The 56258-nt window shown below is 32.2% G+C and overlaps 2 protein-coding genes across 4 annotated transcripts; both read right to left on the bottom strand.

Annotated features, from left to right (window-relative positions):
- Window positions 1–5683: 5683 nt before the first annotated feature.
- LOC134708207 (angiotensin-converting enzyme-like) lies at window positions 5684–34406 on the bottom strand. Of its 3 annotated transcripts, none has more exons than XM_063568562.1 (12): window positions 34116–34406; window positions 25881–26026; window positions 16881–17002; window positions 15987–16141; window positions 15472–15704; window positions 15027–15236; window positions 13522–13807; window positions 10075–10313; window positions 8226–8370; window positions 7551–7649; window positions 7024–7146; window positions 5684–5941 (listed from the first exon to the last, which is right to left on the bottom strand). In XM_063568562.1, exons 2-12 carry the CDS (start codon window positions 26014–26016, stop codon window positions 5755–5757), a joined length of 1935 nt encoding a protein of 644 aa, XP_063424632.1. In that variant the 5' UTR covers window positions 26017–26026; window positions 34116–34406; the 3' UTR covers window positions 5684–5754. The 3 variants fall into 3 exon arrangements, with proteins under 3 accessions (XP_063424632.1, XP_063424633.1, XP_063424634.1); XM_063568563.1 differs by lacking the exon at window positions 34116–34406 and adding an exon at window positions 29755–29858; XM_063568564.1 differs by lacking the exon at window positions 34116–34406 and adding an exon at window positions 29784–29802.
- A 2115-nt stretch (window positions 34407–36521) lies between these two features.
- On the bottom strand, window positions 36522–44185 carry LOC134706056 (perlucin-like protein). Its single transcript, XM_063564765.1, has 4 exons — window positions 43874–44185; window positions 41213–41259; window positions 38216–38297; window positions 36522–36751 (listed from the first exon to the last, which is right to left on the bottom strand). The coding sequence occupies exons 1-4, from the start codon at window positions 44169–44171 to the stop codon at window positions 36522–36524; spliced, it is 657 nt and encodes a 218-aa protein (XP_063420835.1). The 5' UTR covers window positions 44172–44185.
- Between the last annotated feature and the right edge of the window lie 12073 nt (window positions 44186–56258).

The following is a 56258-nucleotide window of genomic DNA, read 5'->3' as shown; positions in this document are numbered from 1 at the left end:
AGTACAGCTGAATTAACAAAAAAGGCAAAAAAGGTTTTGTTCTCTATTAAAACATATACTAATTCTCTTGGCAGCCTTCCTATCAGAGTGTCAAATAACTTATTTGACGAGTGTCAAATAACTTATTTGACACCTTAGTGAGACCTATATTGACTTATAATTCTGAAAAAACATATTTGGACTCATATATAACATATTTCAAAGCTAAAAAAAGAGCTTTGGTTTCTGGAAAAATTGTGGACCCATTTAATTTTATTGACAAGACTCCAATAGAAAACTTGCATCTTGGGTATTGCAAGTTTACCCTTGGCACTAACAAGAGTGCCTCAAATTTTGGTACAAGGAACGAATTGGGAAGACTGCCTATTGAATGTCATATAAAAACCCAAACTATTATGTATTTAGCAAGGCTTTTCACCTCAAATTTGAATCCCTTATTACATGAATCTTTTCAATTAACTAAAACTTTGGATTCTAGTGGCACCTATGCATGGTTCACTTTTGCAAAAGATATTCTTTCTGAATCTAACATTGATATAGATAGACTAAAAACCTGTGATAATTTAAAACAATTAAAAAATATTAAAAGCTATATTAAACCCCAAATAAACTCATACTACAACAACCTGTTGATAAATAAGTTAACATCGATTGATGATAAAAGTAAATTAAATTTTTATAAAGCACTTGAGCCAAATCTATTGATCAAACCTTACCTCTCTAACCCAAACTTTGAATTTAGAAAATTAATTACAAAACTTAGAATCAGTGACCATTCATTATTAATTGAAAAAGGGAGGCATTTTAAAATTCCTCGCGAAGAGAGACTTTGCAAAAAATGTAAAGTACTAGATGATGAGAAACATTTCCTAATAAATTGTTCTCATAATTCAAATATTAGATTAACATATTTTGATTGCATTAATAGAGAAAGTAATTTATTTGCTAATCTCACTGACAATGACAAAGTTATATATATACTTAACCCATCAACACCAACACAAGTGAATAAACTAGGATCCTTTATAAAAAAGTCAATGGAACTGAGGACAGGGGACCCTTTAATATTTACCTGAATTTGTGTATATATATTGAGTTACTTAGTTATTGTCTTTATTTGTTTTTGTTGTTGTTATATGTCACAAACTGTAAAGTTTATATGGCAATAAAACTTTGAATTGAATTGAATTGAATTATCTTATGATCATAAACAAGCTTCTGTCCAAGTTTGGTACAAACCCAGGATAGTTTGAGAAAGTTATTAAAATTCTAAAAACTTTAACCACTGAGTGAATGTTTTGTTTCCCCGCAGAAAAAACTAAGTTCATTTATAGTAAAATACGGAAAAAATGAAATTTTATTTTTATAAATTTACTTCTGGATACTATCTTATGATCATGAACAAGTTTCTGTCCAAGTTTGGTACAAACCAAGGATAGTTGGAGAAAGTTATTAAAATTCTAAAAACTTTAACCACAGAGTGAATGTTTTGTTTCCCCGCAGAAAAAACGAAGTCCATTTATAGTAAAATACGGAAAAAATGGAATTTTATTTTTACAAAATTTACTCCTAGATACTATCTTATGATCATAAACAAGCTTCTGTCAAAGTTTGGTAGAAATCCAGTATAGTTTAAGAAAGTTATAAAAAAATTCAAAAACTTTAACCACAGAGTGAATATTTGTTGACGACGACGACGGAATGTAGGATCGCTTAGTCTCCCTTTTTCGACTAAAGTCGAAGGCTCGACAAAAATTATATGTTAAAAGTCAGAAAATATGTTAAATTTGATATTAGATGGTTAAGAACAGATGTGGGTTTATTAACAAAGCTGATAAAAAAAATTCTTGAGGAAAAATTATTGTTTTGTGAATAATATATTTTGTTTTTATCGAGTGTTTTTGGTCGAGCCTACAGGACATACATATTTTGTCCAACATTTTATCTTGTATAAAATAAGTAAGGAGATTTTTGGCTAATTTGTGGTTTCAGATAAATTAAAGAAAACCGTCTGTATATAAAACAGTCTGTCTATTATGAAGGATCTGATTGGAAAAGGATTAAAATACAAGATTGTTGAACTTTTCCCTCTTCTCTTCTACAGCATGGTAATCATATAAACAAATTAATAGCTTGAATAAATGTGTATTGAACACTTAATCAATCAATCATTCTTATGGGCATTGCGATGGTTATATAAGTGTGCTGTCTAAAATACATTCTTGAATTCCTGGACTTTTTATATATCATTTCATCATTGTTGCAATATTTTACAATTTGAATAAAATATATGGATTGTATTTGATTTTTTATCAGTTTAACAGTCCTACTGTAGCAAGAGTTTGTACATATGAAATCATGTGTGAGAAGTGTACATACTCCTGTATTAAATCGCATTGCCTTAATTCTATAGATAGCTGCTCAAGTAAAATTCTTTTAATTTTACCTACTAAAGTCATGTTCATGATGAAAGATAAAATGCATAACAACCTTGAATCTAAGTCTTTGAAAGTCTGACAATGTAAAACCTTATCATATAATAATGATTGATATCTTATATGATTGATGGCAATGCTTTTTAGTGTACAGTTTTAATTGGAGTTCAGTTTCATGTATTATAAGGGATAATCTTATGATGTTTAATTATTTAAAAAAATAATTTAGAAGGTATAATAAACAATAGACTAATCAATATTTTTTACTGGAACGATTTCTTTGTGTTTAAATTTAATTTTTCTATAACGTGTGAGCATTATATTATTTAATATCTTTAAACTGAGTGTTGGCCAGCCAGGGATAAAATATTGACAGGTATAATGATCTATAATGTCCAATTTTTTTTAAAACATCAGCAGTCAACATTGTGTTATAATCTTAATCACTATAAAAACAATCAAATATACATCAAAGAAATTGAAAAGGCATTTAGACAAAAGTACATGAGCAAAAATGTAAGACAAGAATACAATAGTTTAAAATAACACAACAACGGGATATAAAAAGTCAAATCACACAAATACTGAACTCCGAGGAAAATTCAAAACGGAAAGTCACTTATCAAATGTCAAAGTCCAAATTAAAAGCAAAGCTAAAAGACTGCAAACGAATGAATAACAACTGTCATAGTCCTGACTTGGTACAAGCATTTTCACCTGTGGAAAAGAGTGGATTTAACCTGGTGTTACCTTAACCTCTCACTTGTATGATAGTCGCATCAAATTCCATTATATTGCATTGAAAAAACACATAACAAAAATGAAAGACAAGCAACAAACAAGTTCTACAATAGCACAATAACGGGATGAATCAGTTCAGAGCCTCGCTTGTACGGTCATTAAGCTTTTTGACTGTCGTAATGTGTTTAACAACCTTGACTGGCTAAACAGTCCTTGTACGGTCATTAAGCTTTTTGACTGTCGTAATGCATGTCATTGAGCATGGTGCAATACTATTGGAAAATTAAAAAAAAAAATGTTTGACTCATATAGCTCTTCAACGATTTTCGGTACTTATACATCTTCGGATTTCAAATGTTTGGCTTGAGTCCAGAAATGCGCTTCGGACGCATAAAATTATTAAACGTGTTGTTCTCAATTTTTTTTACTCACATCTAGAAAATGAAAAATGATGGTCTGTTGAAAACAAAACATTACGAAAAAAAGAGACGATTTCAGCTTCCCGATTGTTAACTTTCCAATTGTGAACATACAAGCGAGAGGTTTAGTTATCTATAAAACTAGGTTTCAAGAAAATACCTGTACCAAGTCAGAACTATGGCAGTTGTTATCAAATAGTTCGGGAAACGCATCAACAATTAGAGGAAAACAAAGGCACAACAGGAACACAGAAGTGCAACAAACGGTTTCCCTCGGATTTAATTTGTAACCCGGATTTGCTTTCTCTAAATCTATTTATGACTTTTGAACACCGGTATACTACTGTTGTCTTTATAAAAACCTGTTGAGTTTTCATCAACATCCAATTGTAATATAAATTATATTTTTATTGTTAAGCCCCATTTGTATGCACTATGTTTTCTGGTCTGTGCCTCCATTCGTCTTTTTTTCTTCTTCACTTTTTGTTATAAGCGTGTCACTGCTTGTCTTTTGTAGACGAAACGCGCGTCTATGTACAAAAAGGAGTAGGTTCAGTAAGACCCATTTTTTGTCCAAATTAAAATAGAGCAGTTTTACAAAACTGTAACAATGTCAACTTTTAGCTATTTATTGGAATACTTCTGTTACATCAATACGGGCTGTGTTTAACAATACAACGAACATGTATCGGGTACTATATAGCTAGCTCACTAAAGCAAGCTAAATTACTGAAATCGTAACAACTTTTGCATTTGAGTTAATTTTTAGACGGTTTACTTGTAATGTAGTTCTGTCATGTGATGTAGTTATTTTAGTTTTAGGTAAATGGTTGTAACAAGGCAAAATAAAATACAAGATGAAGTTTCAACGTACACTAAAGGTTTTTGAAAAATTTGCTCTACACTATACACAAAATTCTTTTCAAAACTCGAGAGTGACAATTGGGAATACATTAGAGTACAATTTAGGTCAGTAGCGAGCGTATACTCAACGCGTCGTAATGTTCTAACATAAATATTCTTTGTCATTATTCAATTAAGGCTGTTCGTAAGTCGTGTTAACCCTGTTGTTGGTTTTTCTACCTTTATCACCCAAAACATGCTCAAGCTCAATGGGATTCATATCCGGTTACATGGGTGGCCAGGGATTAGTGTCAAGTCACCTCCTGACGTTAATAATATGAAACAATGCGTGTTCTGTGTGGACTAGCATTATCGTCAATGAATGTTGGTCTAGTGGAAGATTGTGATAGTCAAAATGTGACACATCGATATCCCGAACTTTAAAACCCCTACCACCAACCGCTGTAGTTCCAAGAGTGTGCTGTTTCATGTTTGCTCTATACTGAGGACGCCATACTCGCATGCGCTCATCAATATGATATAGGAGAAATCTTCTCTCGTCATGATCAGACCAATGGACTTGACGCCACAGTCTCAAAGTCCAATTGCGGTGACCAATTGACCACTGATGACGAGTTTTTTACGATGCCTACGAGTCAGCTACATTTCATTGCACGAAACTTGCAAGGACAAAACTTGTATGTACATTTGTAGATTTAAAAAACATTTTTGAAGGTACCTAGGAATAGAATTTATACCTGAATTCTTCCCTGTCGATTAAAAAAAGGTTAACGAAATATATGGAAACAAAGCAGTATCAAATTGAATTTTAAAACAAACAAAAAAAGAACAAAAACCTTTAGGTGTGGCTTAACCTCTGGTGAGATTATAAAGGTTCAGGATGAACACGGTTGCGGCCACTTTTATGTTTGATAAAAACCATTTGAAAAGTGACATATTATGGCACATTTGATATTTTTTTTAATTTTCAAGCTTGAAATTGAACGTTTTAAATTACTAAGTCAGTCCAAATCTCTAAGGTAGACACTTTTTAAAGTGTTTAGAAAGTGTCTAAAATCTTTCATAAGATGAACCTGAAGTTTTGGGCTAAAATCGGCCCTTTCCTACACCTATTAATCCTGATACCTTTATGGAGTTTATATACGTTTATATAAGTATATGCATATAGCACAATGTACTTAGCTTTGGTCACTTTAAGTTTTAACTTCCGGATTTTTCTTAAAAAAGTTTTAGCATATTTTATTGTTCAATATGTACTACGTTTAAAACTGCATAATAATAGACACTGTATATATTTATTCAAAATTAATTTTGGCGCCTTCCCATCCAACAGTTTGACCCTTTTCTTGCAATTCCTTATCCAACCATTCTGTTAGTGGGCGGAAATATTCTGTAATGGCATCGGCTTTGATGTCCGTGCTGCCAGTCAGAACTTTCATTGCTTCACGCCAGGGCTGACTGTGCCCCAACTGCAGAAATGATCTGAAAAGATTTACCAAAAAATAAGATAAGTATATAACACCATAATTGTTAATTTGATAGTTTAATGATGCTTATTTTTAGTTAAAATCTAGGAAACCTTAAAAGCTTTTCCTTTTTGGTGAAGTTGTTTTTAATTTGTAGGTTCTTTAAAGGAGCACTAGCTACGATATATATACAAAAATAAAGTATGATTTTTTTTAGATTAATCATTAATTGAATTGGAATAATGAAATAATAATTTGCTTTTAGCAATCAATTTGCTTTAATTTTGTTGAAATAAGCGATTATACATAATTTTTGACGGATTTACTTGCAAGTGAATACGTCATCATCATTCTAACCGATATTCATGTGAACTCAATTTAACCCCCTAGCTAGAGACTGACAACGCATGCATTGTACGTGAACTGGTTATTTAAAGAAACAAAATGTCAACAATGAAAGTGAAACTACGGTAAATCATTTGATTACTAATTCGATCCACATAAATCATTCTTATACGGTTAAAAACAATAAGAAACTTATATTTTTAATCTATAAATTCAAATCAAACAGACCTATAAAAATCCAATTGCACGTGCTGGTTTAACCTATTCATATCTGTATTTGTGTTTACATCGCTTATATGGTCATCTGAGGTCAAATCGATAGTTAATAAGATGGCATCTGGATTTTAATACACACGAAACGAACCTACATATCATCTACCCCATGCTCCGTAAACTGTTTATTTTAAACGTTTCATAGATTGGATAAATGTTTTACATTGTTATTAATCAAATGTGAGAATTTGAGTCAAATTGGTGACCATGAATTTGACAGCTAGTGCCCCTTTAAGACTTATTTTTACGGTAATTCGTTATTCTTCAAAAAAATGTTCATTTCCTGTTCATTTTCAAAATCAAAATTACTAGTATGTTTAATCTCATGTCTTTCTTGCTAAAATAAAACGTCATTAAAAGCCATACATATCTAGAAAACTGTGTCTAAATGTGGAAGCTAGTTTATAAATTAAAATTCATCAAACAAGACATGGGAATTCTATATATTTTTTTACAAGTTTATATTTATATATAAATTACCTCAATTTATCACCGGCTCCTCTAGATCGATAGTAATCACAGGTATGCAACGGACCCGTATGTCCGCTCGCCTTACACAGTGATTCATAAAATTGAAACTGTACTATAAAACTGACAAAGTAACTAAAATATAAGAAAGATTCATGAAAATACACAAATTGTTTGATTTGTTGATGTGAAATTTTGAAAATCATTTTTTATTACGTTATATACATTCTTCTTATAAAGCTGATTTTTTAATCCAGATTTGGTTATACTTAGGATTCGTAGTTGGTTTTACCACCTCTTCGACGTTTGCATTAGAATTTTTATTTCGAAATCCTTTGATCAAGAAATAAACATTATAATCTGTTAAATGCCCTCCTGTTCAGTTGTAGTAAAACAATTATCATTTATATATGTTAAAATCGGAAAATAGTTATGATCAAATAGTTAATGGACCTTAATGGTGTGAGTGTTATAGAAAAAATATCAAATAGAGAGAAACGACTGAATTAATGATATCTTATTAAAACGAAATAACATACCAAATATACGGAGAGTTGGATGGTATATGGAACTTTGCTCCAGGATCAAAATCTTCACTGGTTCGTATAACAGGTGAAGACACTCCTTGATATTCTAATCTACAATAATTAAAACACCATACATGTATATAAAGTATCTTTCAGCCAAATGAAACAATTTTCAATTATGACAAAATAGGTTGATTGTATGTCAATGAAACTGGACCCAACACGGTCAATCTAATTAAAAACCGATCTCTCATCGCTCCTGTTTAAAACTTTTCTGATATGATTGCAACCACGTGATTGCAACACGGTGAGTGCAAAAGGAACTATCACAAAATAAAGTCTTTCAAAAATTGAAGGATGGTAATACTCACAGAAGACAATACATTGTCCGTCTTGTACATTTTCTTGATCATCAAAGTAGTAATATAGGCACTATTTTGTACTGTAGGTGTAGCCTTTGTCAAACGAAACCGTTGATTTTTAAACAAATTTTGATTAAGAAAAAGATTTTTGCTACCCATTGAAAACACTTGTTGCAATTTCAAGCTGATTTGATTTTTTAAGCCACCTGTATATCGTTTTGTATTTTCCAGAGTTTTTGGTTTTTGATAAAAAAAAAAAAAGAAAAAAAAGAAGAGGTAATTCCAATACATTTTATGTCAATAATTAACAGATGTTTGATATTACCTGAGTTTCCACCATTCTTTATTGTAATTATTCTCGGGAATCGTACCGTCGAATACCTGAAACCTCCAAAGGTCTATCAGATAACCATATGGCAGGAAAGCTATCTTAAATAATGCTTGTTTCATAAGCATGTTCAAATCTCTTTCTGAAAACAAAAGGATTTCCATTTACCTATTTTTGTGAAATCAACCTGTTATTTTGCTTTCTTCTATATTTCCTTTCACATCAATTTGAAAAGAACTTTTATTTCTGGTCTAGCAAAAGAAACATCTAACACATTGAAGTAATTGTCCAAAACAATATGACTGCTCATATCTAAAACCATAGCAAGACATAGCGAAGATAAAAAAAGCCACCTGTCAAATCTTAAAAAATAGAAGCAACTGAAGGTCTTGAGTTTTCAAGTACATTCCCAACATTTAATTTGATGTTATGAATTATTGAGCAAACACACAATAAATTGTAAAACTTTTTTGTCCAACTTTGCCTATGTCATTTGATCACCAAGGATCCTTTAAAACATATGTGCTATGATGTCTCTCACTTTATTTATATTTTACTAGACTGTAATGTGTGGTTTCAAAAGCACTCACTTTACCTTTAATTGCATAAAAGTTTCACCAAGATGGAAAGGAGGACAGTCAATGTAGAAATAGGGCTGGAGTAAGACTCATGACTTATTCGTATCCTATACTATTGCACATATTATAAAGGTGCGACTTCTGGAATTCATGTAGTTGCTGTTGATTCCTATCTTGTCATGTTTATTCGTTTTTCGTTTATTTTTTTTGTTATAAATCATGCCGTTTGTTTTCTCATTGAAATTATTTAAGATTGTGTCATATCAGAACATTTCATAGCTGATTTTACAGTTAGGATTTTGTTCATTAATTTTTACATCCACGTTATTTTGACTCTGGCGGATAGTTGTCTTTTTGGCAATTAAACCAAATATGAGTGTCAAGCCAGTTGTATAAATAACACTTACTTTTTTCTTCTTCCAGATTGTTTGTACATGTATTGTATAAACAACACTTACTTTTTTCTTCTTCCAGATCGTTTGTATTGTATAAATAACACTTACTTTTTTCTACTTCCAGATTGTTTGTATTGTATAAATAACACTTACTTTTTTCTACTTCCAGATTGTTTGTATTGTATAATTCACACTTACTTTTATCTTCTTCCAGATTGTTTGTATTGTATAAATAACACTTACTTTTTTCTTCTACCAGATTGTGTGTATTGTATAAATAACACTTACTTTTTTCTTCTTCCAGATTGTTTGTATTGTATAAATAACACTTACTTTTTTCTACTTCCAGATTGTTTGTATTGTATAAATAACACTTACTTTTTTCTACTTCCAGATTGTTTGTATTGTATAAATAACACTTACTTTTTTCTACTTCCAGATTGTTTGTATTGTATAATTAACACTTACTTTTATCTTCTTCCAGATTGTTTGTATTGTATAAATAACACTTACTTTTTTCTTCTACCAGATTGTTTGTATTGTATAAATAACACTTACTTTTTTCTTCTTCCAGATTGTTTGTATTGTGTAAATAACACTTACTTTTTTCTACTTCCAGATTGTTTGTATTGTATAAATAACACTTACTTTTTTCTACTTCCAGATTGTTTGTATTGTATAATTAACACTTACTTTTATCTTCTTCCAGATTGTTTGTATTGTATAAATAACACTTACTTTTTTCTTCTACCAGATTGTTTGTATTGTATAAATAACACTTACTTTTTTCTTCTTCCAGATTGTTTGTATTGTATAAATAACACTTACTTTTTTCTTCTTCCAGATTTTTTGTATTGTATAAATAACACTTACTTTTTTCTTCTTCCAGATTGTTTGTATGCTCTTCTGGAATGAGTCCAACAGCTTTTAGATGTTTGTTAGTATTAACAGATAATGATATGGTATCACCAATGGCCTCATGGAATGCTTGGTTAGCACCGTCTCTGAACACTACTGGTTGGTTCCTATATTCCATGAAGTATTGTATATGGCCCATCTCATGATGAATAGTTTCAAAGTACGTAGAATCGACCACAGTACACATTTTTATCCTACCAACATTGAAATATAATTACCATGGTTATCAATAAAGTTAGAAACAAATTGTTCCCAGATATAATGAATTATGATTTTTAAAATGTTTCTCGTCTATTTCCTTACAAGAAAATTATGGCAACATTCCGAACATTAAACGAGATTAATAAACATCCTTGAATTATTTGATGCTTAATAATGTGTTCGTAGATAGTAGATGTTTTTGTGTTCTGTTAAATTGTTCCTTTTAAATTTGTTATACGATGATGACTGGTGTATCCATATTTTGACTATTTTATTTATTGTGTCTGTTTATTTAACGCATCAATGTAAATATAAAGGCATTTGATGAGACTGTGATTAAAGTGAGAGGGTTAGCGCTATAGAACCAAGTTTAATCCACCATTTTCTATATTTGAAAATGCCTGTACCAAGTCAGGAATATGACAGTTCTTGTCCATTCGTTTTTGATACGTTTTGTTATTTGATTTTGTCATGTGATTATGGACTTTCCGAATTGATTTTCCTCTAAGTTCAGTATTTTTGTGATATTACTGTTTGCATGAACTAGCATACTATAGTAATACTCTTTTATATCCAGTTTTGTTTATAAATCATACGTTATATTTACAACCAATTACAAACAAATTATGAAAGAGAATATATTTGAAATATTTAATTTCTATATTCACAAACGAGCATCACGCAAATGTAAATCAGATGCAGTGCCCCTTTGAAAAACATCCCTTGTATACACATGGAAAAAAATGAATTGCAACACCTTGATTTTTCAAAACTTGAAAAATCAGCCTCTTTTTTTGGATGATATATAATGATATATAATAAGATATTTGTATAATATTATTGAAACATAGTTTATGATAATATTGTCATTGAAAAGAACAAAAAAATGTTTGAAAAAAAAACTAGAGGCTCCAAAGAGCCTGTGTCGCTCACCTTGGTCTATTTGAATATTTAACAATGGAGACTGATGAATTTATGACAAAATTGTGTTTTGGTGATCGGGATGTGTTTGCAGATCTTTCTTTTCTAAACATTCTTGCTGCTTACAATTATCTCTATCTATAATGAACTTGGTCCAATAGCTTCAGAGGAAATGTAAGTGAAAATTTACAAATTTTAGGATTTTTTTTAAAAAATTGACTGAAAAGGGCTATAACTCCTTGGAGGGTCAATTGACCATTTTGGTCAAGTTGATTTGTTTGAAGATCTTACTTTGCTGAACATTTTTGCTGTTTACAGTTTATCTCTATCTATTATAGTATTCAAGATAATAACCAAAAACAGCAAAATTTCCTTAAAATTACCAATTCAGGGACAGCAACCCCACAACAGGTTCTCTGATTCATCTGAAAATTTCAGGGCAGATAAATTTTGACCAGATAAACATTTTAACAACTGTCAAATTTGCTCTAAATGCTTTGGTTTTTAAGTTATAAGCCAAAAACTGTGTTTTACCCCATATGTTCTATTTTTAGCCATGGCGGCCTTCTTGGTTGGTTTGGCGGGTCACGCCACACATTTTTTAAACTACATACCTCAAAGATGATTGTGGCCAAGTTTGGATTAATTTGGCCCCGCAGTTTCAGAGGAGAAGATTTTTGTAAAAGATCACTAAAATTTACAAAAATGGTTAAAAATTGACTTTAAAGGGCAATAACTCCTAAAGGGGTCAACTGACCATTTTGGTCATGTTGACTTATTTGTAAATCTTACTTTGCTGAACATTATTGCTGTTTACAGTTTATCTCTATCTATAATAATATTCAAGATAATAACCAAAAACAGCAAAAATTCCTTAAAATTACAAATTCAGGGGCAGCAACCCAACAACAGGTTGTCCGATTCATCTGAAAATTTCAGGGCAGATAGATCTTAACCTGATTAACAATTTTACCCCATGTCAGATTTGCTCTAAATGCTTTGGTTTTTGAGTTATAAGCCAAAAACTGCATTTTACCCCTATGTTCTATTTTTAGCCATGGCAGCCATCTTGGTTGGTTTGGCGGGTCACGCCACACATTTTTAAACTAGATACCCCAATGATGATTATGGCCAAGTTTGATTTAATTTGGCCCAGTAGTTTCAGAGGAGAAGATTTTTGTAAAAGTTAACGACGACGGACGACGACGACGACGACGGACGACAGACGACGGACGCCAAGTGATGAGAAAAGCTCACTTGGCCCTTCGGGCCAGGTGAGCTAAAAAATTTATATAACCACAATTTTAATAACAAAATGAAGTGTTTTTTGTACAAAAAAATGCATTTTACAACTTTGACTGTAGTCGAACTTTATGTATAGTACAATGTCAGACATTTCAAAATTAATCTTCAGATGACTGTTCGCATTATGGTTGATCGTTACACGCCAAAGAATTAGTACTTTGTGCGCAGCCTCCATTCAAACGTATAACCGCATCTTTTTGGAATTGTATTGTATGCCATGGGTTTCCTTCTGACCAACCTTTATTATGCTTGATTTTCCCTAGCAAATGGTATAAGGGATCTTCCTTATCTCGGAAGGTCTTTAAGATCGTTTAGTGCCATTTTTTATTCTCAAAACGACTTATAGTGGAATGGTGATGACCAATAATACGTGCAGTTGTCATATCGACATCCCTGCTTCTCTCATGCTGATAATCTGCCATTTTGCTGCAGTTTAGAGTTATCGAGAACCCATTACAAGGTGTCAATCACATAACTTTAAAAACTTGGTTATTTAAAGTGTTGAAAACAATGAGGATGAAAACATCTGTTTTGCTGTTTACGGGTACAGTAGCTTCATGTGCAGATAAAAACTTACCGAGTCGATATTTATTGATAAAACTCAGGTGATACTTAAATAATGTAGTTCTATTTTACCAAATTATTTCACCAAAAAATAAAAAGTGTTTCTTTAATTTCAATTTCAATTTGGTGTTGCAATACTTTTTTCCATGTGTATATAATAAATTAAAGATTTATTTAGCGCTCGAGACACTTATGATTCCACCGTTTTCTACATAAGAAAATGCCTGTTCAATCCAAGTCTGGAATATGACATTCGTTTGATGTGTTTGAGCTTTTGATATTGCCATTTGATTAGAGACTCGTGGACATTTCTTTTTGATTTTCCCTCGGAATTCAGTATTTTTGTAATTGAACTTTTCATAGTCTTTTAATTTTCAACATCATTTCCGAAACATTAATATATATAACTACCTGAAGTCATCATATTGTTCGTCTGATTCGTCAGTAAAAAAATCGGTTGCTGAAGCATGGCACTGGATTTTTTTATTTTCAGGTCGAACCAAAACTGACTTTTGCCAAAAGGTTTTTGTCATTGGATCCAAACCAAGAGACATGTAAAATTCTTCCGCCATGGTGAATAGTTTATGTACATCATAGTTTTGTTTCGCCATTTCCTTTGTGACGTCAGTTTCTGATACATCCGGAAAAGGTTTGACGATTTCATAGACGCCTTGCCACTCTTGTGCCCACATATTTCCTGTATAAAAATTAAAACTTATTACTACTTTTTTAAGCCCGGTATGATTTATACATCTTTGAGTACTATAAGCTGTTCAGGAGTTCGTGTAGTTAAAATCATAATTTTAGACATCTGAAAATGTCTTCATGATAAAAAAATTTAATGATAGTCATAACATGATTTCAAAAGAATATAAAAAAATCTCATTATAATTCATATGAGTACATTTAAGTTAATCATAAGTTGATGCCATCATACCTCCATGTTAAACTACTTTTACCAAAAATTATCACCCACTATTTGAAAATATATCTATGTTCATTAAAGCATTAAATCGGGGTCAAAATTGTGGTAAATAAAAAAAATTATACATTTGTTACTCTGTGTTGAGTGTTCTTGAGCGTGTTAGTGGTGTATTCTGTCACGACGTATTCGTGGCATTTGAGCGATATTGTTAACATTGACATATAAGCAGGAGGTTGGGCTAGCCATTAAATCAGGCTCACCAACCCATTGTTTCTTAAAATGTCCTGTACCAAGTCAGGAAAATTGCAGTTGTTATCAAATAATTTGTTTCTATGTAGGTTGGGGTTTGTTTTTGTTGCACTTCAGTTTCTCTGTTTTTTTCTTTGTTTTTCTCTGAGATTTGATGCGTTTCCGTCGGTTTTTAAGTTTGCAACCCGGATCTGATTACTCTCAATCGATTTATGACTAAAGACAACGGTATGCTACTGTTGTCTTTATTTACACCATACTGAATAAACGTACCAAGTTTCAATTTGATGTGACTACTACTTTATAATAATCTAAAGACCCAACACAAATTAAACTGATAAGAGTGAAACGAGCTGAATTTCGAACAGCCAGACGCACAGAAAACGTAAAGCCCCATTCTTATTATTGGTGGACGTATCAAGCTTATACTGGCAGAACACAAGGATAAAAGGGCACTGAGAATGCTTTCAGAGACATTTGTTTATAATGTGAATAAAATACTTTTGAATTATTTAACCTCTAATATTCAAAACGTGTATCCTTGAATATAAATGCATGACACTTTATTCACATGGCTATAAAAACTCTTAACATATTTACATCTTTTAAAGAAAAATAGGGTAATGAATTCTACTCGCATGTATAATGCATAGATATATTTACATCTTTTAAAGGAAAATAGGGTAATGAATTCTACTCGCATGCATAATCAAAGAACTAATATAACATTTCATCTTATTACCAAGTAGATGTGCTGGTATTGTTCCGTCAGTTGGAAACTTATAGTTTGGATAGTGTTTTGTGTAGTAATCTTTAAGTCTCATTCTTACAAAAGCATGGAGCTTTTTGTACAAAGGCAAAACTTCTTTCCATAATGATTCGCACATTTGAAGTAATTCTGGTGTATCATCAAACTGGCTCTTTCTCCAAGCGTCACCATAATCAGAAAATTCTAAAAAAAAAAAAAAAAAAGATAATATTTTTGTTCGAATTTCGAATTTTTTTATGTTTATAATGAGATCATTTTTCTAAACACGCTTTATCTCGAAAGGTTTAAAAAAATGTATTTTATAAAAAAAATGAAACATTTTCCTCAAAATCCAGAATCTTTTACTATTTTAAAAGTTTGAATTATTTTATTGTTTTTGATATGTCCTACTGTGGGAATATTGCTGGTTGATCCTTACCATTTTCTACTGCTCCTAAGTTCAATAATTTAACCATTTCTGCATATAAAGACTTCATTTGTTTGCCTGTCTCGTTTCGCCATCCTTTCCATGCCCAATTCAATACATCCGGGTTTCTTTCCTCTTGCATTAGTTTTGTAAGTTCTGGTTCCATGTTATAAACTTTGCCGTCTTTTTGAAGGGTACCGGCAGCATAAATGTTTTCAAGTGCAGATCGAGTTTTCTCCAATTGCCTTAAAAGAGGAAAAGAATAAGAAGTTAACATCTTAAAGTTAAATGTACCCTCTCTAATACCGGAATGTTCTTTGTGGTTTAACCAAAGCAGTGGCGCGTTAGAGCTTTCACGGATCGATAAAAATGTTCTAAACAATCGAATAGCTACGTTCAGCGTCAATTTATCATTTTGAACCGTAACACCCCCTTTCCTTTGACTTGTTATTTGACGATATGATTATTGTTTCTTGGTAACCAAGCCACGCGACATTAGAAGATTCTATCATTATCAACACACTTACTCTAAAACATTTTTATCAGTTGGATCAGAAAACTGTGCCATCAACCGGAGCCTGCGTCTTGTATCTTTTCTCAAGTAGTGTAGTTTCTGTAGTTTTCTAGCCTTAAATGCTATTTCTTTCATGGATCTAGATGCTTTAATAGACATCTGAACATGCTGTAAAATAACAATAGTATTACTCAGCTAAAGTTTCAGTTGTTGAAACATTAAAATTATTAGCTATGACTTATCTGTCAATTTCACTGATTTAACTCACATTTGGTTTTTAACATCCTAAACCGTATATCTAAATTACACAAAAAGTCCAAAAGAAACGATTTCCAATCTATAAATTCGTTAAAATGTGTTAGCATTTCGTGCATATTTAATACTTGACGCTATTTAATTAACTAGCGAGATGACATCTAAAGACGATCGATGGTCACATCACCTAATATAAACACAATACAAGTAAAAGCTTTTTCTAAAAGGCTAGCTGTCTCCTAGATGATTAAAGTGGAAAATGCTTTTTCTATTTTTTTTATTCGTTTGGAATAATATTGGTTCTTGGGCTTAGTATTTCGGCTGTTATCTTCTCTTTGGTCGGGTTGTTGTCTCTTTGTTATATTAAAATTGAGAATGGAAATGGGGAATGTGTCAAGAGACAACAACCCGACCATAGAAAAAACAACAGCAGAAGGTCACCAACAGGTCTTCAATTTAGCGACAAATTACCGCAACCGGAGGCGTCCTTAAGCTGGTCCCCATTTCCATGCTTTTAACATTATAAACGAGGGTTTGCGTTTACTATCACGATTGTTTAATAGTGAATTGCTGCAAAGTTGTCGTAAATATATATTCCCGTTCACTTTTGCTTTTCAACAAATATACACTAATAATAAATAACATTGATTACCTTGGTTTCTGTTTCATTGGTCATATTTGTTTCAAAGTCCCATTCAGCATTAGCATACTCATTATTTAAGCGTCTCATTTCCTCGTCGATCGAACTGAACCATCTTTGCACAAGAGTTTCATCTAGAAGTAAAGTTATAATTACAAAATAGTAGTCAAAATACATTTTAACAATTATTCTAAGTCACTTATGATAAAAAAAAAAGAAGAGGGTGTGGTACGATTACCGATGAGTCAACTATCCACAAGAAACAAAAAGACACAAAAATAAACAATTAATTAAATGGGCATTCAAAAAATCAGAATGTGAATATATATGTTCAAACTCTTTTAGGTCATTTTTTAGTTGCAATAAACAAAAAAACTATGTTAATTGGACATGCTTTGATACTATATATGCCCTTGAATTTTTACTAGATAACATTTTTGTTCGCTTTGGGGATTCCGTATATCGTCAGATTATCGGAATTCCAATGGGGACTAACTGTGCACCACTTATTGCGGACCTCTTTTTGTATTGTTACGAGTTACAATTTATGACAAAAATAAGCAAAGACCCATCAAAACAACATCTGATAAACAAATTTAATAATACTTTTAGATATTTGGATGATATTTTGGCTCTCAATAATGACGACTTCAGTATGTATATTAATGAAATTTATCCTGGTGAACTCACTTTAAATAAAGCTAATACTAACAACGACCACTGCCCTTTCCTCGATCTTGATATCTATATCACTAACGGAAAGCTGAATACTAAAATTTATGATAAAAGGGATGATTTTTCATTTCCTATCGTTAATTATCCGTTTTTAGATGGTGACGTTCCCTTGTCACCATCTTACGGTGTTTATATATCTCAACTTGTACGATTCGCTCGTGTATGTAACAATGTCTTAGATTTTAACGAGAGAAATTTATGTATTACTGAAAAATTATTACACCAGGGTTTTCGATATCACAAACTAGTCAAAACATTTACTAAATTTTATCATCGGTATAAAGACATCATTCGTAAATATAGCTCAACATGCAGACTTTTTATACGTTCAGGTATTTCACATCCAATTTTTTATGGAAATATTCTTTATAAAGCACAAAGGTGTCAGTATTCACCTCATAAACTTACAAAACCTTTGAATAGACTTATTAAGAAGGGATATAATTACGATACTGTTGTCAAGTCATTAAAGATTGCATATTTTGGCGTTAATATTGAGTCACTGATGAGGTCTTTGCGTCGGAACTAAACACATTTATTCTAAAAACAGTTGTTGGCATGACACGGGTTATGTTCTTCTCATATATGTTATGATGGTATGATACTAAACCCCTTACGGGAAGGATTGTGCCTGATGTTCATATGATGAAATCATAATCTTTCAGTCAGTTTAATTGAAGTCTGGAGCTGGCATGTCAGTTAACTGCTAGTAGTCTGTTGTTATTTATGTATTATTGTCATTTTGTTTATTTTCTTTGGTTACATCTTCTGACATCAGACTCGGACTTCTCTTGAACTGACTTTTAATGTGCGTATTGTTATGCTTTTACTTTTCTACACTGGTTAGAGGTATAGGGGGAGGGTTGAGATCTCACAAACATGTTTAACCCCGCCGCATTTTTGCGCCTGTCCCAAGTCAGGAGCCTCTGGCCTTTGTTAGTCTTGTATTATTTAAATTTTAGTTTCTTGTGTACAATTTGGAAATTAGTATGGCGTTCATTATCACTGAACTAGTATATATTTGTTTAGGGGCCAGCTGAAGGACGCCTCCAGGTGCGGGAATTTCTCGCTACATTGAAGACCTGTTGGTGACCTTCTGCTGTTGTGTTTTTTTATTTTGGTCGGGTTGTTGTCTCTTTGACACATTCCCCATTTCCATTCTCAATTTTATTTTTTACAGAGTTTGTCTTTAGTGCCGTGTGGAGGCAGTAGAGTGCCTCCCCGTGCTTCAGGTTTATGCTCTTATAATATACTAGATTATGGAGTGTGTGTCCGAGCGAGAACTTCTCTAGTTCATTACTTTAGGAATGTTTATCAAAAAGTAGTATTTCAATATTCAGCCCCATTCTACTAATTGGTCAGCCATCAGTCATACCCTGATATACACTATCTTTTTCGGGTAATTAATACTGATAGCGTTCGACATTTTCAGCCGAACAAATTTATCACTTTTACTTAACTTTATTATTGTATGCTGGTTCATATTCTGGACGCCAATCTTTGCTCCTTTATTATGTAATTCACTAACAAAACAATTATGAAATTAAGAAACGGAAAAATACTAAATACTAAACTTGTTCAAAGGGTATCTACACGTCTCAATTTTCAAAATCGGTTATCTAAAAATACTACCATCGCTAACATTTTTAACAATAAAAATCGTGGTTACCCTTCTATCGATAAGTGTCATGCCAAAAAATGACTTACATGTCCCCGTCTTTCCACCAACAATACGGTAAGGTCCACGTTTAATGGTCGCACATTTTCTTTAAATTTTGAAACTGATATTACTTGAAAAACAAACAGTATTATTTATTTACTCACATGAAACAAACCGGGATGTGGTATTCAGTACGTAGGAGAAACTGGGAGATATTTATCAAAACGCACTCAAGAACATCTGTATCGTTTTAAAAGACCTAATAAATTCAAAAGTATCATTTACCAACACCTTAAGAAGCACAACCATCCTTTTAAATATTTAGCAGTTCAACCTTTAGAAGTAGTAAATAAGCAGCCTGGTGAATCGCATTCAAAGTTTGTACGATCACGGAAAATAATTGAATTAAATTGGATTAAAAAATTACAGACAGTTTACCCTCTCGGTCTAAATGATAATATCATGGGAATTGGTAATATATCTAGAACCAATTCCGTTAACATTTTGGATATTGTTTCTAAAACTGTTCGTAAAAACCGTTCTCACGGTTGTAGAACAAATCGCAATCAAAGAAAATTTCGGGCCAATCATACCAATATTTCGGACCTTATTTCTATTTCAAAAAACAACGGCAGACATTATCTGTTAACAAAACTCTGTTCTTTACCGGTTAATAAGTTAAATAAAATTTTGGAGGATTGCAACACAATTTCATATAGCAGTCCTAAGTATGAAATTGTTCAAATTATTATGGCATATTGTTATTCTAAATTATTTCCCAAAATTGATCGCCCTGAAGATCATAAAAAACATTTTATTAAAATTAAGTATGTCAACAAAGGCTTTGATTTTGTAAATATTGCCGGTATATTTAACGACCATTCTGTTAAAGAACAAATTCCTGGATATTTTGACAATACTGAGCTACCTCTTATTTGTTATATTTACAAGAAATCTACCCGGAAATTTGTGTTTAATTATAGTCAATTGTGTAAAGATGTTAATATCAGTGAAAATACACCTACTTCATGTAATTGCAGTAATTCCGAATATATTTATGGACCCATTTCCCATGTTATAACAGGAGATCTTAACATCGTTCAAGACCGAGAGTTAAAATCATTTCTCAGTAAAGGACCTAAATATCGTCCCCCGTCAATTATTAATTGGAATGAGTGTCGTAATATCATCCACGACTCACTCCTTACTTACTGTATGAAATGGATAAAACGGGAAAAAGCTGACAAAAAATCTTTGGACTCTTTTTTTAATTCAGTAATGAAGATAGTTGATATACGTATTCAACATTTTAAAGAACATTTTACTATTAACAATAACCACAATAAACCTATTTCTCGTATCAAACATAAACTAAAAGAACTAGCCAAGGAATTTGTTTTTGTCCCGGCCGATAAAGCTGCTAATAATATTATTGTTGTTTGACGTAAATTTTACATCGAGGTTCTGAAAAAGGAAATCACCAATTCACCAACATTCCAACTGACTCCATTTTCAGAAAACGAAATCTGTAACAAACATAAACTTTTAGCCACCGCTTTACAAGCAGAGCCAAATACAATGAAAGTTCCAACTATGTATTGGCTTCCGAAGCTACACAAAACCCCTTACAAATATAGATTTATTTCGTCTTCAAGCCATTGTTCAACTACTAAATTGTCTATTATTCTTACCAGCACACTTGGTACAATTAAAAACCTTATAATAAATTGTTCAAATAAGGCCTTCGAAAATAGTGGAATAAATTACTTTTGGAGTGTCAAGAACTCGTTGGAAGTACTTGATAAATTGCATGCTTATATTGGTGATTTTGAATCTGTTCAAAGTTTTGATTTTTCTACCCTGTATACCACATTGCCTCACATTCTCATTAAGAAAAAATTCACACATCTAATTAAATGGGCATTCAAAAAATCAGAATGTGAATATATATGTTCAAACTCTTTTAGGTCATTTTTTAGTTGCAATAAACAAAAAAACTATGTTAATTGGACATGCTTTGATACTATATATGCCCTTGAATTTTTACTAGATAACATTTTTGTTCGCTTTGGGGATTCCGTATATCGTCAGATTATCGGAATTCCAATGGGGACTAACTGTGCACCACTTATTGCGGACCTCTTTTTGTATTGTTACGAGTTACAATTTATGACAAAAATAAGCAAAGACCCATCAAAACAACATCTGATAAACAAATTTAATAATACTTTTAGATATTTGGATGATATTTTGGCTCTCAATAATGACGACTTCAGTATGTATATTAATGAAATTTATCCTGGTGAACTCACTTTAAATAAAGCTAATACTAACAACGACCACTGCCCTTTCCTCGATCTTGATATCTATATCACTAACGGAAAGCTGAATACTAAAATTTATGATAAAAGGGATGATTTTTCATTTCCTATCGTTAATTATCCGTTTTTAGATGGTGACGTTCCCTTGTCACCATCTTACGGTGTTTATATATCTCAACTTGTACGATTCGCTCGTGTATGTAACAATGTCTTAGATTTTAACGAGAGAAATTTATGTATTACTGAAAAATTATTACACCAGGGTTTTCGATATCACAAACTAGTCAAAACATTTACTAAATTTTATCATCGGTATAAAGACATCATTCGTAAATATAGCTCAACATGCAGACTTTTTATACGTTCAGGTATTTCACATCCAATTTTTTATGGAAATATTCTTTATAAAGCACAAAGGTGTCAGTATTCACCTCATAAACTTACAAAACCTTTGAATAGACTTATTAAGAAGGGATATAATTACGATACTGTTGTCAAGTCATTAAAGATTGCATATTTTGGCGTTAATATTGAGTCACTGATGAGGTCTTTGCGTCGGAACTAAACACATTTATTCTAAAAACAGTTGTTGGCATGACACGGGTTATGTTCTTCTCATATATGTTATGATGGTATGATACTAAACCCCTTACGGGAAGGATTGTGCCTGATGTTCATATGATGAAATCATAATCTTTCAGTCAGTTTAATTGAAGTCTGGAGCTGGCATGTCAGTTAACTGCTAGTAGTCTGTTGTTATTTATGTATTATTGTCATTTTGTTTATTTTCTTTGGTTACATCTTCTGACATCAGACTCGGACTTCTCTTGAACTGACTTTTAATGTGCGTATTGTTATGCTTTTACTTTTCTACACTGGTTAGAGGTATAGGGGGAGGGTTGAGATCTCACAAACATGTTTAACCCCGCCGCATTTTTGCGCCTGTCCCAAGTCAGGAGCCTCTGGCCTTTGTTAGTCTTGTATTATTTAAATTTTAGTTTCTTGTGTACAATTTGGAAATTAGTATGGCGTTCATTATCACTGAACTAGTATATATTTGTTTAGGGGCCAGCTGAAGGACGCCTCCAGGTGCGGGAATTTCTCGCTACATTGAAGACCTGTTGGTGACCTTCTGCTGTTGTGTTTTTTTATTTTGGTCGGGTTGTTGTCTCTTTGACACATTCCCCATTTCCATTCTCAATTTTAATTTTACAAAAATAAACAAGACCTTCAACAATGAGCAAAACCATCAACGGAAAGTCAGCTAATGAAGACCCCGAAATGACAATTTTAAAACAGTGTGTTTGCTTGTATGAATTATTTTACGCATTGTTATGTCGGGACCTTTTATAATTGTTATACAAAAAGGGTTTTGCTTATTGTAACAGGCCGTGCATGATGTGATGTATAGTTGCTAACATATACTGCAATTGGTCTCTGATGAAAATCTAAGTTGATATAAACGATGATTTGCTTATCTACATACATGTAGTAATAAAACGCATATGCTATATCTATTCCTTATCCTATAGGACATTTGACAACGGTTCATGTATAGATTGGTAGATATAGGAAGATGTGGTATGAGTTCCAATGAGACAACTCTCAATCCAAATAACAATTTATAAAAGTAAACCATTATTATAGGTCTAGGTACGGCCTTCAACACGGAGCCTTGGCTCACACCGAACAGCAAGCTATAAAGGGCCTCAAAAATCAATAATGTAAAACCATTCAAACGGGAAAACCAACGGTCTAATCTATCTTTTGATATCATTAGACATTAGACATTATTTTATTTTTCCAATCATGGGCCCTTGTCAGGCAAGATACAAAAACATCATAATACAATGATTATATAAACATTAGTGAAATACACAATAAGTAATACACAAATAATAAATTAATAATATGAGCAATGTAGGATATAATTATGGTAAGAGACATTGAGTGTAATGAGGCCGATTTAATATTAAGAGGATATGATATTAAGTTTATTTTAAAATACGGAAACTAAAAAATAGTAAAAATAGAACCGGGAATATAGTATCTCAATCTGCATTAGTTCTCCTCATGACCAGTGCACAGCAGTGAGGGACTGTTACATCACAACAATGCAAAGGTCATCAAGGGAAGATCCTTCAGAACTAGCTACAGATACATGAGATTACTCCAATAGTGATTCTCCTCATGACTAAAGCACAACAGCAAGGGTTAACATTGCTACTGGACAATATTCATGAAGGGACGGTGCTCTAGAACTCACTATGGAGAAAATATAAAGTTCAAATTACAAGTAGTATCTAGGGAAATAAATCCCATTAAAACTTTTCATATAAAATTTCTTAATGAACATACATAATTCTGATAATAAATTCTCTTTTTAGATGGTGACGTTTCCTTGTCACCATCTTACGGTGTTTATATATCTCAACTTGTACGATTCGCTCGTGTTTGTAACAATGTTTTAGATTTTAACGAGAGAAATTTATGTATTACTGAAAATTATTACACCAGGGTTTTCGATATCACAAACTAGTCAAAACTTTTACTAAATTTTATCATCGGTATAAAGACAGCATTCGTAAATATAGCTCAACATGCAGACTTTTTATACGTTCAGGTATTTCACATCCAATTTTTTATGGAAATATTCTTTATAAAGCACAAAGGTGTCAGTATTCACCTCAGAAACTTACAAAACCTTTAAATAGACTGATGAAGAAGGGATATAATTACGATACTGTTGTCAAGTCATTACAGATTGCATATTTTGGCGTTAATATCGAGTCACTGATAAGGTCTTTGCGTCGGAACTAAAGACATTTATTCTAAAAACAGTTGTTGGCATGACACGGGTTATGTTCTTCTCATATATGCTATGATGGTATGATACTAAAGCCCTAACGGGAAGGATTGTGCCTGATGTTCATATGATGAAATCATAATCTTTCAGTCAGTTTAATTGAAGTCTGGAGCTGGCATGTCAGTTAACGGCTAGTAGTCTGTTGTTATTTATGTATTATTGTCATTTTGTTTATTTTCTTTGGTTACATCTTTTGACATCAGACTCGGACTTCTCTTGAACTGAATTTTAATGTGCGTATTGTTATGCGTTTATTTTTCTACATTGGTTAGAGGTATAGGGGGAGGGTTGAGATCTCACAAACATGTTTAACCCCGCCGCATTTTTGCGCCAGTCCCAAGTCAGGAGCGTCTGGCCTTTGTTAGTCTTGTATTATTTTTATATTAGTTTCTTGTGTACAATTTGGAAATTAGTATGGCGTTCATTATCACTGAACTAGTATATATTTGTTTAGATGCCAGCTGAGGGACGCCTCCGGGTGCGGGAATTTCTCGCTACATTGAAGACCTGTCGGTGACCTTCTGCTGTTGTTTTTTATTTGGTCGGGTTGTTGTCTCTTTGACACATTCCCCATTTCCATTCTCAATTTTATCATCTTCATTATTCATTAACCATATCAGTTTTTGGTTAGGGTCAAGATTTTGAAAATTCTTGCAGCAATTATTTATCATTGTTATCATGTCTTTCCTTTGATCTGATAAACTATCACAGTTAAAAAGAAAATGTGTTTCATCTTCGACCTCATTACTACAACATCTCTTACATATTCTATTATGTCGGGGAGTATTACTATATCTACCTCTCTCTATAAGTAAATGGTGAGCAGATATGTGAAATCTTGTTAGACTTCGTCTATCTTCAATTTTTTTAACAATATCAAGATATTTTTCACAACCAAAATTTGCTTTAAAGGTAACATATGTGCAAAGTTTTCCTTCTGAGTGAGCTTTGAGATTCTTTTCCCAATTTTTTAACATGGCAATTCTTAGTTTTCTGTTGTCAATTGGTTAAGTCGTGTCTGAGGATATTTGATAATTTTTAATCAGTGAAAGAAGTTTTTCAGATGACATATACCACGATGGTTTCTTTGACTCATACAATTTTTTTGATTCTTTAAATGCATTATATAACAATGGAAAGTTAGTGTCGGACTTTTCTAATCTGAAATAGTATTTAGTCATTGCTTTAATCATGTTAAAATATATAAAAACGAGAAACGAGAAACACGTATGAACTACATAAACAGACGACAATTACTGTACATCAGATACCTGCTTACAGAACGACGGTTATGTGTACTTTGATGAAGGAAAAGAATATGCATTTACTTATAATTTGTCATTTTCAATTTCGTCTATCATGGCAAGCCTTGTGAATAACACTTTAATAATACTTTGATTAATAGAGATCATAATTATATCTGCACAAACCTCTTTGAAATTCATATTCTAATTCTCTCAAGGCATTTCTGAGTCCGTCTAACTTAGCTTCGGCCTGTATGATTAACCCTCTGTTAAGTGACGACACCAATGTAACGCTCCATAATAAACACACGACTAATTTCATCCGTCAGAATCTACAAAATATTTCATAAATTTGTCACAATCAACTTAGCGCAAAAACTACTATATATGGCATGGTTCAAAAATTGTTTTTAAGTTTGTTTCATTTAGTCAGTATATAGTATAAAACATATAGGTCAAATCTGTTCCATCTATTAAAACGAATATAGTTATGTTACTAACATCTGGGGTCGTGTTAATGAGAGTAACCTAGGATATGTCCTAAGATAGGTCTTATGACATTATTTAGGATGGTCTTAGGACGTGTCTGAGACATGTCTTAGGATGTAAAACAAAGCTGTCTTATGACTGTCCTAACTACGTTGGCCCTATGACCATCCTAACACATTTATTTTATTAAAAATATATGAAAGGATTTGTATGACATAAATTGAATTGTTTTTTAGAATCTATATCAGTAAAGAGAGGGAGGATGACTCTTATAATATAGAAAACAATTAACGCAAAATAAAAGTTAAAAGTTTTTACGGAATACTAATAAATACGTTATTAAATATGATAAAAGATATAAATAAATTTAATACGAAAACAAAAGTAAATGGTCACAAAACTTTGTGATATTCGTTCTGCAATTTTAGTACATAAACTAGTTTTGTTCTTAGGTCCACTCGATTTCATTATATGTATCGAATCAGGATCAGGTAAAAAAGAAGTTAACTTTTTCCCTTATATGAATTATTTAAAATATGTGTTGCTTATGATGATAGTATTGTTCAGGCTTCAAAAAAGGCAGCACGAAATAATTTAATATAATACAATTTAATCTTTAACAAAATTTTATTAATTAATTTTATCTAATGATAGTTTAATACTGTATTAGTATTTTTAGTATTGAGTTTATGCCATATTTTTTGTTTTTATTACGTTTTAGGACGATGTGACCTTTAGGACTATCCTAAGACACCTAATTGTATATCCTAATTTTAGAACCAAGTTTAGGACATTTCTTATTTCAGGAGACTTTCGTTAACTCGACTTAGGACTAAGACGTGTCCTAAGACCATCCTAAGACATGTCTTAGTCCTAGGACAGCTTCGTTGACAATGCCCCTGAATTCTAAACCAGTGAGATACTGAATTTAAGGTTCATCATAAGGAATTGAAAAATATGGCCGTGTTTACACCTCAAAAATTACTATGAGTACAGACAAACTGGTACATTCAGGAAAGTTTTAAGGCATGGCAGGAACTAGATATATAAAAGTTATATGAAGTCTACGTTTCAGAAAATGAAAAACTTACCTGCATTTTGATGTGCATTTTTTTTCCAGTCTGCAGAAGATAGCAAAATAAACAAACACCCGAGTTTCATTTGATACGGTCCACTCAGTTACACAGTTTAAACCTGTTAAATCACCTATTGTTTACAGGTGTCTATTGTCCATCTATTGTCCATTTAAATCAATACTACTCACAACATTGATTATATGAGGGGAGCTTCTCAATCGTTTTCACTACTTAGTTATTTTTCGCACCTTCTGCAGGAACGAAAAAAAATGGATAGCAAAATCTAGAAAAGTTAATAATTTTCTGAAACATAAATGCATTCAAAATTTATATATCTAGTTCCTGCCATCCCTTAAAACGGTTGCAGGTGTATAGGTTAGTCTGTACTCAGAGTAAAATTTAGGTTGTAAATACGGCCATTTTAGCCAAAAGGTTATGATGAACCTTAAGATATCCTGAAATTTGTCAGAGAATGCTTCGAGGGTGCGCTCGACTTAGCACGCTGAAATATTGATAAGTTATGAAACTTTTTTTACATGACGCTTAGTAGTCAATATGGCTTCCGTCCCGGTAGATCATGTGTTACTTAACTCCTAGAGGTTTTGGATGAGTGGTCAGAATTAATTGATAGTGGTTTTCCACTGGACTCGATTTTCCTTGACTTTTCCAAGTCGTTTGATACCGTGCCACATCAGCGTTTCTTTTTGAAACTTGAAAAACTTGGAATAAAAGGCTGCATCTTGACTTGGATTTTTCTAACTTGGCGTAAGCAATGTGTTTGTATAAATAACACAACATCAACATGGTCAGACGTGGTGAGTGGTGTACCTCAGGGAAGTCTTTTAGGACCAGTTCTTTTCTTAACATTTATAAATGATCTTCCTGTTGTAGTAGAGGGTATAGTGAACGTAGTTGCTGATGATTGTAAAGTTTATTCTAAAGTCTCGTCAATTATGAGCGATGTAAGTTACAGGAACATTTGGACAGATTATGTGAATGGTCAGGATATGTGGGAATTAAAATTTAATGGCAATAATGCTGCTAAATGTTAAGTATTGCATTTTAATCCTGATAATGACCTGCAATATTGTTATACCATGTTAGATGAATCCGGAAATTTTATTCCATTATGAACAGTGAACGAAGAAAAGGATTTGGGAGTAACTTTCGAGTCTTATTTGAAATTTAAAAAACATATAAGTGATATTTATAACAAAGCGCAGAGAGTGTTATCTCTTATTCATAATTCTTTTGATTACATGGATCAAGATATCATGTTTCTTACTATTTATGAATCAATAGTGCGTCCGTTGTTAGAATATGCGACATGTGTCTGGTCACCGTATCTTAAAAAAGACATCCGCAAACTAGACTCTGTACAAGAAGGGCCACAAAATTGGTAGAAAACTGGTAAAAATTATTTGTCATCTTAATTATGAAGACAGGCTACGTTCATTGGGTTTGCCAACCTTGGAATATAGTAGGGATAGGAATGATATGATACAAGTCTACAAAGCGTTGCATGGTATAGATGACATCGACTGGATGAGCCTATTTACTTCAGCACCAACTAATAATTAATACTAGAGGTCACTCACTAAAACTTTAAAAAAAAAGAGTGTAAGACTACACATAGACTAAATACTTTTTCAATTAGAGTAGTGGATTAGTGGAATAACCTGTCAGATTTAACGGTGACGACAAAGACTCTGAATAATTTTAAGTCTGCATAAAATGGCGAAAATTGGACCCCATCATAGGCGGATCCGGGGATCCAGGGGGGGGGGGCTTTCGTGGGATCAATTTGGTTGATTATATAGGGATCACTGAAGCATGACCGAAGCGGCCCCCCCTTAGGACAGTCAGAGCCCCCCCCCCCCCCCCCTCTTATGTTCTGGACCCGCCACTGCCCGTATAATTTCATATGTTCGTGTTAAGTGTTTCAGCTGCGCACACTAGTCCAAATAATTATGACGTCTTGAAAGGCTATTGTATTTTTTTTCTTTGACGCCTTACATCGTCTATTTGGACTACTGCGCACACCTAAATAAGTATTTTTGATAAGTTTAAAATATTATATATAAATATATTATTATAGGATGAGAAATCATATACGGCATTCCAAGATGAGGGGTCAGTAGAAGCCATTGGCTTATGTAACGACCCGAAGATAAAGGTATAAAGGTATAAAGTATATGACAACATGTGCTATTTATTTTCATCCGTCTTTCTCTGTTTAAAAAAAGTTCTATTTTTAGACTAACGCGACCGTGAAAGAGAGCACCCTTTCTTTTTGAACATAAGTTTCGATTACCATTGAAACACTTGCAGTTGTAATCTTACGTTATTTATAAGTATATTTTTAAAATGTAAATCGTACGGATTTTTGTGAAACGATGTCCTGGGATGTACCGAAACACGTGAAGAGTTGTACATATATACGACCAAAACGTGGCAAAAGGTACCAAAAGAATGATAGCAAAATTTTAACTTACCTTTCTGATATTCTCTATGATAAAATTACCTGATCTTTAAAGGTACACATTCATTCCGCGTACTTTAAAGTAGAGTGACGTATTGGTGACGTCATTTCAGACTATTTCAGTACACCATTAACATTTGAAAGACACATTATTTTGGAATTTTATGCGACTGTCTTTCAAGTTACAGGTTTTTCTAGCTATTTATAAAACCAGATTTAATCCATCGTTCTTTACAAAAGAAAACACCTGTACCTAGACAGGAATACACCTTACCGCTATTTGTTCCTTTGATTACCAAAAAGTTTCCCGTAAAATGTTGACGTCACAAACGAAAGTGATCATTGTGTGACGTCAATAGTTGAAGTGTCGCCGAATCTCGGGTCACTTAGGCAGCAACCATTTGATGTTCGGGGGGGGGGGGGGGGGAGGCTATGGATTTTTCGTAAAGGCCCCCCCCCCCCCCCAAAAAAAAAAAAAAAAACCCACCCCACCACCACCACCACCACCACCTCCCCTCTTAACTTAATTTGGAAAAAAATGATTTTCCAATAGGGATATATGTAAAAATCGATTTTGGATATATACAAAACTTGAAGAATTTTAACCCCCACCCCCAAACTATTTGATTTAAGTTTTTTTTTTTATCCTACATCGATCTTTTGATGTCGATCTGTCGACATTTCAAAGGATTACACCACACCTGCATACCAGACTATGTTGAGTGGTCAAGATTTTGATAATAAATACGTCTTATATTATTTATACTTTTATAAAAGGCTATGTTACCGGTATGTCAGTGTTATATTTTAAATTTTTATTAGGCTTTAAATCTCTCAAATTCACATTTTTTTTACAAAAAATATACTTTAGAATATTTATTTTTTATATTGTCGAACTGATTGTTGGTTATATTGTTCAGATATACATGTCTACAGAAAAGAACACTGTTATACTCTGTTATGACTGGTATTAGTCAAGAAGATTGATTGATAAATTGTTGGTTCGTAACGCAACATTCGGCACTATTGTCCACGGTAATTCATTATAGACAATTGTTATTGACGGATGAAGCAGGAGTGCCACGAAAGAAAAATCTACCTTCGTCAGAAAAGTTTGCACACCAATGAAATTCAGAATCAAAACACTGTCACGCTCGGTTACCACTCAAAACCTCAAAACCTCGGAAATGACAGGCTAGTTTACAGTAGATAAACTATATGTACTAATCGTCCACCGAGGCCCTACATGCGTCAGGAAGACAGACACTCAAAATCTAAATGAAATTTAGAGGTCATACGTCAAATAAAAGTGACTATTCAGGGGCGAAACCAACCATTTTTAAAAGGGGAGGGTCCCAACCCAGGACAAAAAAGGGGGTCCTACTATATGTCCCCATTCAAATGCATTTATCGTCCCAAAAAAGGGGGATTCCAACCCCGGAACCTTCCCCTGGATCCGCCACTGCTATCTCATTTGGTAAGCTCTTAGTCGCAATGTTTTCATAATAGACCTGTATGAACTATCTCCTGTGGTCGTAATTGCAACAGGCTTAATATTGTTGAACTTTTCTAACAGCGCCTGCATAGGGAGTATGTACCTCACAGTTGATACTATATTCCATGAAACGTATTTGCTATCATGATTTCCTTGATAGAGGGTTGCTGCTCACAAGAAAGCTATTCAACCAAGAGTTCCAAGTGATGAAGTTGAAATCATCCCTTCCTTAATTTTACGGACACCCTCACGAGTTGGTTGATCGTTATGGAAAATCTGTTTTACCGATGCCGAGAGATATATTCCAATTGCAATTACTACAACCCCACCCCCTTTACCAAATTGTTACCTTCCGAAATCAAACTTTTAATCGGATTTGTGTTTACACCACGACCAGTACGACGGGTGCCACATGTGAAACAGGCTCTGCTCACCATCCAGGAGCTAGTGAGGTCACCTTCAGTTTTTGGTGGGGTCCGTGTTGCGGAGTCTGTAGTTTTTATGATGTGTTTTGTGTTCTGTTGTTGATAATTTGTCTGCTAGTCTTTTTCTCCTTTAGGCATAGTGCTGTCAATTTATTTTCGTTTTATGAGTTTGAGTGTTACTTTGTTTCCGTTCGCCTTTTTTTTCTTTTTTTTAATCTAGTATCGGTAACAGGATAGACATACATTTCATGTTTGTCGATTGAATTGTGAATAATTCATTTGGCAGATTTGGATTCAATAAAGGACACAATCATTTAAATTGTTACCTTGACACTGCCGAAAGTACGCACATAAATTAAACAAAATATTTAACTCAAATAAATTTTAATTTATATCAAAATAGATCTAAATCGTGTTTATCATAACTGCTTGCTTCATAAATCCTTAAAACTTTCATTAAATGAATAAGCTTGCAACTGCATTTTCCATTAAAAATTAAAATAAAATTAGCATATTAACTCAAATACATTTTAATTATCAAAATAGATCTTAATCGTGTTTATCATAACTGCTTGCTTCATAAATCCTTAAAACTTTCATTAAAGGAATAAGCTTGCAACTGCATTTTCCATTAAAAATTGAAAAAATAAAATTAGCACATTTAACTCAAATACATTTTAATTATCAAAATAGATCTAAATCGTGTTTATCATAACTGCTTGCTTCATAAATCCTTAAAACTTTCATTTAAGGAATAAGCTTGCAACTGCATTTTCCTTTAAAAATTAAAAATAAAATTAGCATATAATACATTTTTAGGTGCAATATTTTTTTAATTTGACTTATTGTAGATTATTGATTGATTTCTACGTGTCGAGTACGTTTGCTTTCTTTTCTTTCTTTTAATAGAGAAAATATGGGATTTAATCAGATACTATATAGATATAGGAAGATGTGGTGTGAGTGCCAATGAGACAACTCTCCATCCAAATAACAATTTAAAAAGTAAACCATTATGTATAGTCCTGTAACTGAACTTTAGACAAACAAAAATCATGCAAACCTTTGTATCAATGTTATTTCCCTTCAAGCTAAATCCTATTTAAAAAAAACTACCCTGCTATCTGTAACCTTAATTTTCATTCAAGACTATGAATGTTAACTTACGATAAAAAGTCTCTATGTTTTTTGTTTTTTTTTATTATTTTGATAAAATTGATATTCATTACTTTTCAGTAAAGGAGGCACGGTACTTTAAAATAATAGAATATTATATGAAATGCAAGTATTACATGTACCAGCTGTTGCCAAACATATGACTGATATATATCTCACAAAACAAGATATTGATCTTATCATACATTTGTATCCATTTATATTGTCATTATCAAACACGGTTTCACATTAAAAACTTTTTTAGGTTTGACAAAATACATGTTTTATGTACATGTTTCATCAATAAATGTGTATCAACATCTAAGTGGTACAAGAAAATAACAACAGTGGTTGTTTTTTCCTTCATTACACTATTACATAACTTATGTACGGTATATTTTAATATAAGTTGTTTTGTGGTTACCACAGACAAATATATTTATTTAAAAAATGTTGTAAAACATGATAGCGTGTAATGATGTTGTTTTTATCATTTCCTTGAAATATTTATATTTCTACCGAGGGCATTTTTGTGTCACGATATGCATATGTGAATATAATCTTTTATTAAAGTTGATCATAAAATTGATTGAATTCTTATTATTGTGATTGAAATAAACAAAACGATTTGGCGAGATATCAAATGAGATAACATGTTGGTTCAAAGGCCGGACTCACTGCTGGTTAATGCTACAGATTTGGCCAGGCAGGGTAATAAAGCTTCAGCCATTACCAATTGACGTGATATTCTCCTTAGGCTGCTTATTATAGCAGGACAATGTTTGAATCGGTCCATAAACTGATGATGCCTTTCATAAACTTCAACAAAATTTTATAAACAATACGAAAGGCGGTTTATAAGATTGTAATAACTATTTATGTGGCTTTCGAATGGAACATGCACGCGATCAGCAATCGCGTTACAACCAGATGCAGATTCAGGATAGTGAAAAAAGGGGGGGGGGGAGACTTGGCAAGTTCAGCCTGATAGGCCATATTAAACGTCTATGTATTAAGCATACATGTACATGTGGCTGTGTAAGGGGGCTGTCCCTTACATCTTAAATCCTCCCCTATCAAACCTCTAATTCTTAAATCAAATAGCCTAGTGAAAATCTTCCAGATATTACAATGAAAGTTAAAAGTAACACTATATGACACGTACAATGTATTTGTAAATAATATTTAAAAAGACCTTTTAAATATCTATAATAACAACGATTCACATATATAATAGTCACAATTATGGTTAATGATAAGATAAATACTTTTTCTCTACTTTTGTCTATATAAACTTACTGGTATATCTGTGAACCGTCTTATCTTTGTACATGTACAAGTTTGTTTATCCTCGTCTTGTTTACGTCATGATTCCTGTTCACTTACTCGTTAAATTTTTCAACAAAAAGTTTTAAAATTTCCATTTAAAAGAGGTATATTTCGTTGAACTCAAACTACTGAACTGTGAAATATAAATGTCACGAACGACAACTCCTTTCCTCAAGCCATTTAAAATTGTTGAATTAAATACTGTTATATAGACTAGAGGTACTGTTTTGTACTGTTTTTTTATTTTCATATTTCAAATTCTCGTATTTTGTTTTTGTTGTCATGAAATTTTAAATATAATGACATAGAGGCAAGATTTAATCTGACTGTAACTAAACGAGACTATTAAAGCAGGTTACTAAGACTATATAAAGAAAGTGCGAAAATTGTTGGGATTAAAAATCACAAATAAAATTACATTAGATTACAAATGTACGTGTTTTCTTTTGTGTCAGAGATAATGACTGATAATAAGCTGCTTCGAAATACTATTGAATAAGGCTTAAAAAGTAAAAAAAAACCAAAAAAAACATATGTATATATGTAAGTCTATAAATATTTTATTGATCAGTTTTGATGATACGGTAAACACTTCGTACACATGCCGTAAGCAGGGCATCTGTATATGTAATTTGTATATCTAGTAAAGGACAACGGCTGCTATTCAATTACGATATCCGTCATATCAAAAGTTTAATCAAGACTGGATAAACAATATCCGAATGGTGTCACGTTCTCAGCATTCTTCCCGGTATTCCTAAATAAAACCAACAATTCGTAGTATTGCTTGTCCCTTGCTTAACTTCATCATAACAATAGTGGGAATTTGCGTACCAAGCAATGGTCATTTTTTTCAGTGTTATTCATTGTGTTGAACTTTCCCGATTCGATACTCTTTTTATGTGACCATATCTAACAAATTTCGGTAGAAAATCATGAGTGCAGAAAAAAGGGTGAACATGTATGTATTTCACATTCCTCATCATTTCCATTCTCAATTTTATTTCAGCTTAGATTCACTTTCAGTACCTAGAACAGTTGTAAGATGTGTAAGTCAGGATTATAGTATCCATATCTTTTTATTTGATTAAAAAGTCCCCCCATCCGTACCCCCTCACACTCATAATGTGCGTATCGTTATGCGTTTACTTTTCTCCATTGGTTAGAGGTACAGGGGGAGGGTTGAGATCTCACAAACATGTTTAACCCCGCCGCATTTTTGCGCCTGTCCCAAGTCAGGAGCCTCTGGCCTTTGTTAGTCTTGTATTATTTTAATTTTAGTTTCTTGTGTACAATTTGGAAATTAGTATGGCGTTCATTATCACTGAACTAGTATATATTTGTTTAGGGGCCAGCTGAAGGACGCCTCCGGATGCGGGAATTTCTCGCTACATTGAAGACCTGTTGGTGACCTTCTGCTGTTCGTGTTTTTTTTTATTTGGTCGGGTTGTTGTCTCTTTGACACATTCCCCATTTCCATTCTCAATTTTACATTATTTTTTTTTATTCATAAAATATAATTGTGATTACGCTGAATGAGGATTGGGTGGAGGGTGTGGGTTCTTATCCCGAATATCACTAATTGTTTTATCAGAATCCCACATCGCGCTTATCATTGTAATAATAAAGTATGTAATTTTACGTGTCCCGGCCCACGTCGTGAGATCCATCCGAATTTCAAAATGATATGGTAGAAAAGGACATTTAAACGTAAATAAAAAATGCACATACATTGTGGTATACATTGTAGGGATATTTGAAATAAGATAAAAAAAAATGCACATAGGTAAATTGACCGCCATCATCATAGAACATTTTATCGCCGGAATGTTAACCTGGATTTACCAAAAAACACCATTTGAGCGAAATTTAGTGTGATATTTTTAAAACAGTAAGAAAAATAAGTAAGCTTTTAAAATAAATAATTTTACACTTGAGTATGTTTGACCGGTTCTGGTAATGAAGTCCTGAGTTATTCTCTACTTTACAGCAAAATGACTTTTGTGTGTAGGTAAAAGTAATATCTGTGGTCAGCTTATTTGTTAGCTGAATCATGATTCCAATACAATGTTAATCATACTATCCTCCTTTATGAGAAGTCTAGTCCTACAGACCGATAGATTGATAATCTGTCGGACTAGTCTACTCTTAAAGGAGGGTAATATACATAACCTAGTAATAATTTCACGGTTCAGCTAGCAAGCACGCTATCAAAAAACATAATACTTTTACCTACACATTCAAATAATTTTGCTGGTATATCAACAATTTTTTCTACAATTCATTGTCTACATAATCCGAATCGTAAACGTTTAATAAAAGGGGGGGGGGGGGTTGACTATGATATTCTTTTAACAAAGATTTTTGAATTATAATTTATTTTTCACAAATGAATTGATACATCGTGTTGCAATCTTCGTCAGCCCATTTATATTCAATAGCATTTAGTTTATAGTAAGCTAAGCAGTCTTGGTTGTTGTAATTGTTCGGTTGGTTACTTCCCCAGTAGAATTTTGTAATCAGGTTCTCTGAATTTGTCGAGGTATGCCATTTCCACTGTCCTTCGATTAAACCATCTGTTCCTCCTATCCAAACGGGTTGTGTACCTGAAATATGTAAAATGCTCGCCACTATAATACTTTATATTGTTTATGGTCATCAATAATGACGGCAACATTCGATTGGTCTATTTTTATTTCATATATATAAAATTGAAAACTGCTTAATATACAGCTGCATCTCCATTTCTAATATTTATAAAACACAAAACACAAAATAGTCGCTCTGTTTTAACGCTATTGATTCAAAACACAGCAGGTTAAATGTCTTTTCGCCCTCTTAACAATTATAATGTAAAACACAAGAAAGTTGCTTTGTCTTAACAACAATAATGTTTAACACAAGAGACTCGCTTTGTCTTAATAGTATTAATGTACAACACAAAAAAGCCGCTCTCTCTGTCAAGTATAAATGAAAACACAGCAGAGTCGCTCGGTATTGTATGTATCGATTTAAAACCTATCCGATATGTATTAGCAGTTTTGATGTAAAACACAATACAGCCGTCTTATTTTGTCAGTAATGATGACAACCCAAAACAGAGGTTTGTCTTAGAAGTATCGATGTAAAACACAACATTGCCGTTCTGACTTCACAGTATTGGTGTAAAACAAGAGAGAACCACCCTATCTTAGCTTAAAAGAAATTAGATACAAAGAATGCAAGCAAAACAATAATTGAAAAAAGTTAAACAAAATTATGACTCAAAGAAAAAGACACGAAGAGACAGTAAAAAATCAACCAAAATCAACCATCAAAACTTAATATTGTTCAACAGAAACCCATCAAAAACTACAAAATAGGAACACGAGTCCTTCCGAAGAGATATAGGAAGATGTCGTGTGAGTTCCAATGAGAGGCAACTCTCCATCCAAATATCAATTTATAAAAGTAAACCATTATAGGTCAATGTATGGCCTTCAACACGGAGCATTGGCTCACATTGAACAACAAGCTATAAAGGGCACCAAAATTACTATTGAAAAAACATTCAAACGGGAAAACCAACGGTCTAATCTATATAAAAAAACTAGAAACGAGAAACACGTATAAATTACATAAACAAACGACACCTACTGTACATCAGATTTCTGACTTAGGACAGGTGAAAATTTTTGAAGCGGGATTAAACGTTTTAATGGTACCAAACCTTCTCCCTTTTTCTGAAACAATAGCATAACATAGAAAAACATACGATAAAATGTCAATTGGAAGGTTTAAATCAATAAAAAAAAAACCGTAAATTAACACACTATGATCTGCGAAAACTAAATCTTGATAAACAACCATTGACCTTTTATGGTTTACTTTTTTAAATTGTTATTTGGATGGATAGTTATCTCATTGGCACTCCCACCACATCTTCCTATTTCTAATCAATTTCATTTTAAAGTAATTTTAGATGAATAATATAGTAAGCTATTATTCTCTAGAGAAATATTCAATTTATCATACGGTAATTTATTGATCAGCATTTGTTAATTAATTTGTTTTTGTGATTTCATACTTACGATCGGTCATATCCAGCATGTACTCATTCTCCGAAGGGCTTGATACCGTGGCCAGTCGTCCACCCCATGAATCACAATAGTCCTGTCAAAAAGCTTTACACATATAATATACAATGCCAAGATTAATCAGAATATACAATCACAAGGTTAATCAGAATATATAATCCCAAGGTTAATCAGAATATATTATTTTACTCGATATTTTACAAGACAAGAAAAGACAAGACAATTTTATTCTTTAAAAACCACTGTTTACACATTGGTACAAAGAATGAAATAATGATACATAGTATACAAAATAAATTGTGCACATGACAGGTTACGAATAATGATAATCAAATGCCCAGTGATGTACATTGAGTCTCCGATTGAAAGAAGACAAGAGCAACATAATTCATCGCTGATAGTAAGAGTGGTACAGTGAACACGTATCTGGATCTTGGGCTATGGAAGAAAGTTGTCTCGTTGCAAATCATACCGTATCTTCTTATTTTGATGCATTCACTACAAACCAGTAAAAGTCTGAAATGGCCAATACATGTACTCAACTGTACTGATTTTCACTCGACCAGTCTGAATTGATGTGATATTAACTTGATAATGTTCGACTGTAGTCTGAATCAAACTTAACAGTCTGAACTTGTACTCGACATTTACTCGACCAATACTTAACCATTGAATTTGCGTCTGAACCATACTCAACACAGTCAACCTTATTCAACCTGTCTCGACCAGTCTTGATTTCACATTTAGTCTTGACTGGTCTGAATCAGCCATTCTTACTCAAATATATATTGATCTTAAACAATTTCAGGTTATTTGGTAGTGTGGTTTATTACTGTCAAATTAAAGGATTTAATTAAATTAATAGGTTAAAAAGCAAGAATTTTCAGTTTTAATTAAACTCGGATAGTATTTTTTTAATTTTTTTCTATAACTTTTTCCAATCAACTTGAATTTTCATAAAACTTACAGCTATCTCAATTATACATTGATCTTACGGAATGCCAGTTTGTTTGGTAGTTTGGTTTATTGCTTCTAAATTTACAGATTTAATTAAAAAAGCTAGAATTTTCAGTTCGGTCTAAATTAAGATAGTCACCTTTAAATTTGTTTATTACTTTTTTAAATTTGATTATTACTTTTTAAAATTATTTGATTTTCATTCAACTCTATCTATGCTGCATATTGGTCTTACTGAATCACACGTTGTTATGTTGTTTGGCATATTAATATCAAATATAAGGATTTATCGAGGTAAGAAAAAAGTGGAATTTTCAGTTTGGACTAAGTTCATATAGTCATCTTTAATTCTTTTATAACTATGCCAAAGCAACTTGGATTTTCATCAAACTCTGCAGTTATCTCCATTATATATTTATCTTACAAAACACGAGGTTATTTGGAAATTTGGCTTATTGCTGTCAAATTTAAATATTAAAATTATAAGTACGTCTGTCCGTTCGTCTGTCTGTCCCGCTTCAGCTTAAAAAAAGTTTTTGTTCGGGGTAGTTTCTGATGAAGTTGAAGTCCAACCAACTTGAAACTTAGCCAACATTTTCCCTATAACATGATCTTTCTTATTCTAATGCTAAATTAGAGACCCCCCCCATTTTCCCAGTCCACTGAACATAGAAAATGATAGTGTACTGGGGACATTTTCTTGTTTTGTCATAATTAAAGTCATAGCATACAAGAAGTACTTTAATTTGATAAGATTTAATTAAATCAGAACATGTGTGTTTTACAGGTAAAAAGAAAGGTATTTTTTTCTTGTATGGTTGTATTTATGTATAATTACTTATCGTGTGAATTCAAAAGGCCTTGCGATTTAAGTTATCAGGATGTTGCAATTTTGAATGAATACTATTTAGAATTGAATTCTCTTCGACCAGGTGTGATCTTTTTAATGAGTTTGCCCTAAACAGGAGGTATAACTTTATACTTTACAAATAATTAGAAGAAACATTTTATGCATTGCATTGTCTTTTATCCGTTTTTGATATATATTATTTATAATATTGATATAAATATAGCTATAGAGTATCGTTAATCATCTCAACGAGCTTGAGCCGGTACGGCAAGCGCGAGAAAAGCAATCAAATTGAGATGACCGATGATAATCTACTTATCGCTATTTTACCAATGACGAGTTGCCAATTTCATGTTAATTTCATTAGGAACGCTACGTGACTCCTTAGTCTCAAGCGAGAAGAATGATATAAAAAATTGTCACAAAAAAAAGATCAAAGGAAAAATGCACAAAATAGCGATAATTTGTATATGCATACTAAATCGAAAAAAACCAATAGATAAATATCTAGTATCAGTTAAAACAATTTCAGTGATTTGTTGGCTGTTGTTACCTTATTAAAAAGATACAACCATTGTATACAACCATGAAAAATATGTAGTTTTATTTTAGAAATTAAGGAAAATTAAGTTAAAAAACCCACATGACAAACAAGAAGCCCCTTAATGAGGCTTTTTTTCTCTCAGTATATATATGTGTTGTTTTTAGATTTTTTTTTAACAAACTCTAAAGTGTTAAAATTATTTCAAGTGACTTATTACATAAGATAATTTGATTTATCTATCTCTTTTTGATAAATCTGAGACTCATTTAAGAATTTAAAAAATCTGTTTTCATATATATATATATAAAGCTTCATTTTACTGCAGTACATGATATATAAGGCATGGAGATGTTATAATAAGGCTAAGACTGTCGAGTAAAATGTTGACCAATTCAGACTGGTCGAGTAAAAATCATTACAGTCGAGTACCAATGGTTGACTTCGGCTGATTTCTGCTCTTTGTTCGGGTGGTTGTCTCTATGCTACATTCTCCAATTCTAGTTTAATTTGGATATAACCGATATGCTGCACACTATGTCCATTTTGACATTCATATTGAAAAGTGTTTATAATTAATCCAATGATTTTCTTGGTGTGTTTAACAAGATTGGAGGTACCATCTTCTTAGCATACTTCTCACCTGAGCATCAATCCAGGTTTTAGGTACTGTAAAGATACTTTTCGTCACTGAAAACAAAATTATAACGCAAATAATGACGTTGATAAATATTATTTCCATTTATAAAAGTATGCAAATCACGCTTAATTGTACAAAGTGTACACTAATTGCCATTAAGAAAATCATTAAAAAAGTAATTTTTAAAATTCACGGCAGACAAGGTTGATCTTAGATGGATTTCGCTATTCATTTTTGATTCATTAACACCACATAGCTGTTGACAATTCAATGTATTGTGGTTTTGAATCCTTGGCTCTTAAATTAATAAATTGTCGATACCTGTATCTTGGCATTGCACAATGTCGTGTTTTTCTCTGACTGTTTAAGACGTCTTTACCCAAAATTCATGGAATTTTGGATGTGTACTGAGTTATAATTCAGTCTAAGATGCATTTTATTTTATAAGTTTTAAGTGGCTGTCAGTACTGCGATTACTCTCAAATCAGTACTTCGTGTCTTTTTGTTCTTGGGATACACAAGTACCCGGCCACGTCCACTCTGTGTTTTTGTTTAAAATAAATATATTTCTAGTTGTATCCATCTTATTAGTGAAGATTTTTTCAACTGATTATGTAGTTTGTTCTTATGTTGTACTGATACACAACTGTCTCAGGATTTATGGGTAGGAGTGGGGTTGGGTTGGATCCCGCTAACAAGTTTTTAAAACCCCGTCAAATTCGACTTCCCCACATCCATGATTTATAATGAGAAAATCAATGTTTTAGTGCATACCATATGTTTTAGACATTAAAAGTGATCAATTATTCAACTTTCCATCTGCAAACTTGAATGCAAATGAGTAATTTATATGTATTTCACAAATATTCTAAAAAGGAATATAATTATAAAGAATAATGTAGTGTTTTGTTTTTGAAGTCCGTCAGTATATATCTGTATAACTTTCATTCCAATGAATCAATGGAAACTAAAGCTACCACTTTATTTTTTTCTTCTTTTTAAAAAAAAATGTGTTTGTATCATGATCAGTAACTATTACCATTAACCTATTTATTCCAATATTCCAATAGATATACACTACTTCACTTCAATTATAATTTCCATTTGTATAAATTTACTTCCAATCAAGCAATGGACATTAAGGTTACCATCCGGAAACCGTTTTCTATGAAGTTTTTTTTATCAATGTTTTAAAACTTTTTAACGTAATATGTGTCTATTTGTATAAGATGAATAACGTATTTAAAGTTGGCATCGGTATTACATTGATCCCCCAGAAAAAGTAGTTTACTTTTTAGTATACTGACATGGATAGATAACTGCACTTTGCTAAACAATCAAAATATGATTTAAAGGAGTAGGTCCAGTAAGACCCCTTTTTGGCCCCAAAATATAGCAGTTTTAAAAAATTGTTAAAATGTAAACTTTTAGTTATTAATCGGGCAGTAGAATGTTTCTGCTACATACATATGGGCTGTTTTGTACAATACAGTGCACATATAACGTGTAATAGCACCATTAAGTCATGTTGAATTACTGAAATCTTCACAATTCTATCATTTTAGTTAAATTTTAGATAGTTTCCGTGTAAAACGAAAGTGGCCGCATTCGTGTTCAACTTTATTATTTATAAATATAAGTTGCATATGATGATATAAAATATATAAAGGTTGAGGATGAACACGGTTGCGGCCACTTTCATTTTTTACAAAAACCATCCGAAAAGTGACATTTTTCGGCATATTTGGTAGATTTTTCATATTTGAGCTTGAATCGGGTCGTGTTTTTTTTATGTCTAATCAGTTGCAATGTTTCACATAAACTAATTGAATCAAATGAAATAGACACTTAAGTGTTTAAAAAGTGGTAAAAATCTTTCGTCAGATCAACCTGAAATTTGAGGCCAAAATCGGTCCTTTCCGGACCTACTCCTTTTTTGTATCTGCTTACCGTGCTTTTAACCCTACCCTAACCCCAACCTAATGCTTTAAATAGCCTTGAATGATTAAATGTTAACTCTGGAAAGTGATTTTTATAAACGATTGGTATTTATATGTTATATGTTTATATTACAATGATCTGAAAAAGCTTGTGCGTTGTCTTCCTGTATACATCATAAGGTAAAACTGCCATTTTACGTGACGGAATCATAACAAGTTCGATATAAAGATGATGAGAATAATTTAAGGTACGGTGAAAGTTTAATTCAAATAAGTCTGTCATTTTATTATATAGCTCAAGTTGTCAGTACTCTTCCTTTAGATGGCAGATCACCACATCACCCGAGCCAATATAATTCTATGCTAGAAAGTTGAATCAGGTTTTTCTGATTTTTGATCTGGTTGTTATCTCTTTGTCATGTTTCCTCTTTCAATACCTAATTTCTTTTGATAAGAATATACATGATTTTCCTATTTAACATAATGCAATATATATAAGATCTGAGAAAAAGAAAAAAAAGGGTCAAATGTTTAAGGATTTTGATTTGGTGGTCTGATTATTGTTGATCTAAAGAAAACCATTTTATTTAATTATACCAAGCATTGAATAAAACAGGAAAAATAGTAAATTTCGAGTATCTTAAATAAGAAATAGGCTTCAAATTGAATAGATAAATAATAATTGAATTACTTCTACTTGAATTATTCTATTATCTTTACTTACACAGTTTTATTCGAAGTACTACCCATCCATTTTCTGTCTCTGTAGAATCATAACAATTATCATTATCCACGAGGTAACATTCTCTAAAAGATTCAAGGTAACTAGCGGCACAACAATTTCCATCCGACAGACAAGTTAAAGCACAATATGAAAAGTTCTTTAAAACAATTTTGTTTGATGATAGAGATGAAAACTTGGTATTTTGCACAACTTCGTAATTTTGCTTTCGTATTTCACATGCATTGAAAACGATTTTTAGGTTTAATATTTGATAAATCAACCAAATCGACTTTTGCATTGTCCAATGTCACCTTGATACATATAGCGTTAGAACAATAACAGCCTGGTATGTAAGAGCAGAACAATATATAGAAACAAGTATCGGATATATTGCCTTAATTGTGAAATATATCGTTAAATGATAATTTCTTCCAATCAAATACCATTACCATAGTTCAGTGCGCAAGACTCGCATACCTTATCTTTCAATTATTTTTTAAACAATTGAAATTGTTTCTTAGTGATGGAAGAAGTAAACAAAACATTCATTTTCGGAAATAAAGACCAATTGATAGGGGAGACGATTTCAAACATAAGCAAGACAAAAGTTAATTGAATGGTAAATCATTTCTATTGCAATTAGAATCATCAATACATAAGATAATACATGTATATACATCGTAAACAATATTAGGTTCATCATAAATAAAATTGATCCAGTATTGCATCAATCTATTTTTAAAAACACACCGACAGGTCCCTCGAGTTCGTCACATCTGAATGGAATTGGTACACCAAAGTTGAATATATAATGTCAAAAACGATTATGAACATTTTCTACATAGTTGGGAAAAGAGAATCACTTATATCTCGGGTGACTATGTAATAAAAACTTCTGGTTTTCGTCTGAGTCGAACTAAGTGTATCTCAAATAATTCACTGGCCCGGATGACATCGAGAAAATGAAAGTCGACTGTAAGATCCAACCATACAAATGCATTTTTATTATTTATGAGTTTGTCTGTCCCTCTGCTATCTTTCGTCCCTCTTTTATTAGACTTTGTCAAATTTTAGGGGGGCTACATTGTATATACGATTCATTTCAATCGGTAAATATCTGAAATATGAAACTCACTTTACTCTGAAGAACGTTCCACGTTTCTATAAATTTTCATCACCAAATATGAACTGTTTTTTAGACGGGGGCACTACGGCCAGATATAGATCTGTGCGAATTTTTGGTCAACATTTATATTCCCAAAACTATTAAGCGACTTCAGATTAAATATAGTTCTGCACTTTACTTTGGAGTCTTTCAGACATTTTTTCCTTTAAATCTTTTTCTGTATTTCCATGTCCTGAATATTTTCCCTTTCATTTGTACTGTAGTCCTGTCATGTAATGTTGTCACTTTAGTGTTATATTTAACATTGTTATAAAAGCGCGATGTTTGTCAAGCCACACAACCAGTTTCAATCCACCATTGTTTTAAATGTCGTGTACAAAGTCAGGAAAATGGGAGTTGATATCTCATAGGTTGTTTCTGTGTGTGTTGCATGACGTTTGGCTTTTTGTTGCACTTCAGTGTTTATGTTGTTTCGTTGATTTTCTCTTATAATGATATGTGTTCCCTCAGTTTGAGTTTGTTATCGGAATTTGTTTTCTCTCTATTGAATTATTGTTATAATTGCACCCTTGATATCCTCATACTTTCATCTACTCAATTTTATCCTAAACTACGTTACAAAAAAGAACAGGCTGTGATACACCGTTTATTCAGCGCAGACTAATAGAGTCCGTTAAGGACATAATTTTATGTAAAATAGGGATTAAGCGCCTTCTGTTATGAGTATAATGAACTGAAGGTAAAATTACTGAGGCAGCTAGTTTTTAGACTTTAATTAGTAACGGAGAGTCGATCAGGAGATTATGTCAGATTTTACAGTTGTTGTAATCTCCTTTATTAGTTGATTTTGTTCATTGATACTTTTGATAATTTTCCTGTGTAAAATTAGATTTGTACGATCAAAGATTTAAAACACAAAGATCATTAATAAAATAATTAGTAACTTCTTATTATTGGTTTCAAAATCTATTTGAAAAAAACTAAAACAAGTTGAATAGTTATCGGAGGTTCCAGGCTCATAATTGTATACACCAGACGCGCGTTTTATATTCATAGACTCATGATTGACGCTCAGATCAAAATATTTAGAAAGCAAAATTAACAAGTATAAAGTTGAAGTGCATTGATAATCCAAATGTTCCCAAAAGTGGTGCCAAATACGGCTGAGGTAAACGCCAATTTATATAAACCTTGCTTTGATGTATTTTTTTTGTATTTTTTTTGTATTTCAATCAGATGTCTAAGATTGTTTATGATATATGTCTTTAAACTTCTGAATGCATGTTCATATTGTATTAAGGAAATATTGATGTTTTATATTCATTAGACGGTGTGAGTTTAAAAGAGAATGATCGTCGGAAAACGCAGCTGGTGCAGTGAAATTTGTACCGTTAATGTTGTTGAAACAACTACTTTATACGTATAATAATTCCACTACTGTGGTATTTGTTTGCGTAAACAACCGATTTTAAAACCATCTCAAGGTCATTGGTTTTAAGGTTTTCTCTTTTTTAAATTGTTAATTATGATTTTCTGTTTCTGTTTTCTGTTTTGAGCTGTTTATGTTCTAATTTTTTCATTAGGCATGTTATATTTTGTCCTTGTTAAGATTTTGTTTATTTCATTGTTCATTTTGTCACTCCGTAATTGTGAATTGACAATAACACAATAGAGACATGTGGTCATGTGAGGGATGATGTAAAACAACACAGTCATGTCAGGTCGGAATGGGGATGTTGCATTTCTTGTTCAGGAAAAATGCCACGCTGTCTGCAACCTTAAGAACCTTTGCAAAAAAACTCACTGACAAAAATCTGTAAGTGGCATGTTGCAAAAAGTAAAATCTCCAAAAAACTGAACTTAGAGGAAAATCAATTCGGAAAGTCCATAATCACATGGCAAAATCATATAACAATACGCATAAAAAACGAATGGACAAGAACTGTCATATTCCTGACTTGGTACAGGCATTTTCAAATGTAGAAAATGGTGGATTAAACCTGGTTTTATAGCGCTAACTCTCTAACTACAAGGCCATATGACTTGCCCATAGCCAACATAACCTCTGCTTTCAGCGCCCTTCATCCCGATTTAGCTACAGTTAATAACCTGTCTATTGTACTAGTTGTTAGTTTGTTTTCAATGTTTTCGTCCTGAATAATAATCGAAGAAAAATCAATACTACAAAGGCTAGAAAAAGAAGACAAACACATACATCTTTACCTTTTAACTGTGCTTTTGTTTTCTGTCATGCTATATAATTTCATCCAGTATTTAGTATAAGGCAAATCAACAATGTAGTTGTCGATCTAGTAGAGTTATATTCGCTATTATTTTATGCTTGGTCGTTGCAACTAAGAATAAAAAATGATCGAGTAAAGATTTGATTCAAATAGGTTGTACTGTTGATGTTTTCTACATATATTTACTTTGACTACCAAGAATAGTTTTATACTTATCATTCCTTTATTCTTCTTGGACAAGGAAAGTACACCTGTTCTAAAATATCACTTCCATAGTCAGGAAATCGTGTCACACATGAATTGTAACTGCTTCAATTGTGGCGCTGCTAAAACATTTAATAACTTTTCTTGTTCATTTAAGAATAATCAATATTGTCACCTGATATTTTCAGAAGGCTAGTCATAGTTCACTATGAATATATAATGATGTTTAACGTTGATCTAATTAAATGAACACAAGATCATATTTTTTAACTGGGCCCTAGAATTATTGTTTTGTTGATCGAATCAGTCAACAAAATGTTTCACCTTTGTTTCACATTTGTTTCCCTTTCAACGTTGACATTCTTCTCCTTTAAATGGCTGACAACGATTTGTAAAGTCATTACATTAATTGCTTGATAAACGAATTAGGTATAGACAATTCACTTGGAAACTCAACATATACCCTCACGACACTTACCAAAGAGGAAATCCTGGATAATCATAGGTCTGTTCTTTGTTCCTTTGGTATTTCAACCAAAGATGAAGAACTGGATCTTCCATCATTCTATTGGATACCTAAACTACACCAGTGTCCTTGCAAAAAACGGTATATTGCTGGGTCTTCCAAGTGCTCCACGAAACCCCTTTCAAAATTATTAACATCTATTTTATCAGCAATCAAAGACGGGCTTCAAAGTTATTGTGAAACTGCATATTCTAGACGTGGCGTGAATTAGATGTGGATACTTAAAAATTTCAAAGATCTTTTAGAGTACATACAATCTAACTCTTTTTCATCTTGTAACAGTATTAAAACATTTGACTTTTCTACTCTTTACACAAGTATTCCACATTCCAAACTTAAAGACAAATTAAAAGAGTTGGTATTACTTTGCTTCATAAAAAAGAATGGCTAACGTAGATACAAGTATCTTGTCTTAGGGAGGGATAAATCCTACTTTGTAAAGAACCACTCTGATTTAAACAAAAAATTCTCTGAAACCGATATTATCAAGATGCTTGATTTCTTGATTGACAACATATTTGATACGTTCGAAGGACGTGTTTTTCAACAGACTGTCGGCATCCCAATCGGAACAAACTGTGCCCCTCTACTTGCTGACTTGTTTCGAATTCTTTGTTATTATGAGGCTGACTTCATGCAGAAACTTCGTAGGAAGAAAGATAAGAAGTAAGCACTATCCTTTAACTCTACTTTCCGCTATATAAATGACGTTCTTTCACTAAACAATTCAAAATTTGGTGACTATGTTGAACGCATCTATCCCATCGAATTGGAGATAACGGACACTACAGATACAGTTAAGTCGGCTTCATATCTTGACATACATATAGAAATTGACAATGAGGGTCGGTTGAAGACAAAACTTTACGGCAAAAGAGATGATTTCAGCTTTCCAATTGTGAACTTTCCATTTCTAAGTAGCAACATTCCAGCAGCACCTGCATAAGGGGTATATATCTCCCAATTGATACGATATTCCCGTGCTTGAATTTCTTTATAGAGGGTTACTGCTCACAAGGAAGCTATTAAACCAAGAGTTCCAAATGGTGAGGTTGAAATCACCCCTTCGTAAATTTTACGGACGCCATCACGAGTTGGTTGACCTTAATGGAAAAACCGTTTCACAAACGATATCAGATATGTTCCTAACGTCGTAACTACAATCCCCTTCCCTTTCATGAATTTGACCTACCGAATTAGACTATTTACCGGATTTGTAATCATATAAGCAACACGACGGGTGCCACATGTGGAGCAGGATCTGCGTACCCTTCAGGAGCACCTGAGATCACCCCTAGTTTTTGGTGGGGTTCGTGTTGTTTATTCTTTAGTTTTCTATGTTGTGTCATGTGTACTATTGTTTTTCTGTTTGTCTTTTTCATGTTTAGCCATGGCGTTGTCAGTTTGTTTTAGATTTATGAGTTTGACTGTCCCTTCGGTATCTCTCGTCCCTCTTATTATACATACGTAACCATCAGTCACATGAAAACGGACCAATGAGGTCGAACTTTGCACTACGGTATGCCATCAACACTGAGTTATGCTTATTTTGACAAAGTTGAACCAAATTGGGTGCCAAAAAATAATTATCAATTCATCCTTTCACTTATATCAATTAACCAAACAAAATCATATTATATTTTTTCTATTGTAGCTAGTGTCCCTTTACATTAGCATATGTATTCTTAGAACCTACAGTCTAACACATATATTGATACTTGCGTCAGCTTTTACACGACTGGTCACTTCTTATTCTTTTAGAAATATCATTTTTGGGGATTTTAATTTGTTTTTAAAACATTTGATTTTGAAATTCATTAAAAACGAAAGATAATATCTCATTAATACAAAGCTTTGTTTTTTGTCCAGACCTAGATTGTTTACCGCCGTAATATGTAATGTATTGTAGTATTAATGGTGAGACGTAAATAAACTATTTGTATTGTATTGTATTGTGTCGTAACATATTCAGTATTTTAACCTGTTCAATAACACCCGGGTACCAGTGTTGGCCAGATGTATATATTATACTTTAGGTCCTTTTAGGTATGATCAGTTCAGAAACTTTTGTATAAGCTTTGGTTTATGTAATTTTTGGGCATGAATATAATGAATATACATTTATTGTCGATCTAGGCATCTGGATACGGTTTCACCAAAAAAAAACCAACTTACGATTAAGATAAATCATAAGTATGTTTCGGTATACTTACGATAAATCTTTGTCGTAAGTTCTTTTGTGAAACCAATTCCAATAAAATAAACATCGACCAAAGAATAGAAAACAACAAAAGGCAACGATGGATCTTCAAAACAACTACAAAATGCTGCATCCTGACAAAATGTGTACTGGTTCAGTAAAAATGGACGTCATGCTAAACTCAGAAACATATCTATGATCTAAAATTAACAAAATACACATGACTAACAAATGGCAGAGGTTCCTGACTTAGAACAGACACAAAAATGCAGAGGGTTAAATAGTTATCAAAAGTACCAGGATTAAAATTTTATACGCCAGACGCGCGTTTCGTCTACATAAGACTTATCAGTGACGCTCATATCAAAATAGTTAAAAAGCCAAATAAATACAAAGTTTGTGAGATCTCAGCTCTCCTCATATACCTTAATCCAATGTAGAATAAATAAACACAAAGAAATACGCACAGTAACACTCAGTTTGAAAGAAGTCCGATGTTAGAAAAAGTAGCAGAAGACACCAGGCAAAAAGATAATGATACATGAATAAACTAACTTCATGCCACAGTATACAATTATGATTATTCGCTTTTTGTTTACCAGATATGTGACAATTTTTTTTACCCATTGTATATTTTATCATTAAATGTAGCTTTGATAATACATTTATAGGTTTTATATTACATTGATGAGATATTTTAAAAGTATTTTTACCTTTGATATGTGATTGATAAAGAGGAATACATTTAGATGTATTTTAATTACAGCGACTCGTCATATTTTAGAAAATTAAAATCGAATAGTACTTAACATGATTACTAGGTAATTTAAAAAGGCTTCACTGGGTTGAATAATAAATGTAAAGTTGCTGTAAAAAAAGTTAGACGGTTGTCTTATGGAAATAGAGTGGTAAAATGTGTGTTTTTAGTAATTGTTCAGATTGCCATTAACGAGGACCTGTACAGGGTTACATTTTATATTTCATGTGACCAATAACAGGACAAAAATTTACGTTTTTCAGAATTAATTAACATGGAACTTCAGGGGAACCTAAATCATTTTAGAAACTGTGCAATTTTCAATTATAAGTTGATTGCAAGGCATTTTGCACCTTCGGACATGACTTGCTCTCAAATCTTGCATTACTGACCACCGGCTTAAGCTGAAGAATCCGATATAGACCAAGGACCAATATGAATTTCTGCTGACATATAAGGTTAATGAAATAAAACCCGTTTTAATTGACGGAGGAAAATCAATTGTGAAATTTCATTTTCTACCGGAAGCAGTGAAAATAAAAACAAAATGAGTAAGAATGTTGGATCCTCTAGTTTTTAAATTTTTGTCAGATATTCTGAATACTCCAGTAAATCCATCTAGTGACATTAACCACTTTCCTGCTATCCCCTACTATTCTTTTCATAATATTATTACATATAGTTTTAAAAGCCACATTTGAAAATCTTAAAAAAAAAATTTTTTTTCGTTGATTTTGAAAGAAAACAAACACTTAAGGTCAAAGAACAGTAAATGGCCTAAGTCTCGGATTTTACTTAAATTTTGCATACGACCATGGCTCGATGAACTTGAACTGAAAATCGAAAATAATAATGCATTTATCTCTTTTATTATCTGAAATATTGTAGATTGATTTCTTTTAATATGAGTAAATATTTGTATAGAAAGCACATACAATCGGCGGAAAACATATATAAAATTTGTCTTAAAATCGCTAAATCTATATTTCTACTCAGATTTTTCTTATAAAACTATATGTTGTTGCCACATACATTTCTGTATTAATGATTCAAAATAATCATAGGGTCACCGACTTCGTGTTTTGTTTAAAAATCAACTTGTTACCACATTGATAGTGTAAAACGTCAAAAATAAACTTATTACTGCATTAAACGCGGCGACGTTACGAGTATTTCGACGTTTTATTGGATTTTTTTTCACAAAGAACACAAATTTAAATCATGTTAAAAACTAATTCGGTGACCCTTTTATTATTTGGCATCAATAAAACGGTAATTTATGAATCAACAACATGTAGTTTTTTAAGAAAAATCTATGGAGTAGAAGTAGAGATTTGTCGATTTTAAGACAAATTTTAGAATTCAATCAGTATTATTTTAAATGATAAATTAGATAAATGCATTATTATTTCGATTTTCAGTTGAAGTTCAACGAGCCAGAGTTGTATGGCAAATTATACTGAAATCTGTGACATGGCCCGTTTACTGTAACTTGACCTTTAGTTAAATGCAAGGGGAATTATTCACCGCCATATTTTCTATGGCTTATATTTCGGTCATGAAAAAAGCCTGATAAATTTTAACAGAGTAGCAACCATCCTCAGTATAACGTCCAAGCTTAATTATATAAAAGTGGTAATTATTATTCCATAAACCTTTCTGTGTTAAGTGATGCTTAGGTTAATTTATTATTTATTACAAATAAGATATGTGACGATTTAACGGTTTTAATATAAATACTTGTACTAATTTAACTACGTTTAAGGTACATTGGAATTTATATTCATTACCAATGATTGAAACCAAGCTTAGTCCTATTATTTGTACGGTGAAAACCAGAGACATAGACGTAGTTCAAAATATGACCAAGTATTTTCTGACTAATTTAGAACATATTCAGACTTCTGATTGACATTTTTAATTTATCCTTAATACTGTTTTATTTCAAAGTGTTACCATAGTAAAGGAAAGAGATATAAATGATCGAAATTGCCTTTTCAACAAGTGGAATGAAATATAACTGATACAAAGTTTTGTTGAGAAAATTAGAAATAAGTAGCTATACTATGGGCTTTTGGTGTGTCTGTATTAGGTAACCTTTAACTTATATATCAATATGACTTTTAAATGTTTTTTATCCAACCCAATTATAGGTGTTAACGTTGTTTTCAATTAAGACTGGCATACTATGTCATTATATATTTTAAACAATTTTTATAATTCAATTTTACTCTAACTATTCACTTGTTTTCCTTAAACTAATTTGACAAACAGCATTACTCATGATTAATTAACGTTTGGCTATTTTGGGGTGTAATGTGAAATTGCCTCTGGGATTGTACACTTCGTTAGTTTAAAATTGTAGAGTACACTACAATTATTACTTCACAAAGGAAAATAATTAATATTTTGAATAATGTTGTGCAATGAACACAAATTGTCATATTTGAATTAACCATATAAAACATTTATCCAAATGATAATAAAGTATAAAATAACAATTATACCAATATACTGGTGACTCTGATCTCGACGAATCAGCATTTGATAATGAAGTCGATGTTTCGCCGTTTAATGAACCTATTTTCTGAGAGGAATTTTTATAGGCCCAGTATTCGAAAAACTGTGTGTTTTGCAATAAAATTAAGAATGAAAATGGGAATGTGTCAAAGAGACAACAGCCTAACCATAGAGCTGATAACAACCGAAGTTCACCAATGGGTCTTCAATGCAGCGAGATACTACCGCACCCCGAGGAGATCTGCAACTGGCCCCTAAACAAATATGTATACTAGTGAAGTAAAATGGACGTCTTACTAAACTCCAAATTATACACAAGAAACTAACATTAAAATCATATAACAAAGGCTAGAGGCTCCTGATTTGGGACAGGCGCAAAACTAAATCCAATCTAACAAGCTTTAAAGTATTGTCGGTAATTAAACATTTTCTACTGTTGAAAATAATTGCGGTTAAGAACAGATATATGTTCTGAAATTGATTTGATATTGATATTCGAAACAATTTGTGCAAACAGCAGCTAGTACTTAACTGAAAATTTTTATGCATACTTTAATTGAATTCATCATCTAAATTATTTTGCTCTTGATTTTAAGGGAAGCAATTCCAGCTTAAAATGTTTTCAAATTATACATATTTATATTACAGATCTATTTTAAATGAGAATGTCACAATTAACATATTAAAACCACCACTTATGCAATGATGTAAAAGAACAAACACTAAAAAAGAGAGAAATATTTTTATAAAAACTTAAAACAACCTCAGATCTCAGAATGAATAATCGAGTTAATATATATTCTTTGTATGTTTATAATCTTGTATTAAAATTGTTAGTGCTTCATAAGCCTCTAAAGGCTGGCTGATATGGTATACTATTGCTGATGTATTGAAATGTAATTGTAATTTCATGTATATTGTATCAGGTTGCACTTTAAATAAAATAAAATCTAATCTATATTCTAACTTATATATTATGAAAACAACTTTGTGATAATGGGAATCCGACATATATTTCCCAACTTCTTCGGTTTTCAAAAGCTTGCAGCTCCTGCTCTGCTCAAACATCAGCAGTGTCTGAGAAGAAAGTTGATGAAAGAAGTGTATGTCAAAGAACGTCTCGTCCTTTTCCTAAAAAAAATTCATCGGAAGGTACCAAAGACCTGTTAATAACTATTGCGTATCAAGTTCACAAATATTACACGATGGTCTTGAAGTATATATTCTGTGTATTGACGTTGTTTATCACCTAAATGACGTGTTATAGTATTCTTTTTATTTGTCTTTATTAATGTAACTTTTATATTTAGTCTATTTCTGGTGATGTTTATGTAACGTGACTCAGTACTTATCCATCCCGTCATTATTTGTATTCTAATCTTTCATTTTTGCTGTCTATATGACTTTTTGTGTTTCTTTGATACAAATGACGTGGCTCTGTACTTATAAATCCCGCCATTGTGTTGTTTTTCTATAATTGCGAATGCTGTGTCTATATGGCCTTTTGTGTTTCGTTGATACCTTTTATCGAAAAGATTCACAATGCGACAAGCAGGACAAGGGAAACTTCTAATTTAGCTTCTGCAAAGGATATGCCTAAAATAACTATCGACTATATTTTGTGCATATTCCGAGCTACAAAATTATTTTTGTTTTACCAATGTGACGTTAACATGCTTATCAACTGATGTAGGTCAAACTTTTATTTGTCTATTTGTCTTTTTCATTTTTAGCCATGGCTTTGTCAGTTTATTTTCACTTTATAAGTTTGACTGTCCCTCTGGTTTCTTTCGCCCCCCCCCTTTAACATAGACAAATTAAATCGTATAAGATAAAGCAATGATTGAGGTTGTTAAGTTTGATACATGCCTTTTTGTGCTTCTTTGTTATATATTTATTTACTTATTATAATGATTAAGATTAAAACACAATCTTGACTGCTGTACCCCTATTTTTGATATTTTTACCTATTTTGTCCGTTTGTTGTGTACGCATTTTTGTCAATATAAGAGAATTTGATGCGACTGTCATACTAGTGAGATGTTTAGCTAGCTTTAAAACCGGGCTCAATCACCCATGTTCTACACAAGAAAATGCCTGTTCCAAGCCAGGAACATGACAGTTGTTATCCATTCGACTGATGTGGTGAAGCATTTGATATTGCCATTTCATTAGGGACTTTCCGTTTTGAATTTTCCTCGGAGTTAAGTATTTTTGTGATTTTACTTTATATTCCTAGATCTATTTCAACCATAATGAAGATATATTTTGTTTCTCTTTTTTATTCTTAAAACTTGAATTTGTGTGCAGAATTTTACTGATATGAGATAACAAATGTAATAAGCAACAAGGTAGGTACAGTGTCTGGCTAGGATATTTTATGAAAATCGATATGTGACAATTTCATAAATAAGTTTATCATTATATATTGAATTCCGAATAACAAATAACAAATAACCTTAGCAAAATACATCACAAGCCACCATGCATTATTGAAAGCAATCAATACTAAGAATTAAAAATTGTGCATTTTGTTGAATTTAATTGCAATTAAATTGGGTATGATGTATTACTTTTTGTCAAATTTTAATAGATGCAGATTATGAATAATGATTGCAATCTATTTGTTGTCTACTGGGAATTGTAAATATGGACCAACAATACACTTAATATTACTCATACTAATTGAAAATCAAAACGGAAGACTGGTTCACGGTTAAAAATATAATTAATGTCACAAATGGATGTTGTAGTTTTACGTTGCTGTAAATATTAACTTACCATAGATACAAGGCTACAAATTGTGTAT

This window comes from Mytilus trossulus, chromosome 2, assembly GCF_036588685.1.
Source record: "Mytilus trossulus isolate FHL-02 chromosome 2, PNRI_Mtr1.1.1.hap1, whole genome shotgun sequence".
Taxonomy (NCBI): Eukaryota; Metazoa; Mollusca; class Bivalvia; order Mytilida; family Mytilidae; genus Mytilus; species Mytilus trossulus.
Note: the sequence above shows the minus strand (reverse complement) of the source record. Positions and strands in the feature narration are given on the sequence as shown.

Bases quoted from the DNA above. Each gene is read 5' to 3' on its own strand.
- LOC134708207 (XM_063568562.1), bottom strand. From the start codon at position 26,016: ATGAAATTAGTCGTGTGTTTATTATGGAGCGTTACATTGGTGTCGTCA. The intron at 16,142-16,880 runs GTAATCAATGTT...GTTATTTTACAG, and splicing joins CCAATGAAACAGAAACCAAG to CATGTTCAGATGTCTATTAA. The intron at 8,371-10,074 runs GTAAGTGTTATT...TTTTGTTTTCAG, and splicing joins CAATCTGGAAGAAGAAAAAA to AAAGAGATTTGAACATGCTT.
- LOC134706056 (XM_063564765.1), bottom strand. From the start codon at position 44,171: ATGCAAAAGTCGATTTGGTTGATTTATCAAATATTAAACCTAAAAATC. The intron at 41,260-43,873 runs GTAAGTAAAGAT...TTTTGTTTTCAG, and splicing joins AGTACTTCGAATAAAACTGT to TGACGAAAAGTATCTTTACA. The intron at 38,298-41,212 runs GTGAGAAGTATG...GCTTTTTGACAG, and splicing joins AAACCTGGATTGATGCTCAG to GACTATTGTGATTCATGGGG.